At 37.6% G+C, this 72,089-nt stretch overlaps 2 long non-coding RNA genes and 1 pseudogene across 2 annotated transcripts; 2 read left to right on the top strand and 1 right to left on the bottom strand.

The window, feature by feature from the left end:
- Positions 1-7,562: 7,562 nt before the first annotated feature.
- LOC149183169 (PR5-like receptor kinase) lies at positions 7,563-19,273 on the bottom strand (annotated as a pseudogene).
- A 2,313-nt stretch (positions 19,274-21,586) lies between these two features.
- On the top strand, positions 21,587-22,290 carry LOC149183170 (uncharacterized). Its single transcript, XR_016257170.1, has 3 exons — positions 21,587-21,659; positions 21,781-21,841; positions 21,939-22,290. It is a non-coding gene; the product is annotated as an uncharacterized LOC149183170 (long non-coding RNA).
- A 6,601-nt stretch (positions 22,291-28,891) lies between these two features.
- LOC149183171 (uncharacterized) lies at positions 28,892-29,270 on the top strand. Its single transcript, XR_016257670.1, has 3 exons — positions 28,892-28,963; positions 29,085-29,145; positions 29,243-29,270. It is a non-coding gene; the product is annotated as an uncharacterized LOC149183171 (long non-coding RNA).
- Positions 29,271-72,089: the final 42,819 nt, after the last annotated feature.

The following is a 72,089-nucleotide window of genomic DNA, read 5'->3' on the forward strand; positions in this document are numbered from 1 at the left end:
TTATTTGTTTAAATAGTGTACATAAATGTGTATATTCATCAAATATTACGTGTTATTTGTAATATTAAGAATTTATGATAGCCTAATAAAAATCTAGGTAACAAAATATGATTTGAAACTTTTTATCTCATTAATTTGTTTGGTTGGCTTAAATAATGTATATTATTAAAAATATTTTCAATGATTAAATATAAAGCATTGTTAAAATAAGCTAATTACTCCTGTATGAGGCGTTGGCTAAACTTAGAGAGTCAGTTAACTAAGTGTTGAGGGTTGAGTGTTTGAGTGTTGAGTCAAGTGGAGTAAGACTTGTGGTTGCACGTCAAGATATTTTAGACAAAGCTAGTTGGAAAAGGTTAAATACCCTTCACCGGGTTCATTGTAAGCATAATTTTTTGTGTGATCAAAAGAAGAGTTGCAACTGGTGTGATTTTTGTGTGACTTATTTGTTTTGTCTTCTTTGTCTCACCTACAAATTGGTATCAGAACAAGGTTAAACCAAAACTTTCAAACAGATTGAATACCAGAGAAGTGCAGCCATAGTCCGCAAAGAAAATTAATTGTTTTTTTATTAAAGTTTTCAAAAAGTTTTTTTTTAATATATAAAATAAAAATTTAGGGTTTTATTGATTTTTTTCTTAAAAAGAGTTTTATAAAGCTTACAAAAAGAGAAATTTAGGAGTTTTTTTGAAGAGAAATTTTTTGAGAAATGTGGCTTTCTCAAATTTCCAACCCCAGTTCCCACTGTTTACACGAAAGGATTATGATGTATAGGCCATTAACATGGCAACCACGTTGTATGCACATGATGTTTGGGATTATGTCCAACTTGGGTTTTCAGAACCTAAGGATGAAGCTGCAGAATGAGCTCTCAATAATGCAAAGAGGGAACAATGGAAGAAAGATAAGAAAAGGACTGCACAAGTGTTGCAGCTTATCCAACAAGGAGTGGACCTAGTAGTATTCCAAAAGGTTATAATCAATTCTTCAGCAAAGGAAGCATGGGATACTTTTGCGACAAACTATAAAGGTATGGCCAAAGCCAATATTGTTAAGTTGCAGAATACTAGGAGAGATTTTGAAAGTCTGCAGATAAAGGAGATAGAGGACATCGATTCTTTCATGAATCGGGTCATAACTATCGTAAATCAGTTAAATATTTATGATGAAGAAATTAAAGGTCAAACAATGGTTGAAAAGGTCCTTAGATCTTTGTCTACCAAATTTGATGTTGTGGTAGTAGCCATAGAAGAAGCCAAGAATTTGGCATCATTAACAGTAATGAGTTGATGGGATCACTTCTATCGCATGAGACAAAAATAGACAGAAATAAGGATTCCACTTGAGAGACCACTTTCAAAAGTCAAGTTTCTATTTCAAGAGACAGAAGTCGAGGCAGAAGTAGATTGAGAGACATAGGACGAAGTGGAAGATATGGTGGTCAGAGAGATGGCCAAGAAGAGCATGAACATGAAAGTGGAAGCAACTACAAAAGCTTCACTAATAATCAAAAAATTGAAAAATCGAAGGTGGGATGTTATTATTGCAATAAATTTGGTTATTATGCTCGTGATTGCAGGAAGAAGATAGTTGATCAAGGGAACCAGAGAGCTAATGTCACTATAGTGAGTATTAACTCCATATTCCTAGCTTTCCATACCATGCGTGAACCTTCTGATAGTGTGTGTCTATTAGAAAGTCGTTGCAGTAACCACATGACAGGCAACAAGAATTTGGTTGTAAATTTCAATCAATCTGTGGAAACAAAGGTAAAGTTGGGGACTGACAAGACTGTGGATATAGATGGAAAAGGAGTGGTCAACATTCTGACTAATTAAGGGGAGCCGAAGACAATCTTAGAGGTATATTATGTTCCTAGTCTCAAACATAATTTGATAAGTGTTTGTTAATTAACATATAAAGGATACAAAGTCATCTTTCAAGGTCAAGAATGTGTTATATATGACAAGCCCCCAAGCAAGCAGCTAACAGCAAAGGTGTAGATGACGAGGAACATACTCTTTCCTCTAATTAAGAATTACAGTGGTCAGGTGAGTTCTTTTATAGTTGCATGTTTTGATGATTATTGGTTATGGCACTTTCAATTTGAAAACTTTCACTTTTCTGGTTTAAGTTTTTTGCAACAGAAATAGATGGTCAAAGGATTACCTCCCATCAATGAACCTGCTAGTACTTGTGAGTGTTGCATCTTGGGAAAGCAAGACCGTGAACATTTTCCAAAGGGAGTTGCATACAGAGAAAAACAACCTCTTGAGCTAGTGCATATAGACTTATGTGGACCTTTGAGGACATAGTCAATTGGTGGATGTTGTTACTTCCTTACTTTCACTAATGATTATAGTAGAAAGATTTGGGTTTACTTCTTGAAGCAGAAGTCTGAAACTTTTGTAAAGTTCAAGCAATTCAAAGCCTTAGAAGAAAACCAAAGTGATCGACAGATCAAGGTATTGAGGTCAGATTGTGGTGGAGAATATGATTCAAGGGCATTCCATGATTACTGCAAACAACATGGAATCAGAACACAATTTATAACTAGGTACACACTGCAGCAGAATGGTGTAGCAGAGAGAAAGAACAGGACAATTATGAACATGGTAAGAAGCATGTTGAAAGGCATAAACTTGTCTAATGAGTATAGGGCACAAGCAGTTGCATGTGCCATTTTTGTGATCAACAAATCTCCTACAAAGAGTGCGATGAACAGAGTACTAAAACAAGCATGGTTAGGGATATCTTGAAGTGTATCTCATCTCAAATTATTTGGATGTGTAGCTTATGCACATGTGCCTAAAGAGTGAAGAGGCAAATTGGATGATAAAAGTGAAAAATGCATACTTACTGGTTATAGTGAGCAATCAAAAGCTTACAAATTGTATAACCTTATCACAAAGAAGACCATAATTAGCAGAGATGTTGTGATCAAAGAAAAAGAGTCATGGAATCGAACTGTAGATAAAACAGTTGATGCACAAGTGTCATTGATGGAAGAAGATGATGTAGCAGAAAAGGAGCAACAAGACTCACAGGTGAAGACACCAAACAGAGACACACCAACAAGGACTCCAAGATTTTCATAGCAACATGGACCTTCAAGAAAATCAACAGATCAAGATTCTCCCAGCAATCAATCAGGTGATGAATCAAGCAATGGTAAGAGAAAGATGAGAACCATGAAAGATATTTATGATGATTTGGATGTTAGTTGAAATTTTGCATTGTTGTCATTCCAACCTTCTATGTTTGAAGAAGCAATCAGAGATGAAAATTGGGTGCAAGTCATGGATGAAGAAATTGAAACTATTGAAAAGAATGATACATGGGATTTGATTGATTTACCAAATGACAAAAATCTCATTGGTGCAAAGTGGGTGTACAAGACAAAATTGAATGAGAAATGTGAAATTGATAGATTTAAAGCTAGACTTGTAGCAAAAGGATTCTCACAACAACAGGGAATAGACTTTTGCTTAATGTTTGCTCCGGTAGCCAGATTGGATACTGTAAAAGCGGTTCTAACCACAGTAGCTTAGAACAAATGGAAAGTATATCACATGGATGTGAAATCCTTTTTCTTGAATAGAATTCTAGAAGAAGAAATTTATGTGCAGCTTCCTCGAGCGTATGAAGTTGAAGGTAACGAAGAGAAGTTTACAGGTTGAAGAAAGCGCTCTATGGACTAAAGCAATCGCCTAGATCTTGGTATAGAAAAATCAACAGCTACATGATTAAGAATGGATTTTGCAGAAGTAACATTGAACCTACCTTGTACACAAAGGTAAATGAGCATGGACAGATTTTGATTGTTTGCTTATATGTTGATGACATGAATTTTACAGGTGATTTTGAGTTAAATGAATTTAAAGCAGCCATGATGAAAGAATTTGAGATGACAGATCTTGGTCTCATGAAATATTTTATTGGCATAGAAGTTGAGCAATCTAAAAAATGATTTTTTATTTGTCAAAATAAATATGCCAAAGATTTGTTGAAAAGATTCATGATGGGAAATTGCAAACATGTCCCTACACGACTTGCAACAGGTACAAAGTTAAGCATGGATGATGAAGGATCAGATGTCAATCCAACTTTATTAAAAATATTGATTGGCAGCCTCATGTATCTCAAAGCTACAAGACCAGATATCATGTAAGCAGTGAGTTTGATTTCCATATTTATGGAGACTCCAAAAGACACACATTGGAGTGCAGGAAAAAGAATTCTAAGATACATAGCAGGAACTAGAGATTGTAGCATAATGTATGTAAACACATAAAAAAAAAGGATTTGATTGGATACACAGATAGTGATTTTGCTGGTAGTTTGAATGATAGGAAGAGCACTTCTAGTTATGTGTTCCATTTTGGTTCAGGTGTGATTTCATGGGCATATAAGAAGCAACCCATTGTGACAATTTTGTCAGCATAAGCAGAATATGTAGCAGCAGCATGTCAAACAGTGTTGTTAAGAAGAGTATTTGATAGATTCAAGCAGAAACAACAAGGATCAACAACAATATTTGTGACAACACCTCAGTGATTGCACTATCCAAGAATAGTGTGTTTCATCAAAAGAGCAAGCATATTGATACTAGATATCACTTTATCAAAGAACTTGTGAGCAATGGAAAAGTTCACTTGAAGCTTTGTAAATTTAGTGATCAATTGGCTGATATATTTACTAAGTCATTAGCAAAAGATGTGTTTGAGTTTCATAGAAGAAACTTGGATGTTGTAAGCCTAACTGAAACATAAACCGGGAAACATGTTTGAGTTGTCATGAGTCATGTTTTAGTTTAGCGGTCGTAATTAAGGGGGAGTGTTAAAATAAGCTAATTACTCTTGAATGAGGAGTTGGCTAAACTTAGAGAGTCAGTTAACTCACTGTTGAGGGTTGAGTGTTTGAGTATTGAATCAAGTCGAGTTAAGTGATAGACGACTTTTAGTGTGTGGTTGCATGTCAAGATATTTATGGTAAGTCGCTAGTTGGAAAAGGTTAAATACCCTTCAGCTGGATCATTGTAAGAATCATGTTTTGTGTGATCAATAAAAGAACTGTAGCTCATGTGATTTTTGTTTGTTTTTTCTTCTCTATCTCACTTACAAACATTCATAATTTTACATTTTTATTAAAAATAAAAATATTGAAATTTATTATAAAAAAACAAGCCTATAAACATAAATATGTAAAATTACATTGAGATTCAGGCTTTCGTGCCAACTTTTTTATTAACTGTAATAACATATCATTATGAATTCAAGCTTTCGTGCCCATTTTGTTATTCACTGTAATCACACATTCCTTGCAACTACCTGTAACCATGTGCATACTGGCTTTCTTTCTTCCAATTCCATCCTTTCTAAGATTCTGTTTTCTCTGTGGGAAGTTAGCACCTGCATTTGCTGTCAGCTATTTCGGGATGAGGTAGATAGAGCTAATTGTTAAGTTGACGTAATCTATTAGTAGATGTGGCCATGAGTTTTAAAGTTTATGGAACTGGTTGTAGCCTTGCCAGATGTATTTTAACCCTTTTTTATTTTTAAGTGTTGGATATTATGATATCCAGAGTAAAGAGAGTTCATATTTTATTGAAAGGACCAGGTCTTTTCGCTTTACTCTTGCTATTCTTCAGAGGGTGGTCACATTGACCTACGACGTGGGCAGAAGCTGAGGATGGACCTTTCCCACCAGCAATACCAAGCCCTACAGCGACTTGGTCAACATCACTACCTTCAAACTCTGTGATAAGCTCCATAAGCCTTGACCTTTTGCTTTCAAACTCGGTGATAAGCTCCATAAGCCTTGAACCTTTCCTTTTCTGTGTTACAGAAGGGTTTTAACTTTTAGCTGGAGTTTCTTCCTTTGCTTTTTCATAACCTGATATGGACCCTTTACCAAAACATGAAACCCCTGGCATATGGAGACATTTTTATGATTATTATCCATAGTTACCAAGTTCGAATTCGAATTCGATTCGATACGAAAAAAATTCGACTCTCTAAAATTCAATACGGAAAAAATTCGCCAATATACATCTTACACTATTCGCCAATATACATCTTACACCATTATTAATAACATTTTTTCTTAAATTTTGAATAATCTAAATTAACAATTTAATTATATTATAGAAGTTGCAAATAAAATTAGACATTGAAATTAGTAGAAACAATTATTCTTCAATGGAAGTGAATGAGATATGGAAATTAGTAGAAACAACTCCTCTTCAATGGAAGTGAATAAGATACAATGGGGAGAACAAACTCTTTAACATTAAAAAAAAGAACCCTTAAAATTGTAAGTTGGTCAATCAAAAGATAGTAACTAATGTTGTAGTTTTTAATGATAAATATTTAGGCAATTTCTTAATTACTAAAGTAAAATATAAATAAAAAATCATCAAATTAGAATTCTTGTTTTTTTCGTAATTGTTCAAATAGAAATGAATGAGATACTGGAATTAGTAGAAACAATTCCTCTTGGTCAATCAAAAGATAATAACTAATGTTGTAGTTTTTAATGATCAATATTTAGACAATTTTCTAATGACTAACTGAATAAAATATAGATAAAAAATCATTAAATTAGAACTATCAAGAATCATCAAATTAGAAATATTTTGCTATTTTCCTAATTGTACCAAAAGATAGTAACTAATGCTTTAATTTTTAATGACGAATATTTAGACAATTTCCTAATTACTAACTGAATAAAATATAGATAAAAAATCATTAAATTAGAATTATCAAGAATCATCAAATTAGAACTATCTTGCTGTTTTCCTAATTGTTTAAAAGATTTAGAAACCATATTATATTTTCTTTACAAATTTCTTAAAAGAAAAAAACTAAATTACAACCAATTTTATTATGAATAAATAATTCCAATTACATTACTCACTCATCAAAGAATTATAAGAAAGAGATTAAAATTAAAAAAAAAGAGAAAAAATATTTTATTGTGAAAATAAGAAATAAAAATAAAAAACAAAAAATTATTTTATTGTGAAAATAAAAATTTAATATAAAAACTATTTATTTAATTTTTATACATACTTTTAGAGAACTTTATTATTTTTAATATAAAAATTAAGCAAACATTAAACAAACAATGTAAAAATTAAAAACAATGTAAAAATTAATAACAAGTCAAATTTACTAACGCATCAAAATAACTTTGATATAAATAGAACTCTGAATTTTTTAATCATTAATCACAAGAGTATTGCAGAACAAACCGGGAAAATTAAGTTTTTAACGGCTCAATAGTTTTAAACATCTATATAAACGGAGAATTACGTTCAACCGTTCAATATCTACAACTGCATGACGAAACTAAGGCACAGAGAATGGGAAATGGAGTACGAACTACATCTTAAAAACACAAATCAAAGAAAATTTTAAAAATAAATTTCGAACACTGATGCGTCCAAACCGAATTTCAGCGTATTAAAGGCCGAATCCGACCGAATTGCCGAATTTTCCAACTCTTCAGCCCGATTCAGCGGAATATGGTAACTATATTATTATGGATTGTGATGGAATACAGTGTTCAAATTCACTACAAATATGCACAACATTTATGCAGTGAGCAAGGCGGATTAAGACAAGTGTGTGACGACTAGCTCCCCGGAAAAATATGAGATAGGTTCAGCCAAGAAAATGAAAGACGAGTTCGGCCATGTAATTAACATATCGCTATCAAGCCAAAAACAAATAACATACTTTTTGAAGAAAGAAAATAAATATCCAGAGATATGGGTCGTTCTTGAATCATCACGAGGAACACGATAGAAGAATTTGGATCATTTGAAGATTTCAAGCCAAGCAAGCTTAACAAAAGATGTTCTTGATTTAATTATTGAACTGAAGTTATCTTCATTAGACTGACCCATTCGAGAAGAAGCTGACGAGGGGCGAGCAGTCTTGCATCCACACACTTTCTCCCACTCACGATCTCAAGAACCACGATCCCATAACTATAAATGTCAGCTTTTTCCGTTAATTGCCCATGAACCACATATTCAGGTGTAGTGTAGCCTCTGCATTAAGCCAAATTCATTAAAGCCACGAATTAATATCTGGATTCGACAGTTACAAAGATTTACAAAGATTTGTTGAAAACAACTAATAAATGAATTGCTGAACTTACATTGTTCCTCCAACTCTGGTAGAAACATGTGTTTGGCTTTCTGGGAAAAATCTAGCGAATCCAAAATATGCAATTTTGGGATGAAAGCTGTCATCCAGAAGTATATTTGGACATTTGATGTCTCTGTGTATAATGCGAAAGTTGGATTCCCGGTGCAGGTATGCAAGGCCTCGTGCTGTGCCCACTATAATGTTTAAACGGTTTTCCCAGCACAAAGGATTTCTTATCTTTCCTGCGGACCTCCAACAATAGTATTCTAAAGCTTCAGTACAAGTTACATCATTTTTGAAAACAACATGAATTTTCAAAATGGTGGCATTAATAAGAACAACGTACCGAACAAGTGTTTGTCAAGACTAGTATTTGACATAAATTCGTAAACCAACAAGCGTTTGTGCCCTCGCCTGCAACAGTCGAGTAAACAAACAAGATTATAATGACGGACGCTGCTAATGAGCTTCACTTCGGTTAGAAATTCTTCATCAGCTTGAGTAGTGTGCTTTCCATTAAGTTTCTTAACAGTTACATCCCTCCCATCTGGAAGCCTTCCCTGCGGAACATCAAAATTACCTGCACACTGCAAAGGTACCACATAATTGAACAAAAACATCAAGACAACGAATATTATTATACCTTATAAACTTCTCTGAATCCTCCTTTGCCAAGCATGTTATTCCGATCAAAGTTTCCAGTAGCATCTCTGAGAATCTTGTAATCAAAATATACTTCCCCGAAATTTCCTCTTGCATCTATATTCTTATCTGGGGAGAGAGCATCACAATGACAATTTTCTTCATAATGATTTAATCCGACAAAGTTACAAATAAATAAATAAAATAAAATATATAACGCAACTCAGCATGGAAATGATACTTCAATAATTTTATTATTACTTGTTCTAACATAGGTTTTCCACTCTCTAACACATTCACCGAACGCACACACAGCATGACAAATATAGCAACGCTTCCCAACAATATACCTATTTTCTTCGATGTCTTTTTACCGGTCGTGTGTGTCGAATTGCCCGGTAACGGTGTCAAATTCGTCGATCTGGGCGACATTGTGGGGGACCCATACTGTCACGCCCCTACACCTGCTGTAGTCTTCCAACCGCTTATAGCGAGGTGCGGCACCACCGAACACTTTCTTTTCACCAATACTAATGTTCATGGACTACACCTAATTCACTTTTCCTTACTTAGTTTGTGTTTCGCAACCAAGCAATATTATGTTTAACCTTTATACTAATGAACACCCATACTCATTCATTATCATCAGCAATTATAAAAGAGAAAAACAATTGCATAGTATAAAGGGAGGGGTAATTCCCTGAACAATGAGTCTGCCCAACAATATATATTAATTAGTCTTTCTTCGATAATACAAGCTTCACAAGTATTCTTGGCAAAATCTAAGTCTATACTTAGCCAATTTTACAATGGAGGCAAACAGCCTTTTACAACCTTTGTGCACACCTTGCACGGTGGGCGGGCGCTCACCCGAGCCACCAAGACACCCTCTCCAAGTCTAGGCACAAACGACACCTTCGCACGATCACTCGGGCACGCCTTGCCCAACAAATTCACCCTTCACCAAGTGCGTTTTACACAAGTGCGATTTACCAAGGAGAGCACATGAGCTATGCGCTTGCCTCTCCTCAAAACTGCACACCAAACACTACTTAACCTTGAGCGAAGATCGAACAAGTGATGTCAAATGATTGATGGTTTGAATGCTCCAAATGCTACACATATATACGCATGGTTGAGTGTGGGTGGGTTGCCCAGCCGACCGCCGACACTTGACATACACACCCTTGAACGCTTGTGTTAAGTCGGCCTCGCTCTTCGTCGTTGGTCGGCCAAACTCCATCGCAAAGTGCCCCACCGTGGGTATAAACCAACGCCCAAAACTTGTCATTCACCACTATTGTCGCAAGTGTTCGTCACATAACCGTTGCATAACCGAGTCGCATGTCGTACAGGCCAGCTTGTCCGCGCCCGCACCCTGCCAGTGTGCAGCCTAACTCGCACACCCGCCCGCGCCTTCGCCCGCGTGCTCATCCATCATGCGACCCGACTCGCTCGCACGCCTGCCATCTCGCCCGCGCGCTCGTGCCCATGCCCGGTCCGCCCGGCGCCTAACCGAGTCACTAACCAAGGACCTTACATCCTCCTCCACCTGAAATCGTTGTTGTCCTCGACAACATAACATCCTAGTAACCATCCACCAAGATCATCAATATCCATGATGTCAACTCCTCCATATACGACAAACATCCCTGCAACATATGTAGAACTCCATCTCCATCGTGTCTCACCTTAGTGACCAACTGCCACCAAGCTCTCCATACCAAGGTATACACCCCATCAGTATGTCATTCATCAGAGATCATCTCAATCCATGATCATCGACCCCTTTGTCACAATCTCCACTGCAACATCCTATGTCGACCTCATCATGTGTCATCCCTCCATGTAGTCTCTCATCAGATGCTCCACCATGCCAACACATTTGTATCATGTGTCACCATGTCGACCCAACAGCAACATCTCTCTGTACATTGGTACCCCTCATGACTCGAACTAGTCGGGTGATCAGTCCAACCATATGCCCAAATCACAAGAATGCACATCCTTATGCCACCACAAGTCTTTCCCTGACTTCTGCTACATCTTGGACTCATCAAGAATCTGTCCAATTCCCATGCTCAGGTCCATGGAAACTCCATCCCATCTGCAACATGTCCAAGCCATGGCCTTGTTGCACAAGAGTGTACAACCTCTCCACTAGCTCATACATCTCCATGTCATAACAGCATCTGCACAACATCCTTTGCTTCGGCACTCCCCATAGAATGTCCATGAATGACACCTCTACACATGCCCCTGCATAATGTCCCTGCATAACTGTCATGCTCCATGTCTCCAACCTGATGTCCATGACTCTAGTTGTCCATGATGTCCAACTCATGTAGACTCCATCCCAACCTCTGGCCATCTGCATCCAAGTCCGCAATCTGTCATAAAGAAGCCTCCCCCAAGGCCCCTTGTAAAGTTGGTGTGGTTCCTCCCTACCAAGACCTCCACACCAACCCATCTCCAAGGTTGTTTATAGAGAAAGGAGGGGCAGGAAGTTTCCTCCCTGACTCTCATCCACCCATGTATCAAATTGATGTTGTGTCCTCAAGTATCTGTGCACAGCCTCAATCTCTTCACATGTACATCCAAGCTCTCCTAGCTTGTCCTTTGTCAACTGAAAGTCATATATGCCCATAGCATACCTGCAAAAGTCCACTATCCCAGCAGGATCTCTACCTCCATAATCCTCATCAACCACTGCCTCTGAAGTAGTACTCAGACTCCCTTCATTTGCAACTCCATTGTGAAGATCATTAGTAGAAGATGCTCCCATCAAGTGTCTCCATGTTCGTGAGGTTGTCTTCTCACTTTCTTCATCCTTCTTCCTAGCTCTTGCAACGAAGTCAATCAACTTCCTTTCCTTCGTTGTTTGAGTCACACTCCCAAGTCCTCTTTGCTCCACATCCTCATGCTTCACATTTGGATCTTTGGGATACAAAACCATAGAAGTCATCCTTGGCCTATACCCCAAGCAACTTCTTCTATTCATCGGTACCATCATGGTTCTCCCTTCAGCTGTGATCAAGAGAATGTCCCGGTCCACCATTGGTATGGCTTGTGCAAGCTCCATAAAGTCCAGCCCCAACACCATAGAATGATCATCCATGTCCACAACCCTCAAGTCCAACTTTCCAAACCACGATCCTACTTTCACCTGAGTGTCCTTCAACACACCATCAACAGCTCTTATGGTAGAGTTGACTGCTTTGAAAGCACTCCATTCCCTCTCCATCTTTGCTTTCTTCCCAAAAGACTTTGCTACGTTTCTGCTTAAGAAGCTATGAGTAGCCCCTGTATCCACCAAAGCTGCAAATATCTTGCCCTTCACGGTCACCTGCACAAAAATTAACTTCAAGGAATCACCTCCCTCTGTTGGCTTCGTCTTACGCCTTAAATCAACAACCTTCTTCAAGAATTCGGCCTCAGAAGTGTCAATTGGCTCATGCTCCATCTTGACTTTCCTCCTAAGGTACTTCACCTCCTTGCTTGGCTCTTCTAAGCAGCTCGATCCTGGTTTAGCTTGACTTCCTTCAAGCTTGTCCTCCATCGCATTCTGCTCAAGTGCACCAACCAAGTGTCCACTGACCAAGTTCATAGAACTAAACTTCCGAATGTCCTCTGGATTATCTCAGTAGTGAGTTCCCAACCTGTCAATGTAGTCGAGCTCTTCCTGCTCAATCACAACAACCTTCTTACCAAGAAGCTTCTTCTTTATTTCTTCCTCAACTTGCTTGATTTCAGCTTCCACCCTGACACTTTCCTTCCTCAACCAAGCTCTTTCATCAAAGAGCTCTTGAAGACCAAGACCACTCTGTTGGATCTCCTCATCAAGTTCCTTGAGTTCAACATCTGTCGTACTTTCGCATTGGCTCTTGAGTTCTTCAAGTTCTCTTCTTAGTTCCAAACAGCTCTCCCGAATCTTCATGTTCTCAGCCTTCATCGAAACCCAGTCAGAACTCCACCAACTCACCTGTTCCAACACTTTGTACCGGAAGGCTTCAACTGCATTATGACTAGACTCACCTATCGTAGGTTCATCCACCATCTCTGCCTTTTCAGCCATCTCCATGTTCACCAAGTCCCTGCAATCATGAACCAGCTCTTGTTCCACTTGTATGTGAAACAGCTTCCTTCACCTGCAAGTACCTGTCATGAGAAACCCTGCTCAATCACCAACTATCAAGCTTCTTCAACCCTGAATCAGCTTCAATGTCTGCACTTCGTCACGAGCAACCTTGCTCTGATACCAACTGTCACGCCCCTACACCTGCGGTAGTCTTCCAACCGCTTATAGCGAGGTGCGGCACCACCAAACACTTTCTTTTCACCAATACTAATGTTCATGGACTACGCCTAATTCACTTTTCCTTACTTAGTTTGTGTTTTGCAACCAAGCAATATTATGTTTAACCTTTATACTAATGAACACCCATACTCATTCATTATCACCAGCAATTATAAAAGAGAACAACAATTGCACAGTATAAAGGGAGGGGCAACTCCTTGAACAATGAGTCTGCCCAACAATATATGTTAATCAGTCTTTCTTCAATAATACAAGCTTCACAAGTATTCTTGGCAAAATCCAAGTCTATACTTAGCCAATTTTACAATGGACGCAAACAGCCTTTTACAACCTTTGTGCACACCTTGCACGGTGGGCGGGCACTCTCCCGAGCCACCAAGACACCCTCACCAAGTCTAGGCACAAACGACACCTCTGCACGATCACCCGGGCATGCCTTGCCCAACGACTTCACCCTTCACCAAGTGCGTTTTACACAAGTGCGATTTACCAAGGAGAGCGCATGAGCTATGTGCTTGCCTCTCCTCAAAACTGCGCACCAAACACTACTTAACCTTGAGCGAAGATTGAACAAGTGATGTTGAATGATTGATGGTTTGAAAGCTCCAAACGCTACACATATATACGCATGGTTGAGTGTGGGTGGGTTGCCCAGCTGACCGCCCCACACTTGCCATACACACCCCTTGAACGCTTATGTTAAGTCGGCCTCGCTCTCCATCATAGGTCGGCCAAACTCCATCGCAAAGCGCCCCACCGTGGGTATAAACCAATGCCCAACACTTGTCGTTCACCATTGTTGTCGCAAGTGTTCATCGCATAATCGGGTCGCACGTCGTGCAGGCCAGCTCGTCCGCGCCCGCGCCCTGCCAGCGTGCAGCCTAACTTGCGCACCCGCCCACGCCTTCGCCCGCGCGCTCGCCTGTCGTGCGGCCCGACTCGCCCGCGCACCCGCCCGTGCATGCCAACTCGCCCACGTCTCCGCCATCTCGCCCGCGCACCCGTGCCCATGCCCGGTCCGCCCGGCGCCCAACCGAGTCACTAACCAAGGACCTTACACATACGGTGTCACTGTCATATTGGGACTCACCACTGTAATATTCTGTCCTGTAATTAGAACGAAAATATGAATTAACAAAACAGACATTTTATATCATGATCAAACAGTTAATACATGCACAAAATGCTCTGAAGTTTGGTGATCGGTAACAACAAATAATAAAACAACCCCACCTCAAGACCTCGACAGTTACGCAGGGGAATACAATTTTGTAATATATCCCGCTTTCTTTGAGTTACTGTTACAATTAATATCATCTGAATCGCTGTCATTTGTAAAGAAACGGTATTGAGAAGAAAACTACGCACCCAGACCCTGAACATAAAAGCTTGAAATCTCATAGGGGAGGACAATTGTTCATAAGTATCCAAACACCAATAGATTGGTGACAGTATGCTTTCACTTTTCTCGTGGCTCACCGCTTCTCTTAAGCATTTTGAGCGCTAGGGGGCTGTGAAAAGGGCTGTTCAACTCACTGCTTTTCTGAAGCATTTAGAGCGTTAGAGTGCTGTCTAAAGCGAAAAGCGCCGTTCCAGCGAGAATTAAACAGTATGACGGGAATTTCAAGGTAAAAATGTTAAAATAGAATATGCACTAACAAAGAGAATTTACCAACAAAATGAATTAATTAACGAAATAAATTTAAGGAGAATAATTTAAGATGATAATGTCTATAGGATAAATAGAATTTAAGATGACAATGTGAATACACAGAATTTAAGATGATAATGTGATTTCAAGGTAAAATGTTTTGGAAGTTAATTTTTTTATGGGAATTTAATGAGTAATTACTTTGCATATTTAGACTTTTACTTTTCCTGTATATGTAGATGATAACCCAAAAAAAAATCAAACACATTTTCCTTTAAATTTTATAGTGGTAGATTTATTAAAATTATGCACAAGGATTACTCAATTCCAAATTTAATTTCAACTCAAATTAAAAATACAATTAAAAAATAGCTTTTCTTAAATAACAATTATTTTATTATTTTAATTAAAAAGCTATTTACATTTCAAAAATTTCTTAATAAATTTTATTTTTAATTTATATTTTATATTTTTTTAATTTTTAGTTTTAAATTATTTTTAAAAAATAAAAAATTAGAATAAATATTTTTAATAAATAAAAATTTAATATTTTTAAATTTAAAATTATGTACACTAAATAAAATATAACTCTCTGTTTTTTTTAAATTAAAAATAATTTATCTAACATATATTTTATATTAAAAAAAAACAATCTAACCACAAATATTTTACACACTCTTGAAACAGTGTGCCAACACCACCTATGCCTCAAATACATGCCATAAATAACATTGCTCTTGCAATGAATAACACAATTAAAACTATGCTGAAGTAAAATTTTACCCTGAATTCAATTGGAATTAACACTAAGTCAGAAATAACTTTTATTTAATAATGTTACTTAATAGTGTTACTCATCTTATGAACCCTTTCTTTTGACCTATATTATGGTAGCTATTTCCATGAGATTTTTATTTGTTTCGCTTCATAAAAAAATTAGTTTTTTTTTTTAATCAATTAATTGAATATAGATAAGATCAGCCCCAATTTATTCTCACATGTAACTCTTATTTTTAATTTATTTTCATAAAGATTCAAATTAATAATTCGGTGTGTACTAAAGTTCACATAAACTAATTTATTTACACTTTCTAAATTACATCTAAATTACATTGGACAGTTTCTACACAATCCCATCAGGTCTCCAGGTTGCAGGCCGTGTCTGCAGGGCTTTTGACAGTTTCTAACACGATCCCATCAGGTCTCCAGGTTGCAGGTTGTGCCTGCAGGGCTATTCATCTGCTGTTGAGGGTTTTAACAATGTAATCGAAAAATGGGGTTTGAATAGTGTACCCACATACATATACTTGACAAAGTGTCTTTTAAGTCTGGTGTAAATATATAATGACGATATTTCACTGATCATATTTGACAAACATTTTGCCCGTAAAATTTCAGCACTGAACGGATAAAAGCTTCTATATCAGGACAAATCCAATCTGTCATTAAACCTGTAGATCCAAAAGATTATGTTTGAAAGCCCAATGGCTTAATCTCGGAGGTTTCGATGTTGGTGGCAGTCACAGAAAAATACTGATGATTTGTCAAAATATGTTTGGATTCAGGCAAACAAAGAACCCTTGAACCTCCCATGTCTCAAACCCTACCCAAGGCGATGAGAGAGGAATCCACCATTTCTTTTCAGGAAAGAAGAAATTGACCATTCAGAAGGTCAGAATTTTATCCAAGGTGAAATGAAATGAAAGATTCTGCTACTTCTCTCTCTTTGCATAATTCTTTAGAGCCGTGAGCTTGAAAACTGTCCCTTTTTTGCCCTAACTTCTTGAGAACCGCCGAGGAAGTAATTGACATTAGTTATTTATACAAAATGTAGCCAAATTTTATTAAATGTCATCCAGCAACAATGTGACCATTTCTTCCAAAAGGCGAGCGATAAGCACTTATCCCTTTTCTTTACATCATTTGGTATAGGCCCAGGCTCTGAAAAGGTAAAGGATAAGCGCATATCCCTGGCCATTACATCATTTTGGACGGATAAGTAACAGTTATAAATATCAGTATGCGTTATATTTACCTTCTATTTTTAACGGGTGTTATTAACGAGGCCACAATTTTGTCCTTCAGCAGATTTTTTTTTTGGTTTTTATTACAAAATCTAATTATAAAAATATTTAAGTAATTTTTAATCATAAAAATATTTAAATAATTTTTTAATGATGGAAATTGATAGCATCATCAAAAATTTTAGATAAAAGTATCCAAAATTTTAAAATTTGATAGTCATAACCCAAATTTCCTAATATTTTTACCATAAAAAAAATCACTATTTTTGAGACAAAATTGTAACCGGATTATTATTTTATAGTGTTTGTCCAAAACATCAAGATGAATCAAATAGTTGTCTGGTCAATCGGCCAGTTTCCGTAGAGCCAAGGAGAAATTGACCGTCCCCAAATTAGTCAGAGTTTGATAAGATTTAGGTGCGTCCTTCCCTTTGCAGAACCGTCTGGAACCGTCAGCTTCAAAGCTCCCCGTTTTCTGTCTGGCTTCTTTAAGACGGCTAAAGGAGGTTTAGCTTCCCGTTTTCTGTCTGGCTTTTTTAAGACGGCTAAAGCAGGCTTTTCTACGTTCTAACTCGAAGGGTTTATCGTGAGCAACTCAAGTGTTTTGGCTATTAATATAAAATCAGTATTTTTGGCATGGATTTTTGTAAATCTAAGTTATAGTTATCAAATTTCTAAATTTTGGGTGTTCTAGAGGTTTTTGATGCAGCTGAATTTATTTTCATCATAAAAACATGATTCAAACAATGTTGATGCAAGATTTTTTGAATTTTTTCCCAGATTCCAGCCACTTTTAGCAGTCCAGACAATTTCTCTACCTCTGTAAACACTTAGTACAGCTTTCTTCAATAAAACAAATTAAATTGCATCTGTGAATAATATAAAAACTATCTCACCGGGCCACTTAAATTAAGATTAAAATTTCATTTTATTATTAATTTAACAACTAAATTTTAATTAGCTTTCCATTACCCTAAAAAATCAATTTAACTTAAACCCTTTGGCAGAGGTTTTCGAAAAGGCAACAAGGTAAGGGATAAAACTTCTCATCCCTTGCCTTTACCTCATTGGACAAGGGATAGGCACAGGTTTTGAAAAGGTAGGGGTGCGGTTAATATCGTTTGGCAAGAACTTATCTGCGGTTTTTACATCAATTGAAAAAGGATAAGTATCATTACAGATCAATTTGCAATACATTAATTTTCTCCCAGTTTAATTACAGTGTAAACACGCTGAAAATGTGTATGTTTTGAAAATACCAGACCTCCGATTACTCTGATTTGCTGAATAAGCAGACTAAATAGTAAATGAAGCGGATGAATAATAGAGTGTTTATTGTACACAGAAATGCAAACCGTAGGAGGTCCAAACAAAAAAAAATAAACATTAGGCGCACGAGTTTAGCCAAACAGTGCACAATATGTTGAGGAGGTTGAAAATTCACTCTCTATGTTTCTCAAGTGGTCACACGGTGGAATATAGAACTGACCTTGCAGGGAGGTGGCATTGCCGCCGCAGAAAACGACTTTATAGTCGGTGCTTCCTGGGCAAGTGAAGGTGCTGGTGGCTTCGTCCTTTGTATAGCTGTAGGCCTGGGGCATTGGCCCTTGAAAACCATCGAATAATTAGTCGGACCGCAATTGTTCAAATATTGCCCCGTACAGCAATATTGTTATGTATTAAAACGATTGCAGGCGGTATCGCATCCGCCGGAAACCCTCAATTCAGCGGGGCAGATGACACTTATATTGCTGCTGCAGGCGATTGCGTGGCACGAAGAGTTGGAGGGAATGATCGACACTGGCAGGTTGAATCCATCCACCAGAGAGATGTCATAGAAGTCGAGGTTGTTGATTTGATTGAGAGAGTACTCGACGATCGTCGCAGGGGGTTTCCGGAGCCTTGACAGTTTAGTAGACCGCCACAGTCCCCAGTATTGCAGCTGCCACGGCCGTTGCCGTTGAAGGAACACCCCGTGCGCCCCCAAAACCTACCCACTGTTGTTCCATTGGCGACTTGAACCCTCCACGACTGCCCGCTGTCCAGCCGTTTAGCACCGCCTGATAAACCCGCTGCCCAAACCGTGAATCGGCAGTTGTTCTGGATCTCGAAGATCGCACCTCCTGCCCCTGCAAAGATTAAAAAAAAATGCAGTTATAAAACGTAACCCTTGGAAGAAAAACACAACAAAAACCAGAAAACTGTAGTAGTACCCTGTAAAACGCAGATGAATAATGCTGACATGAACACGAGCGGAACTCCCTGTGTTCTGGCCATGGCTGTGGTTCGAACTTTCAGCAGCAAAAGCCAAAGTATGAGGGTGTCCATAAAGTGTCCTCGGCAAGAAGCTGAACTCCCTGTGTTCTGGCCATGGCTGTGATTCGAACTTTCAGCAGCAAAAGCCAATGTATGAGGGCGTCCATATAATGTGTCCGCAGCAACAAGCAATAGCCTACAAGGCTCGTGACGATTCACGCGTGTACCGACCGGTCGCTTCTGCCGGCCATTAACCATTTCACTTTCATTTGGAGATACCCAGATTTTTAAATAATACGACTGGAGGAAATTAATCTAAGCTATGTGTAAAGCCCCACCGAGCTGATTTTTGTGACGGATTTCTTTTGGGATTTGGTTAATTATCTTCTATGCACAAATATCATGTTCGTACTACGATTTTTAAATTTTTATTTCATACATTTTAACAATTATATATTTGAATTAATTAAAATTATAATATTTTTATTTAGAATGTGTAAACTACCCAAATTACATAATCATATTAATATATGATTGCAAAAAAATATATATATATATTATAATATTAATAACAATAATTATATTAATATATATGTATAGTTGTAAATTGAGTCTAAGCAGAATCTAATATATTAAATATTTGAAGTGAGGCAACAGTCAATTATATCGGATTCAATTTCCGTATATTATAATTTGATTATATTTATTTATAATTAATAAAGGTTCGTTAATGTTTTTTTTGTCAACTAATACTTTCTGATTAAAAAATAATATTTAATAATATTTTATATAATTATATTAATTAATATTAAAATGAGATTAATTATTAATATAATTATATAAATTAAATAATTATTAAATATTGATACACAATTTTTATAATAGTAATTCAAAACCTATGGTATTCAATAGAAAGTTTTAACCAGACGTGAAAAAATCACACAAGACAAAACAGATGAGTCACTCAACCTATACATTGCAATTTTTGCATTACGGGGTAATTAATAGGAGAGGAAAATGCTTTCCAAGTATTTTAATCGTTTCCATGCAAATGGAAAAATGAGGATACTCTGACTTATTGAACCTTGTAAATCTGAATCTATATCAAATGCAATCATCACCCATATCTCACCGGCCTGTCATGCCCCCAATTCTTTTTTCCTTAAATTGGCTGGGTGCGGCACCGCCTAAGTTAATAACTTGATCCGTCGTTAATTAACTTTACGAACTATGCCTTAAAAATTCATAATAAACATGAATTCATATTATTAATGTGCGGAAACCATCAACAATATAAAGATAATAATACAACTCGTCAATAATATAAAAGAATAATCTTTTATTATATAATGAGAATTTACATGATCGGGAGCCGCGCTCTACCGGCGTTAATAATAAGTGGGCGCCCGCCCGTGCAAGAACGCACGGCGGTCTGCCTTAACTGTACACCAAATACAAAGATTACATATACAAGTTCTGGCGTTGGGCGAGCGGGCGCACCCGTGCACGACCCGTACCCAAACCGGAGTATATCGTGTGGGTGGGCGCCCGTGCGCACCACCTAACCTTCCACCGTTCACACAACCTTCGCCCGACTCGGCGGGCGCATCTCCCTTGTGCGACCTGCGGTAGAACTCGCCCTCGCTCCTTGTGCGTACACAAGTCTTGTGCGAAGGAACTTGCGATGAGTTCGTTGTTGAAATGACCATGCGCTCACCTCATTTATACGCACATAAGGTTGTCGCCTTAACATCTGGCCGACCTCCAAACACACAACGCTTCGCCCACCTAGCGCTCCTCCTCACCGTCGGCTTGCCCGATACGTGGGTGCACTCTTGGTCGGCTTGAACGCTGTCCATTCACCATATATAAACGTGAACATTCCTCCATACCCGCGTGCACATGTGATGCTTGGACGGCTCGCACTTTTACTTAGTCGATTTTTCACGATGGAGGGAGCACGCGCCCGTGCCCAAGAACGTAGGGCGTTACATTCTCCCCCACTGGAAATCGTTGTCGTCCTCGACAACATACTATCTGTCACGATCTTCCGTATTTAAATGCATAAATAAAAAAAAAAATTAACAGGAGGGTCCATCTTTCAACCCCTTTAAATCTATTTACATTTACTAGCACATATTTGTGCTCACACCGGTCCGCATGTTAATAAACTTATATAAATGTAAACCCCTTAATAAATCTCAGGCTTGTAACATGGGCTCCGTTTCTTAACGTTTGAACCAACACTTAATGCAAATGGTATATACGTTGGCATATTCGGTTGTCATTTACACGGTGTGCCAGGTGGTGCGTGAGTAGTAACCCAACTCACCCTCTACCGTGGCCAGATGGCACCAGTTCACGTGAAGGCAAGTGATCAGTGGATAGTTGACCCACACTGGGTTCCGCGCCAAGACCTCCCACTCAATTCAACGATGGTGATCCATCCTCTTCATCGAACGGTTCCGGTTGATCTAGGGTTTGACACACAATACTTAATCACCGGGTTCCTCGGACAGAGTCCATTTGCTACACCCCGCGGCAGCCGAGCTCCTATACTTCTCCCTCAGACTCTCTGCAACTACTCCGGTGTCTATGATACTCCTCAGGTAAGAATGGCCGGAAGTAATTACACGTTCTCAATACAGTCAATTTAATTACAGCTTTCCTTATTATTTGTAACCCTCAAATTAACTGTGGCTGCATAAACGTCTTGAGGGTTATGTATAGGTCCTTTGTAGCTTCTCCTACCGTGTGCAGAAGGGTTCGGGCTCCTTAACGAAATCTACAGGTATGGTCGAATAACCTTTTCCCCAGTTTAATGGTTATGATTTACTGTGGGAACGACTTCGAGCTGAAGCAGGGTTATGGTTTGTTACCTGTTTCAGGTTCGATGATTTGTCTCATACCCTGACTACGCCTATACGGCCAGTCTCCTCGAGCCGGTCTGTCTTGCGGCCTTTAGGGTTTAATAGGCTTTCATGCCATTTACTGTGTTTATTCATTTGTTTTGGGGCTTGGCCCTCAGGTGTTAAGATGTCACCGGATGTATATTTGAAAAGCTCTCAGAGTTTTACCGAGTCTATGAAGGTCTATATATATTGTTTTCATAATGCTGGGATTTACCACCGATCTCTAAGCCGGACTTCTCTCGGCCATGAACATGTTTTGCTGTTTTCTATTAATGATCATTTGTTTTCGCTTCTCAGCTTATACCATATTTCCGAATGGTCATTTTGATATTACTAGTCAGTTCATGTGGAAACTTATATACTGGGTTTTTCTTCTGTATGTTCATTTACCGTCTATGCCACAGATTCGTGACCCTTAAGGTTTACTTCAGTGTGTATTAATACAGCATGTTTCTTGGGGTTTCCACATGTATTCAGTTCATTCTGCACGGTTTCCATTTATATATGTATACAGTTCCTTTAATGCGTTACTGAGGTAGTCCTGCGCTCAGGTGTTGAGCGCAGCGTCTACCTCCTCCGCGACAGTCATTATAATGACCCTGAATGTCAGTTTACTATTTGTTAAATTTATAGATCATAAATCTGATATCATTAGCTTAACTGGTAACAATGCATGCGTTTGTCTGGTTCTGCTATGTTTACTTGTTAACAGGTCCGTCACATGGATTTGTAACCCTACCCGGGTCTGTTAATATGAGTAACCTATGGTAACCCTCATTAGGGTCTGCCCAAGCAATTTCGACATACATGCTGTACATTGCTAATGCTATTCCGTTTTCATGTTGACATATCACTATGCTGTATTATTTCCGTGCAAGTTACTGTATTATATAACCTGGTTTCCTACCAGGCATATCTAGACCTTTCCTAGGTTTTATTTGTTTTATGTTCTCTAGTTTACCTCACGGTTATTGATACAGTCACATACCTCTGCCACAGCTCTAAGAACTAACTCTGTTCTGAGCGTATTATACTGACTATGCAACCATAGGCTATTGATGCAGTATCTGTAGGTGACCATTGTCTTATATTAACATATATAACATTTCAAGAACTGCATGCATTAATCAGATTGACATACTACAGTAACTAATGACAGTAAGATAAGTTCCGTGACCGGTCTGTCCTCCTCTGTACCTGTTCTTTAATTGCTAGCTAGTTCAGAGAATGCGTACCTGGTTATTCCGTTATCGATGTCCTTACTTGCAGAAGTCACCTGCAATAGTTTTTCTCTTATCCTCCCAACCTTGAGATCCACTTCACACTGGATTCTCCCCCCGAGCAGTCTTGCAGGCCTACAGCCCTCAACAAGACACATGCACTCCTGTGCTGGGTTATCTGGTCTCTACCAGACTTAACCTCTTTCTCAGGTTATCTGGTCTCTACCAGACTTAACCTCTTTCTCAGTTTATCTGGTCTCTACCAGACTTAACCTCTTTCTCTGTCTGCTCTCTCCTGGAATTCTTCTCTCTGCCTCTTCCCCCCTGTTAGGGTGCTTGCTGATCCATTTAACCAATGCCAAGAATTAGTTGTAACTGATATGTAATTTAAAAATTACTTTTACGCAGGTTTGATTAACTGATTGGTAATTTAAAATTACCTTACGTGGGGTTAATCATAATAGGTATATCACATACTCCCCCCTTAACAGGAACACCGTCCTCGGTGTTCATCTTTCGTTGGAACTTGATATTTTACTCGTGGTATTACCATCTAATCCACACAAAATGTGATCCTTTCTCTTTGAAATCAAAGATTTCATTCCAAGAAAAGACGACAAATAAAATAGTAATGATATAGTCTTAAGAAATATCATTAGTTATAAGCATCAATAGTCATAATCATTCGTAACTGCAAAAATATGCAACTTCTAATCGCCACCACCTGGCCCTTATTCATTCATAATAAACGATTCTCTGTGTCAACTTACCATAACTTACCATCTTATGCTTGAAAATCATGAATACTTTCATGTAAGCCTGTTAATAGAGGTTGGACAATTCTTCAACCTTCCTTGATAAGTAGTTCCTGCAATATATGACTAACAAATTCAACCACATTAGTCACTATATTTTGAGTCAAATGAGACACTTTTGACTAGCAATCAATTGTGCAATGTTAGATGCTTTCTAAATCACAGTACTTTTACAAGTACTTAAAGAGCACTAACACTAATCATCAAATGATAAATCACTGCTCACGTGCACACTAAACGAATTCTTACTAAAGACATTCGTAAAATACTTCGAGAAGTACCAAAAGAGCACCTAGCCCTCTAATAATCAAAACAGTCAATCACTGTATTAAGCAAGAATTGTCTTAGCTCCCACTAAGATGTTCACAACATTAATAACACAATAAAGGAAATAAGATTCCATTTATTCTTTATTGAGCACTAAGCTCATTTCTTGTTAAATGTGCATAACATATTTTACACAACTATATGTAAAATTCATTTTTAACATGACATATAGCTGATTAGTTAATTCCTTTAGCCATGAGACCACAATGGACTAAAGAATTCCCAATCCATGGAAACTGGTTCTCACAACCAAATAGAGTCCTTTTCACATCCAGACAGTGTCTTTGATAAAGACCTTACCAGGTCTAACATAGAATCCCACTGGCCAACCAGCTCAAGAATTCTAAGGAGAGGAGATCTGGGCAGACAAGTACCATCAACCCTTCCGGGCAGGTAGCTGCCATCAACCCAACTCCGGGCAGACAAGTACCATCAACCCCTCCGGGCAGGTAATTGCCAAAACCCAAGCACTTGCAGGTCCTACTCGACCGCAATTACACTGGTCTCGCCAGTAAACGTAGGTCCTACTTGACCGCAATCACACTGGTCTCGCCAGTAAACGCTATCTGATCCTAACCAGACGTAGCGTACACAGGAAATTCTTTCCTCTTATGCCATCTGATCCCAACCAGACATAGCATGAATATTTCTCTTTTAATACTCTTCCTCAAAGTAATTTACATAATGAACCATATGAACATTATCATTAGCACAACAAACATGCATGTATACCATGCATTTACACTTAACCCCAACATGGGTCCACAACATCAAGATTGATGGGAAACATATCCATCATACACGTTGTATGCATGCAAATTTTCCAAATAACATAATTCATGCATATCATATAACATCATTCTTTCTCATCTATAATTGCATTTCACATTGCAGCAATTTACGTGATGAGTTTTCTTGTTGCCATTAAGCTACCACTACTTAATCCCATCAGCAACGTTAGTTATAAATATGCATCAGTTAACACGTATTCCATTTCCAAGAATGTTCATGCATACAATATTGTCATGTATAAAAGCATATGCAAATACTCATTAATGTATAAATGTCAACAACAGTTGAGTTAATAATCTAAACATTTCCAATTTTGCCATAGTCTGTTGTCCCAATTCAAATCATCATTAATGGAGTATTATCTCATGTTTACTATGCTAACTTTGGTCATGCATTGTTAGTGTAATTAAACATAATTTCTCTAACATACGAGAACATAACTCTCATGTCACGATGACTAATCTTTGTACATACCATTGCTTATCATATAAGCCCTTCTTTAATGTATGCAACACTTGCTCCCTTCACTAGAAGACCACCATCATTTCATACGACAAATCACATACCTCTTTCTTAAGGAAGTCATTTTAATCCTCATTTCTCTATCTTTCGATGTGAGGATTTCTCAAGATTCCCTTTCAAGAAATTATTAAAGATGTCTATCTTTCGGCATAAAAACCAAGATACAAAAACAAGGTTTACTTATCCTTTATGCATCAAATCAAGCAATCAACACAGCTCTTCCAACAAGACAATCTCTCCAAGAGAGTATTATTTTCAAGGAAGCTAACAGACCACTTCCTCTAAGTACACACAGACTCATAATTCCAAAGTCAAAATAGCTACCAATATGCAACATGTGTTCTCCTAACACAATTATTTTACTTTAATGTACATAGTTCCTTTCACGAAACAATTAAGACTTTTTGGTTCTTGTATGAACACTATTCTAATGTGTTCTTAAAGGACAGAACCTTTATTTCCATTTTCAAGAACTCTCTTAAAATCCTTTATCTTCATACATGAAGTATGCATACTCTTAGGATGAGACTATATTTATGTATATAGGTAATATACTCTTTCCTCAAGAAGTTAGGGATAAATATCTATGTGCCTAGAAGCACATCCTTAGTTATCTTTTATCATGCATGTAATGCATAATCATTTCACTAGAACTTAGAGACTAACTAGAATCATAATGCAATTAGCATATCTATATATATATATATATATATATATATATATATATATATATATATATATATATATATATATATATATATATATATTTTCCAAGAAGCTTTTATCAAATAAAGATACATATTTTAATTCAAGAAAACTTGACCACCTTCCATGCTATGTCCTCGGGACATTTATATGCCTCATCCTCTTCTCTCAAGAAGATACTTTGGCTATATTTAGCAAGGATTTTATTCCAAGAAAACAACGAGAGACAAACATTTCTCTCACAAGACTCACATGTAGTCCGACTAGGAGGAACTACCAATTCTTTTTACTAAGAAGCATATAAAATAACCAATTCTTTTACTGCAAGTATTATCATAAGAAAACATATAAACAGTCAATCTTTAACTGCATGCCTTATCCCATTTTCTTTACCAAGAAAATCTATAAAAGAACCATTCTTTTATTGCATGCATTCAAATACTTTCTCTACTAAGAAATCATATAAGACATTCATATGTGTTCTTCAAGAAAGTGGACAAGACACTTATCTTATCCCTGGATCAACATGCATAACTAACAAGTTAAACCACCCTTACCGAAAGCAATGGCTCTACTTTATGCGATTAGAAGCATAATCTCCTAAGTGTCACACACGCACCAGAGTTACCACTTGATGCTAGACGCAACAACTATCATAACAGTACTATGTGTCTATTTCAGAACAATGACTTCTAGGAAGCATTACGAAAATCATTAACATCAATACACTATAGTTATCATTTTCCAACTCCTTAAGCATGGTCAAGGGAATACTCTCATGCACATCAAGCACTATCTAGTCATTTCCAGACTTAGAGTTTTCTGCAAGATTCTGATACCCAAGCTTGCTCTATCTGGTCATCACCAGGCTTAGCGATTTCTTTTCCCATCTCCGTCTGTCCCTACAGCACGGTCTTCTTCCTTCTCCTTGCTTCCTTTTCCTTTCGAAGCATCTATGGTTGGGGAAGGTAATTAGAGTTTACTGACAACTGTATTAACACAGGTAGTTTATTTATGAATAATTATCACATGTAATTATACCATGAATGGGTCCTAGAAATGTTACCCACTGAACATGCCTCTACCCTTAACTTCACACTGGAATGCAGAAATCCATCATTCCCATAGTGGAGATAAATTCAACCATCATTTAATCGAGACTCCAATGGTTTTTTTTTTTCTCCCAACAAGTAATGATTAACATCAGCACATACCATGCTAATGGATTTCAGTCAATTAGAGGGTAATCATCATGAAAACTATTAGGACATAAGCATATACTATTCATCATGCATTCTCATGGTGAATAAAATTAAGAACTCTTCTCGTGCACAACTGGACTATAGCACCGAGAGAGTAACAAAAATAAAATCTTCATACGAACATTTCATGCATGCGACATCAATCAACCTTCACTTCGTTACGATCTGTAACGATCTTAGTTCAATTGAATTAATGCATATAAGTTCTATGGGTTAGTCATACAACACTAACCAATCTCAACCACCAATCGTCTTCATGCATCCATGACAAGACTGATTCAAAAGTTAGGTATGACAATTAAGTCTCGCTGCTTGACTCATTGCATGTTTTCAATATCTAAAGGGGTTCTTCTAATGTCCTTTTTAACAATTTTTCATCCTATTCAAGGATGTTCCCCTGAGTTTTGCTCATTGTAACTTCAATTTGTTCATTAAATACATCATTGTTATTGCCATATTTGCAAATCAAACTTGGTAGTTGATTGTCACTTTCGTCAATGAGTGTTCAATATCGTTCTTAAGTGCGACAAAAGTTTCATTGTCTTTTATCCTCATCAGGAATCCAACGTTATGAACGTAGTTATGCAACAACTTATCACCTACTTCTCAAAGAAGTTATAACATGAATCACATCTGTCATGCCAATAGTAGTGTACGACATAAATGAATATGCGAATGATTTAACTCATACCTGAGTTAATGCCCACTGATGGCGTACTCCAATATCCTTTCCACTTACCAATTCCCAAAGGCGCCAGTATTGCAACCTTTAGCTCTGATACCACATTGTCACGATCTTCCGTATTTAAATGCATAAATAAAAAAAAAAATTAACAGGAGGGTCCATCTTTCAACCCCTTTAAATCTATTTACATTTACTAGCACATATTTGTGCTCACACCGGTCCGCATGTTAATAAACTTATATAAATGTAAACCCCTTAATAAATCTCAGGCTTGTAACATGGGCTCCGTTTCTTAACGTTTGAACCAACACTTAATGCAAATGGTATATACGTTGGCATATTCGGTTGTCATTTACACGGTGTGCCAGGTGGTGCGTGAGTAGTAACCCAACTCACCCTCTACCGTGGCCAGATGGCACCAGTTCACGTGAAGGCAGGTGATCAGTGGATAGTTGACCCACACTGGGTTCCGCGCCAAGACCTCCCACTCAATTCAACGATGGTGATCCATCCTCTTCATCGAACGGTTCCGGTTGATCTAGGGTTTGACACACAATACTTAATCACTGGGTTCCTCGGACAGAGTCCATTTGCTACACCCCGCGACAGCCGAGCTCCTATACTTCTCCCTCAGACTCTCTGCAACTACTCCGGTGTCTATGATACTCCTCAGGTAAGAATGGTCGGAAGTAATTACACGTTCTCAATACAGTCAATTTAATTACAGCTTTCCTTATTATTTGTAACCCTCAAATTAACTGTGGCTGCATAAACGTCTTGAGGGTTATGTACAGGTCCTTTGTAGCTTCTCCTACCGTGTGCAGAAGGGTTCGGGCTCCTTAACGAAATCTACAGGTATGGTCGAATAACCTTTTCCCCAGTTTAATGGTTATGATTTACTGTGCGAACGACTTCGAGCTGAAGCAGGGTTATGGTTTGTTACCTGTTTCAGGTTCGATGATTTGTCTCATACCCTGACTATGCCTATACGGCCAGTCTCCTCGAGCCGGTCTGTCTTGCGGCCTTTAGGGTTTAATAGGCTTTCATGCCATTTACTGTGTTTATTCATTTGTTTTGGGGCTTGGCCCTCAGGTGTTAAGATGTCACCGGATGTATATTTGAAAAGCTCTCAGAGTTTTACCGAGTCTATGAAGGTCTATATATATTGTTTTCATAATGCTGGGATTTACCACCGATCTCTAAGCCGGACTTCTCTCGGCCATGAACATGTTTTGCTGTTTTCTATTAATGATCATTTGTTTTCGCTTCTCAGCTTATACCATATTTCCGAATGGTCATTTTGATATTACTAGTCAGTTCATGTGGAAACTTATATACTGGGTTTTTCTTCTGTATGTTCATTTACCGTCTATGCCACAGATTCGTGACCCTTAAGGTTTACTTCAGTGTGTATTAATATAGCATGTTTCTTGGGGTTTCCATATGTATTCAGTTCATTCTGCACGGTTTCCATTTATATATGTATACAGTTCCTTTAATGCGTTACTGAGATAGCACTGCTTTCAGGTGTTGAGCGCAGCGTCTACCTCCTCCGCGACAGTCATTATAATGACCCTGAATGTCAGTTTACTATTTGTTAAATTTATAGATCATAAATCTGATATCATTAGCTTAACTGGTAACAATGCATGCGTTTGTCTGGTTCTGCTATGTTTACTTGTTAACAGGTCCGTCACATGGATTTGTAACCCTACCCGGGTCTGTTAATATGAGTAACCTATGGTAACCCTCATTAGGGTCTGCCCAAGCAATTTCGACATACATGTTGTACATTGCTAATGCTATTCCGTTTTCATGTTGACATATCACTATGCTGTATTATTTCCGTGCAAGTTACTGTATTATATAACCTGGTTTCCTACCAGGCATATCTAGACCTTCCCTAGGTTTTATTTGTTTTCTGTTCTCTATTTTACCTCACGGTTATTGATACAGTCACATACCTCTGCCACAGCTCTAAGAACTAACTCTGTTCTGAGCGTATTATACTGACTATGCAACCGTAGGCTATTGATGCAGTATCTGTAGGTGACCATTGTCTTATATTAACATATATAACATTTCAAGAACTGCATGCATTAATCAGATTGACATACTACAGTAACTAATGACAGTAAGATAAGTTCCGTGACCGGTCTGTCCTCCTCTGTACCTGTTCTTTAATTGCTAGCTAGTTCAGAGAATGCGTACCTGGTTATTCCGTTATCGATGTCCTTACTTGCAGAAGTCACCTGCAATAGTTTTGCTCTTATCCTCCCAACCTTGAGATCCACTTCACACTGGATTCTCCCCCCGAGCAGTCTTGCAGGCCTACAGCCCTCAACAAGACACATGCACTCCTGTGCTGGGTTATCTGGTCTCTACCAGACTTAACCTCTTTCTCAGGTTATCTGGTCTCTACCAGACTTAACCTCTTTCTCAGTTTATCTGGTCTCTACCAGACTTAACCTCTTTCTCTGTCTGCTCTCTCCTGGAATTCTTCTCTCTGCCTCTTCCCCCCTGTTAGGGTGCTTGCTGATCCATTTAACCAATGCCAAGAATTAGTTGTAACTGATATGTAATTTAAAAATTACTTTTACGCAGGTTTGATTAACTGATTGGTAATTTAAAATTACCTTACATGGGGTTAATCATAATAGGTATATCACACCATCTCGGTAGCCATCCACCAAGATCATCACCATCCATGATGTTGACTTCTCCACACACTGCAATCCTCATCGCAACATATGTGGAACCACCCTCTCCACCATGTCTCGCCTTGGCAACCATCTGTCACCAAGATATCCCATACCAATGTATGTCATATATCAGATGTCCATGATCATCGACCACCCTGTCACAATCTCCCCATGCTGCTCTCCACCATGGAAGGTTGATCCCTCCAATTCAAGCTACATGTCCACTGCAACAATGTGTCAAACTCCATCATGTCATCACCACCATGTGCAAAACTGCCCATGATATGTCAACAAGTGCTAACACACCTCAAACATGTGCCAACATCTCATCTCAGATCTGCATTTTCTTAAAAACCGTCGGGACAATCATTAGTATTTATTCTTTCTAAAATGCTCTTCTTTTATCATCATTCTTTAATCCTGATGATGGATCCCATTTGGGATTTGAAACGTTGGTATAAAAATGTTCATACTGTGGATTCTCCGGTCACTGATTCAAAAGATACAAACCACAGATCTCTTAAATCCAAAATCTTGTCCCTGTACGGAGGGGATACCTGGAGTGAAATCCTTTTACTCGAAAGATTTAGAGTGAGGATAACAAGAAGAGCTGCAGATTCTAAAATGCTCTTCTTTTATCATCATTCTTTAATCCTGATGATGGATCCCATTTGGGATTTGAAACGTTGGTATAAAAATGTTCATACTGTGGATTCTCCGGTCACTGATTCAAAAAAAAATATGTCATATATCGGAAGTCATCTCAATCCATGATCACCATCCACCATGTCACAATCTCCACATGCTGCTCCATTGTGGAAGGCTGGTCCCTCCATCTCAGCTACATTCCCACTGCAACATCTCATGTCGACCTCATCATGTGTCATCATGTGAACTGCTGCCATTATACTCCAACATAATGCTAACACATCTCTGTACACTACATGTCCCCATGTCTGAACTAGTTGGGTAGCTAATCCAACCGTCACGCCCAAACCATGAGAATGCACATCCTCATGCCACCATCAATCGTTTCTCAAAACATCCTGCCACATCCTCAACTCGATCAAGAATCCATCTCCATATAAGTGTAAGCCATGCTCAGGTGCATGAAGTAGCCTTCATCTCATCTGCAACATGTTGTCCATGATGTTTGGTGTCAATGTGCTACACGAAGTTAGCCACATCTACCCCAACATCATCCATATGTGTGCCTCCCCCCATATGAAGATACCATCTCACCAAACCGACTCTCGATGTGCCACATCTAGGTCCATGAAGCAACCCTCCATCATATCTATAATGTGCCACCCCTCAAGTCATCCATAGAAACAAGTATCTACTCGTCTCACCTATCCATGTGCTGCCCATGATCATAGATCAATCAGCTCTCATGTAAAAAGGTAGTTGAGTCTCGGCTCAACTCATGCCCAAGTGTTGCCACCAAGGCATCATCATCATCGTAACTCCATCACCCCAAAGTGTCTCATGTCGATCCTCCATCCAAGTCCATGGTCTTGTTGCACAAGAGTGTACAACCTCTCCATAGGCTCATAAGTAATAAGTCTCTATGTCACATTAGCAAATCCATCTGCACAACATCCTTGCCTTGGCACTCCTCATTGGATGTCCATGACACCTCTACAAGTGCTACACATAATGTCCCTGCATAAGACTGCCATGCTCCATGCCTCCAAGCTGATGTCCATGTAGTCCAACCAAGTAGACCCATCACAACAATCGGTCATCCTCATCCAAGTCTTCAGTCTTCGATTTAGTGAACTCGGTCACCCAACCATATCATCATCATCATGAGTCCCTTCCATCATAGCTCCTTCACCTGAGGTACCACCAAGACTATCTCTTGGTCTCGGCTATGAGAAGTCTACCCAAGCATCATCAAATGTGTGCCCTCCTCAACCTGTCCATGAGTCATGCCGGGCACTTAGCCAAAGTGGCTAAAGCATGACCTATTCATCCGCAATGATCATCATGTTCCTCCCTTGTCACGGGCCTTTGTACCTTCTACCATAAGGTCACAAACAACCCCAACAAGTCCTGCAACAATCAACAATCCTTGCTTCTCCATACAAGGTCTCATCATAGACATCCATGGTAAGATGCTCCCTAGCATCGACAAACTAGCTTTGCCCTTCCCTGCATACGGTCCATCCACCAAATGCCCAAATGAAACACAAGTATCACCAGTACTTACATCATTATCATCATGAGGCTCCTCCATATGAGTATCCTCATCCATCCATGTTGACAAACTGCACGATCCTGGTCCAACTTGATCAATCTCAAGTTCATCCTCCATCATGGACATGTCTGCAACATCTTCAATCATCATCACTTCCTCTTCCTTGATAGCACAATCCGCAACTTCACCTTGCTCCATTGTCCAACCAAGTTGAAGAAGCTCATCTTCAACATTCTTTTCCAAGACTTCAAGTTTATCTCGGATCCGGGGATTCTCTTCTTTCAAACTCTTCAACCTGTATAAGGTAAGCAAGAGCTTCCCTTCACCTTCTCCCAAACTTGCCATGCCTTGTACTTCGTCTTCCCCGGTTCGTACTTCGTTTGGTCCACAGACGCCCAAACCGTGTATACCTGCCCACACGCAGTCCCACTTGTCCACCTGACAAGTGCCCAAATCGTATGACCAGCACGTAGTATCGTCTGCCCAACTCTACGACACCCGGTTCTAACCTTTACCAGCTTCACCAAGTTCCCTGCAACCATGAACCGCCTTTGCTCCACTTGTACGTGAAACTAGCTTCCTTCACCTGCAAGTACCTGCTTCCACTGTCACGAGCAACCTTGCTCAAATATCCACTGTCAAGTGTATGTACACCTGCTTCACCCAGCTTCCTACAAGACTCCTCCAAGTCTTCAGACTAGCTTTGATACCAACTTCACTTTGGTGAAGTTGTGTAGCAGCTTCAATACTCGGATCAGCTGCTCTGATACCAACTGTCACGATAGTGCAGTGGGATCAGCACTTCATCATCAACCCAAACACGAGCAAACCTTGCTCTGATACCAACTGTCACGCCCCCAATTCTTTTTTCCTTAAATTGGCCGGGTGCGGCACCGCCTAAGTTAATAACTTGATTCGTCGTTAATTAACTTTACGAACTACGCCTTAACAATTCATAATAAACATGAATTCATATTATTAATGTGCGGAAACCATCAACAATATAAATATAATAATACAACTCGTCAATAATATAAAATAATAATCTTTTATTATATAATGAGAATTTACATGACCAGGAGTCGCACTCTACTGACGTTAATAATAAGTGGGCGCCCGCCCGTGCAAGAACGCACGGCGGTCTGCCTTAACTGTACACCAAATACAAAGATTACATATACAAGTTCTGGCGTTGGGCGGGCGGGCGCACCCGTGCACGACCCGTACCCAAACCTCAACCCAAACCGGAGTATATCGTGTGGGTGGGCGCCCGTGCGCACCACCTAACCTTCCACCGTTCACACAACCTTCGCCCGACTCGGCGGGCGCATCTCCCTTGTGCGACCTGTGGTAGAACTCGCCCTCGCTCCTTGTGCGTACACAAGTCTTGTGCGAAGGAACTTGCGATGAGATTGTTGTTGAAATGACCGTGCGCTCACCTCATTTATACGCACATAAGGTTGTCGCCTTAACATCTAGCCGACCTCCAAACACACAACGCTTCGCCCACCTAGCGCTCCTCCTCACCGTCGGCTTGCCCGATACGTGGGCGCACTCTTGGTCGGCTTGAACGCTGTCCATTCACCATATATAAACGCGAACATTCCTCCATACCCGCGCGCACATGTGATGCTTGGATGGCTCACACTTTTACTTAGTCGATTTTTCACGATGGAGGGAGCGCGCGCCTGTGCCCAAGAACGCAGGGCGTTACAGGCCCTATCCAGTGATGGAATTTGACTTATGGGGTGATTTGCTTTTCATCTACCTTTCAAAAATTTACAAAATTATGAAGATTTTTTAAATTTATAGGGTGATTTGCTTTTCAGCTACCTTTTAAAAATTTAAAAATTATGAAGATTTTTAAAAATTTATAAAATTATCAATATCTTTTCATGACAGTGGGGAAGTTTAAAAACCGTGAAATTTGATGGTTGGGTTTGTTTTGAAACTTTAATTTTGTTATTATAATTTTATTTTGTCTGTTTTGAAATGGTAATTATTTTTTTTCAAAAAATTTGATTATAAAATTGTTTGAAACAAAAAATTCTTAAAAATAAAAATTTATTTAGCAACCAAAATCTTAAAACTTAAGAGCTATAACTTTTATTCCTAAAAATTTCTACTGTATTTTTGCCAAAATTACTTTAAAATTTCCACTATTTTCCACACAAAATTATAAGCTCATTAAAATACTCTTTTTAAATTTCTAACCGCTCCACACCAGATTTTACTGCTTCAGTTTTGGCTCGTTTCCCATCATATCCCACCGCATTCGTGGCGGAATCTTGAAATCCAATCTTTTGATTGCTAGTGGACGCAGAAATTGACGTCGGCCCTTCCGTTATCCCTGGATAAGCGCAGAGCGGACATTAATGAAAAGCCTAAAAACTAGATGAAGGAACATGCCAAAATTATTGAAGTCAAGAAATCCAAAGGAGAAGCCCTCCAAAACAAAACTATAGGCTAAGAGAGAGAAATAAATAAAAAAGGCACAGACAAAGGAACCAGAACAACGCAACAAACAGCTGGACCTCTTTGATATCCGTCAGCGCTGGCACTCCCTTAATATCGCCATCCCGTTCACGGACCAAGCTCATACTACCACAGATAATGTTCTTCTTCACGCCATTAGTTCAATCAAATTATTCACAGCGCCCTCCTGCAAATATTCTAACTCATTTCTAACCCTCAACCGATTTTTTTTTTCGAAGAGGAAAAACACACTAGAATTTTATTAAGAGCAACATCAGTGCATTATCCACCATGGTTTCTGTATAAAATTGATAGATCCGTGCAATAAAAAAGTCTAACCTGCATTATCCAGCCACGTCCTGACAAAAACATTATCCATTATCCATTTTTGTCTATCTATCTTTAAAAAATGGAAAATCACAAAATATAGATAAAAATCTAAAATCACAAAATATAGATAAAAATTTATATTTAATTTATAAAAATTTTGACATTATTTTTATAAATATATTCAAACTTCTTATTCAAATTTCTTATGATTTTATATAATCTCAATAAAATTTTGATAATTTAAAAATAAATAAATTATACTATAAAATTTGAGTGATTATTTTTAGATTCTATAAAAAGCGAAAACAATTAAACCTCACACTTTATTATCTTTTGTCAACTTTTTCTTTCCATACATAGCAATCCACCTTGATGAAAAAAAAAGTAATAACTGTAACTTCTCCAAAACTATAGCAAGAAACTTTTAGGGGTTCGTAGTCACAAGTAGGTTAATTTTATGTGTCTTTTTCCCAAAAATGATTGACTAATTTCCATTTTTTAAAGAGTATTCACAAAACTGTTATAGCATAGAACTTTTTTACCTTATAAATAGTCGAAATTTTGTATAAAAACTATATAAAATTATTAAAAATTTGTTTAATTTTTCAAAAATATCATTTATACTATATTTTAAACTATTCAAAATTTCTAAAATTTAATATAAATTTCCATATTTAAAATTTTCATAAAATTCTCTTAAAACTTAACTGCTAAATATACCTAATAAAACCTTGTAAGACACACAAGAAAACAGATAAGAGCTTCCGCCATCCCTCTGCGGTGTCAGATAAGGAGCATATGCTTACAAAGGAGAATAGTCCTGTTCTCACAGCCGGCGCACACCGTCTGTGAAGCAGAAGTGACATTTTCTCCCCTGAAATTTCTTCATTAATTCTTAACTTTATTTCGTGTACTTTTGAAATGAGCAAATTATAATTTTAAATTATTCTTTTAAATTAAGAAAATTGTAATATTAAATTATTGATTTGAAATTGTAAAAATTATATTTTAAATTATTTTAGAAAATTATATAAAAATTAAGAAATTTATTTATTTAAAAATTAAAATTTATTGAATATTTATGTTATTAATTAATAAGCTTATTAAAAAAGTAAGTTTATTTTACAATTCAATATGGTGTGTAATTTTTTCCATTTTTTATTAAAATTGAAATTTTACTCATGTAAATCAAAATAAAAATTTTAAAATTCTTAAAAAAAAAATAACTGTATAAAATATTTAAATAATATAAATTTATAAAAAAATATTACAAATAAAAAAATTAAATCTCTATATACTCATATTAAATCTATATTTAAATAAACCTATACTAATTTTAAATAAAATATAAAAATCATAAAACTTCTTAACAAAAAAATCACCCAGTGGAATAGGGCCATGAAAATCAGATCCTGCAACTGCCCGCCTTAGTCATCCAACTACCACACACCCGGGCAATCAGGGATTTTTTATTTCATTATTAATTCCAAATTCGTACAGATACATCCTTATCTATTTTATTATTGACTTCAAGATTGTACACAGATTTTAACAGTTCAGATCCGCGACTTCTAACATGGACAACGCAGCAGCATGGCAGGCTTTACCCATTTTTATTTTTATTTTTTATATATATTTTATTAGTTTAAAGGACTAAGGGTCCCAGAAGAAATTATTTTATGTGATTTTTTTCAAAAATTTATGTGATTTTTTTCAAAAAATTTATTCTAAACATTATAGATAACAGAAATCTAAATTAAAAAATTTATAAATAATTTTTTATTTTTATTTTAAATAAAATATTAATAATGAAGATTTTCCACTACCAATTCTCCCTTAATGATGAAGTAAAGTGATTTTTTTCTTCATGGGATTAAGTTTGATTTAATGTGGTATTAAAATACAAGGCGATAATCAACAAGTTCGCATAGTTAGTGTTTTCTGCCATTTAGTTTAATAAAATATTTTAATGTCATGAAATAATATGTACTCCAAAGAACAATAAAATTGTAAAATGAGTTATATGAATATTTATTTAATTTTTTTTTATTAATTTTTTAAAAATAAGTAAACATTTTTTTAGTAGATAAATGTTATATATATATATAATTGACATTGAAGAGAATGATAACAAGTTAATAATTATTTATTTAATATTAAATGATGACAATTTTTTTTATATAATGCTCATATTATAGTACACATGTCATGTCATTAGAGTATAGATTGTTATAATAAGAGTTGTATAAATTGTACACATGTTATTTTTTGATATTTTTCCAAATTTATATTTTTTTAAATTATTTTTTGTAAATTGAAAAATGAAACCTATAAAATTGGTCTATTCAATTACACCAACGAAAAAATGGAATTTTTGAATTTAATTACAAACCATTTGTGTTTATGGTACATAGTAATTAATATATAATGTTATTTTTCAAATTATTTATATTTATTATACATAGTAATTAATAATAGAGTACACAAAAGTCAATCATTGTTATCACAATAGAGACATTTCAACCAATCATATTTGAGATAAATAGAATTAAATTTAATTTCATAATTTTTTAGTCAAAAAAAACTGATAACAAGTTAATGAAACACTGAATACTTTATATTCTACTAAAGACAGTTATAATAGTGAAAAAAATAATAATAATAATTTACTAATGAAGTTTTATTGTTATCTTTAGCTCAGCAACTTCCTTTCCATTTTTAGATTGAACAATAGCATCACCAGTTTTGTATTTTTGAATATAAAAATTCAGTATTGTATTTTTGAATATAAAAATTCAGTATTGTATTTTTTAATATAAAAATTGATTCAACTAGAAATAAAATTTTTAAATTTATCCATTTTTTTTGTTTTATTTTTAATCTGATTATTAATTTTTTTTAAATTAAAAAAATATATATAATTTTAAATATAAAATAAATTTATTACTTTAAAATTTTAAAATTTAAAATACTTAACGATTTAAAATTAAAATTTGATATTTGTTAATTGAATTTCAAATAAAACTAAGAAAAATAACTTTTACGGGATTAGACTACATGACTCGTAAGAACTAAATCTGCTGACCTAGACCACAATCTCAAAACTATGAAAAATCGTGTCTTTAAACTACTACTATACGATTGATTGGAGAATGCATTGTGTAATAAATATACGAATATGAATAACATAGTTTAAATATATTTTTTTAACTTTTCTCAATTATTTTGCAATTAGGAGTTTTCACCATTACATACGAAAATAAATAACCTCGTGTAAATATTCAAAATTTGTTTTTTTCCAAATTATATTTTCAATTACTTTTACTTAAGTAAAAATTCTATAATTTATATAGATCAATGATTTTTCATTTTAAATATTATATTTTTTTATCAATTCAAAAACTATTTTCATCCATGAAGAAATTGACAACTTTGAATGTTAATTCAAATATGAAACAATTTAATATATTTAAAAATAAATTTTGAATAATGATATTTTCACACATAATTATTTTGAGAGATTCTAAAATAATGGGAAAAGAAAACAAAAAAAATAAATGTTTAGAATATTCAGAGATCATTATGTTGTGGAACCACTATTATTCATAGATTATAGATCTAAGGTTGATTTGATTGAAAATTTATGATTTATTAAGTTGGATTAGAATTAGAAATAGTCACAATGTTTACATAAATTAACATTATAACATATTTTCCATATTGAGCTAAGAGAGTCTTTATTCAATTAAACAAATAAGAGTTAAATTTTAAAAAATATGTAACAAGGTTCTTCATCAAGGATATTTAATCTCATTTTACCATGGCCAATAGACCAATACCATGGGTTACTAATACCACATGCCAAAAATCCATCAATCTCATGTTCATATGCCATTATTTTTAATTAATCAATTTAATTAAAGAGGAAGAAACAACATAACTACTATTGAGATAAATCTCAACATTTAATCTATGACTATTATGCAACCTCTTTTTGAGTGTAAAAGAGTTTTGAATCATATTAACTTTGGATCTATCAAGTACCAAGAGAGATCAAATTTCTCAAAGTGCAACCTCTTTTTTAGTGTAAAAGAGATTTGATACATCTTAACTTTGGATCTATCAAGTACCTAAAGAGATCAAATTTCCCAAGGTGCAACCTCTTTTTGAGTATAAAAGAGATTTGATACATCTTAACTTTGGATCTATCAAGTACCAAGAGAGATCAAATTTCTCAAGGTGCAACCTCTTTTTGAGTATAAAAGAGATTTGATCCCTATAGGAGCTTGATAGATTTAGAGTTAAGATGGGTTTGTTAGAAAAATAAAAGAGAGCTAAGAGAGATTATATACACAACAAATCACCCACATTCTTTTGTTGATCACATAAAGCAATTACATATATAAGAATTAGATCACCGACTTCTAGATGATAAGATCCAAAGAAGGTAGATCTATGACTCATAGACAACTCACACACATAGGGAAATAACAACTTCTAGATTGAATCCTTGGATTCACAATTACAACTCTTACAACTCATAAACATGGGAAACAACCACATCTAAAATAACACCTCGGAATACTCATTGACAACTTGTAATACACATGGAACACATGACATGGAAGCATTACTCCCAACACCCTCCCTTAATGCTTACATGGAATGCACATTACACCAACAATGTGATATATGTCTGACTAGTCTTCATCAACACTCACATCCACTCTGGAATCTCGCAAACACTGCTCTTTCAGCACCACATCTTCGAGTTGTCATTTGACCTACATTTAAAGCGTAATCACCTTTGACCATCATTGATGAACACTGCAAAATCAACAATATTGACGCCTACAATCGTCAAGGCTTCCGCGATAAGAGTCGTCGAGTAATGAACCATCTTATGGACCAACCACCATATGTCAGATATTCACTTTTAGATATCCACCAGTTGTTAGGATGGAGATCTGGATACTGAATGCATTCATAAGTTGATCAAACAACTTGACCTTACAGAAGAATTGATGTTTCGAACACCGAGGCTTATAATTTAAGAACCACCAACCCTTTTTTATAACCAGAATTGAAAACATTTCACAACTACAAACTCAATAATCATCAAATTATCATCTTTCATTTAGGCATAGACAAGTCACCACATCCCTCTTTAGGATAGGTAAAAATTTGTTCATCTGATTCAAAATTTTTCTTGGAGCTTTCTCATCTTCACAAAGCAGCATTTGTTAGAGTGGTCAATTCCAACAAACTTACACTCACATATTGAGATGACTAGACTGAATATGTTTAAAAAAGCAAACTCCAAAATTTGAGATCAAAACAATATTGCAACATAAACATCTGACACAGAGATCTCTTCCCCACATAAGTGAAAAATTGAGATTTGCCTCCAATTTTAACACTTTTGACATATATCATTGGCCACTTGAAACTCCTCTTCCCAAAATATTAGATCCAGATATTAAATCCAGATCCGTGTAGCAACATGGACAGTTCGTGGGGATTATTTTGCATATTTATAATACGATAATACACACAACTTTGACAAAACATCGAGGCATGAAATTAAATCCTTTGCAGGTTCCAAGCAGATAAACACAAACAAAACTTTATAGATAGAAAGATAATGGAAGGATCTGATGATGCTTGAAGAAGCTGCAAACAAACAAATAGATCTACACACACATGATCACAAAAAAACTTCACACGCTAAAAATAAACTCTAACACGTCTATACTAATATTTATAGAAATAATAACATTATGAATCCCTCACATATTCCTAGCCCTCCCTTGAGGGAGCCAAGCTAGTACCAACTCGGATACCATGTTAGAAAAATCAAACAAAGCTAAGAGATATTATATACACAACAAATCACCCACACTCTTTTATTGATCACATAAAGCAATTACATATATGGGAATTAGATCATCGACTTCTAGATGATAAGATCTAAAGAAAGTAGATCTATGACTCGTAGACAACTCACACACATAGGGAAATAACAACTTCTATATTGACTCCTTGGGATTCAAATTTATAACTCATACACATGGGAAATAACCACATCTATAATAACACCTCGGAATACTCATTGACAACATGTAATACACATGGAATACATGACATGTAAGCATTACTTCCAATAGGATCTATGTTGGTTTAATTTACCCAATCAAATTTCTCAAGGTGCAAAACTCTTTTTCGAGGGAAAAAGAGGTTTTATCTTCGTCAAAGGTTGATACATTAAGATACATCTAGGCTACTTCAATTCCCCCTTTTAAATAGCCTAATTCCACAGAAATACCCTAATAACCTAATTTTTATTATCTTAGTTTGAATTTATTTTTATTTTAACCTAGGATTATTTTTATCTTTATTATTTTATTATTTTCATTTAACAAGAGAGTACATTACAATATCTCTTCCATACTAAGCTAAATTGTAACAACCCTGGTGAAAATTCCATGTAATAAAAGTTAAAAAAATGGCCATGGATGAATGGGACACTTATTCCATGTTGAATGTTGGGCAAGACATCCTAGGGGGTGTTCATTTGGGTGTTTATGGGTAAGGAAATTGGAAAAGGAAATGGCTAAGTCTTTGGAAAGGCAAAATAACATTTTTGGCACAATTATTTATGAAAATAATGGAAATTAGGAGAAAAGGAGGCGAAAGGTCACAGGTTGCATGTCAGGAGGAAAATGAAGTAAAATAATGGAAAATGAATAAAATAGAGGCCTCGTTCATAAAAAGGCTTCTGAGGATTAGTTGGCGACCTTTTATCAGATTGACCTTTTCTGAGTTCAGTGTTGGAGCACTCTCATTATTCTCTCTCTCTCTCTCTCTCATACTCTTGGACACTAAGTTTTCTTGGAGCACTTTGGAATTGGAGCAAGAAATCCAAATAAGGAAATAAGAAGAAAAGATCAAGTAAGGAAAGGCAGGATCAAGTAGCTACAATAGGCTTCATTGCAGGTATCGACTTGCATGTATATTTTCCTTGCTAGATTTTCCATGCATGGGATTGCATGCGTTTCTTTTCTACCATGGCATGGGTTTTTCTAGGTGTGACAATATTTTCATCCTCGCCTTGCCATTTCCTGATAGCTTTGATGAGATGGAATATCTCATTCAGTTTATGTGGGATGGCTAGATTGGATTCGAAGCTGAGTGGGGTGGATCTCGCAATTGACAAACACATGGTGCAGTGTTCACTAAACCAGATTGAAGATGCACGAGGCCACTGGCCTAGAAACCCCTAAACTGAACTGTGGGTTGCGATAAAGCCAGATTGTCTACCTAAGAATCCTTGCCAGTGAATGGCGGGATATATGGTAAAGTTAAGAGGTGGATTTTCTCTTCGTTGGGCCTAGTGATTCCTAGATGGGATGCATGGTAAATCCTGGAGAGTATGTCTCGATGTAAGTCCTAGTGATCCCTGGATCATACTACAGATGCATGGTAAAGGCGGAGAGCTTCGTTGGCATCCACATTGGTTGGTGTTTTTGATGTGTTCTATGAGTCCCACATTCATGCTTAGAATATTGCACAGGGGTGATTGGTTAAAGAGAGACTTGGCTCAATCAATCTGTGTTCAGGTGGAGCGTGGTAGTCCCATCACCAGTTGGTTCATTGCATTGATTAATGAGAAGTTCATTCCATTAATTTTCATGTGTAAATTTACTGGTGTATATGTGGATTTTGATACCTGATATGTTTATTGTATTTATGTTCCTATTATGTTGGTTATATGTGCATTTCATGACAACAACTATGTGTGGCTCTTAGCATGTTTTTTATTGTATATGAATGGATAATGTGTCTATGACCTAATAGATGAATATGTAGAAAATGGCATGAAGGAACAATGGTTCATAGTGATTTGCAGATAAGTATGAGATCCCTACACTTAGTTTTGTTTTTACATATATAGATTACATGTTGAAAATATGTTTGATGAATTGTTTGTCATGGTTAGTGAGGGTGTCGATAAGGTCTTGTTGAAATTATTTATTTTGCTTCATTGTTTCCCTATACTTTATCTGATTCTGAGCTATCATTCCATTCTGGGCAGTGGCCTGGGCTCTGGGCCTGAAAAAGTGGCTTAATTCTCGGGCTTGCTGGAACATAACTAGCAATTTTGGTCCACATTCGCTGGCAGGCAAGCATATGAGAGCGAATTTAGGTCCCAGGTCGCACTCTTTCCCATATCTTGCGACTATGGCCTAAGAGGTCCAGAATAGTAGTGGGATCCACGGATTGGCTATTTGAGTGGCTGACTTGTCCCCTGAGGGTTTTTTTGATGATGTTGGATGACTGTGTCTGACGCTCATCGATTCCACTTCCTTAAGGTCACATAAGAGGTCGAATGTGATCATAGTAGCCTGTCGTCTCATGTTTACCCTAATTGTCATGGTTACATGGGTGGATGTGGGAGGAGGTTGTTACAAAGTTATATCAGAGCATGGTTCAACTCTTGGACTGAATGGGTTGAGTGTGTGTTGGTCATGCATTCATGTCAATTGCATGTGTGTCTCTTACACTTACATACTTGTTGCATTTGCTTGGTGATGGATTAGGGTTGTAATATGGTTGTCATGGAGAATTTGATGTTGATTTCATGAAGAGTATTTGACATGAGTATGTGACTGATTGTATATGGTTATTTTTTTTATGAAACGAGCCCACAAAAAGATAGAAAAGATAGATCAACGACTTAAAAATCAGCCTCTTCAAGGGGGAAACCTCCTTTACATTACACAAATGAACAATTCTTGGATGATACAAATGACAAGACCTCCTTTCTATATATAGGAGTCTAAGGGGTCATAATATAATCAGAGTTGACATAACAATAATAATGTAAGGGCACAACAATAACAATAGTGGGCTTCTGTGGGGCACAATAAAAAAAATATGGGGGCTACATGGGCACAACAATATAATAAGGGGGTTGTACTAATAACAATAATGTGTTACACTAATAACAAGAACGGGTTACACTAGTAGTATAGGGACCTAACATGCCCCTCTCATTAAAAAAGTGTTGTCCTCAACGCTTGAGTAGTTCTAGATGCTTCTGTATAAAATTCTCGTCCTCCCATGTGGAATCTTCAACTGGTAAGTTCTTCCACTTGATGACATACTCTGAAATTTATCGATTTCGTAGCTGTTAGGTTCTTGTTTCCATGACTGCTTTAGGTTCCAATATGATTTTTCCTTCCTCGTCAAGTTCTGACAATATTGTTTGAACTAGGAGCTTGTCACCTATAACCTTCTATAAGCATCAAACATGGAAAACTGGGGGCACTTAGGAAGATGCAAGAACCTCCAATTTGTATGCCATAGTACTAATATTTTGTAGCACCTTGTAAGGACTATAATAATTTGGTGATAATTTATTATCCTTCTTAGCTTGCTTGAGGGACATTTGTTTTTATGGTCGTATTCGTAAAAATACCCAGTCGCCTATATCAAAACTTCTTTCGGTGTGATGTTGATCTGCCTATTGTTTCATTTGATTCTGCGTGAAAGTGAGGTTATCTTTTTTCTTCTTGATATGTCCTTCTATCTTGAGAGTTTGAAAAATGGTAGTAAATGCCAATGCATTACAAGATATTATCGGATTCATTTCTTCTTTCTCTAGGGTTGGTTCCTAGTGTATATCCTCTTCTTTTGATGTTTCTTGATCCTTTTCTTCCTCCTCTTCACAATCAATGTAAAACAATTTATTCTCAGCACACTAATGACCTTTAGTGTATTTTCTATCACAACTGTAACAAAGTCCTTTTTCTCCTTTTTCTTCCAATTGTTGTGGTGTCAACCTTGTAGGTTGTGGAAGGTTAGGAGCAACAACACTTCCATATTTATAATTGTGAGTGGTAGGATTTCTTGTTGCCATAATTTTTCTTTCAACTTTTCTTTCTAGCCTAAATGCCTACTCCAATGAATCAAGTTACCAAAGATGAATCTCGTATTGAATGTTATCCTTTTCCTATGAAGACATCAATCCTCTGCTTATCTAGAATATCATTTAACCTTATATTCAATTTTTGGAAGTCCTCAATGTGCTCTGCCATTGAACCCTTTTATTTGAGATTTATCAATTCACTAAAGAATGTGTTTCTCTTTGTATCCTCATAATGTGCTATAATTTCCTCCATGAAAATTGACCAAGTGACAAGTGGTTTACAAGAAAAAATCCCTTTATACCATAAAAAATGATTTGGTTCTAAATATAAAGATGCAATTCGTAGATTTTGTAACAGTTGCCATGTAGATCAAAATATTTCTCCATCTGTAGTATCCATGTTATGGGATCCTTGCCATCAAACTTCTTCATATCGATCTTTGGAATATGGTGGGTCTTCAATCCAATGTTAGATTCTATGAAATCATGATTAACATTTATTTTTTTCTCATCATGAGTTTCCTCTACTACCTTTTCGTCATTAGGAGGCATTTCTTGTAGCAGCTTTGTCCCACCTTCTTTCAAACCTTCCATGTCTTTATTTAAATCTTCCATGCCTTTCTTCCAATATGCTTCCATACCATTGATATCAACTTCCATGGCATAGATAAAACTATTTATCTTAGCTTTGATCACATTCTTCAAATCATCCATCCAATTTTAATTACTAGGTGTCTCTATTTTATTGATTTGAGTCATTCTTTTTCTTTCTTTTAGGATCTCGATGTTGAATTTGTTGTAGCCCTCCGTGTCCTCCTTCTAATGCCACAAGTCTGATCGAAATTTGATTCTCCAATAAAGAGTTATGCCCAATCTCTTAATATGACCTGATTATATACTTTTTCAGTACATCGAACTTGTACGAGGTTCCACGTGTCACTTTTTCGACCTTTGGACCTAAAAACAATACACGGAGAAGTACAGTCCGTCCTATTTCTGTAACTTCTTACGAAATTTCAATCTAATTCTAAGAGAGAAATTTATGACGATTTTCCCAAGGTCAGTTGTTTGGGATGTAATTCGGAAGCCTGCAAAAACCATAAATGTCTTGGACAATATCTCCGAAAATATAGCGAAACAAGATCTGAAATTCAGGCCCAAGCTTCAACAAGCTTTCAAATCAAATGGGTTTTAATTTCAGAGTCTGAAACTTCACAGAAATAAAATTATAGTGAAAATTACACAATTCCCTGTTTGATATGGAATTCCAGAGTTTGCAAAAACCCTAACTTCCTCAAATCATATCTCCAAAAATGTAGTGAGACAAGATCTTAAATTCATACCTGAGGTTTAGAACGATTTCGACTCAAATGGGTTTCTTTTAGCTTATGAAACTTCGTAGCGAAAACATTATAGTGAAAATTCCATGATGGCCTATTTGGAGCAGCGAAACCCTAGAATCCAAAGATCTGATGCCAAATGTTATGAAACCAGCTCACAAAAAGATAGAAAAGATAGATCAAAAACTTAAAAATTGGCCTCTTCGAGGGGTAAACCTCCTTTATATTACACAAAATGAACAATTCTTGGATGATACAAATGACAAGACCTCCTTTCTAAATATAGGAGTCTAAGGGGTCATAATATAATCAGAGCCGACATAACAATAATCATGTAAGGGCACAACAATAACAATAGTGGGCTTCTACGGGGCACAATAATAAAAATATGGGGACTACATGGGCACAACAATATAATAAGTGGGTTGCACTAATAACAATAAGGGGTTACACTTGTTGTATAGGGACCTAACAATTTGTCGCTTACATGTTGAATTTTTGTTGGCTACTTACATCTTTGTATGTTAGGTTACATTTTGAATATTTTGATTAAATGTATCAGTCTTGTAGGTTGATCACAATATCTGATCGATTATGTTCGAATACATGCATATATGTGTACGTGTGGTTGATTTGGCATTGCTTATGCATATTGTTGGTTGCATGTGGCAATTTGTACAATGGAGTAATGGTTGTCATCATGAATGAGGTCATAGCATGCATTGTTGATATGTCCTTGCATTGATGATTGGACCTTAAGTAGAGTGATTCTTATGTGTTGATACAATTACTTGTGAATGTCTATACTTTGTTATGATTATGTTATACATGTATCATGTTGATTTTGTGATCTTGCAGACAAGGTATTCTCCCCGAGCTATACTAAGGTACGTTGGTTTATTGTGATTTGGTTTATCTGACATATTATGCATTGCAGGAAGAAAGATCAAATGGCTAGCAAGGTGGTAGACTACATAGAATCTCCCTATGCATCAGATGAGCAATGTGGTATGGGGCATGCTTCTGATTTGGCCGATACATTGAGGATCTTGAAGGAAGAGATAAGGCATTGTAACGCAGATAATGATTGAATCATACAAGTACAAGAGAAGTAGGCAGAGGTTAATTTTATACTTCTTCAAAGTTTGTCAGAATTGCAGCGAAAAGGGTTGCTTCAGATCATCCATGCACATGAGGATGGGTCTAATGGAACATATGGTAGTATATCATCTGGTAAACACAAGTCAGATAGATATGACACAATGTGAGATGGCAGGTTGTTGGAAACTCCGGAAAGGAGGGGCCATGAGTACATGTATTATTATAGTTTTGGTTTTGATAGAAATCATGGTCATCATCGCTATCATCCTTATAGGAGGATTGATAGGGGATACTTGCCAAATGAATTCGACAAAGAAAAACTACTTACGTTTGATGGAGATGTGAAGAAGCTGAAAGATGCAGAAGCTTGGATACTTGGTATGAACAAATTCTTTGAGTTGCATGAGTACACAGATAACATGAAGGCTAGAAGAGTTATCTTCAGCTTGAAAGGCAAAGCAGACATCTAGCGGGAAGATGTTAAGCGAATCAGAGATATCAGGAGAGATGACTTGAGTTGGCGGGAATTAAAGAGGATTTTTAGGAAGAAGTATTTTCTAGAAATGTACTATGACAGTAAGGCAAAACAATTTTATGATCTAAATGGATCAACGAAAGACGAAGAGTACACAACTAAGTTTTTGGAGCTATTGAGGTATGTACTGTATCTTGCTGATGAGAAGGCTAAAGTTCAAAGATTTGTCAGTGGATTTCCATTATCATATAGAGATCGGATTGAGTATGATGAGCCTCGATTGCTTGAGGAAGTTATTGGGAAACTAAATCATTTCTATGAACAATCAAAGCATAAGAATGAATCTCAGCATGGATGGAAGGGAAAGGATAAAGGTAGAGGTAAATGGCAGCCTAAGAGGACAAGACCTTAGCATGCAGATGGGAAATAAAATGTGGCACCACAAAAGAGATTTAATGCAGCTAGATAGGGACATGTGCCACAACAACAACATAGAGGTTTGGGCACTGGTCGGTTGGAGTGTTGGACATGTGGAGAAGAACACCTGAGGAGAGTTTTTCCACAACATTAGGGTGGAAGGCCTAAGATATATAATGCACAATAGGCACAGACTATTGGGGATGTTGGTCAGAGTATTCCACATATCTATGCAGCAGTGGACAACATGCATGAAGAACATCAAGCATCTATAATTGAGATGGACGGTAAGATTTATGATCAAATTATTTCTATTTTGATTGACCTTGGATCCAATTATAGCTATGTTAGTCCTAGATTAGTGGATAAGCATGGTTTGAATAAGGAATTGCATGCAGAGTCTTGGTTAGTGCAGTTGGTTACATGTACTAAGAAGCGAGTTCATCATTGGGTAAGAGCTTGCGCATTTGATTTGAATGGTATGCCTACAACAACACATTTGAATGTTTTACCTTTGGGTTCATACAGTGTGTTATTGGACATGGATTGGTTGTATTTACATAGAACCAAGGTTGACTGCTATGACAAAGCTATTGAGTGTGTTGATGACAATGGAGAACCAATAGTCTTGCAAGGTAAGAAGAAAGCTACATCAGTTAGGATGGTAATAGCTATGCAAGAAAAGAGTAGCCAAAGGAAAGGGTACAAGCTATTTGTAGTGAACATTTCTAGTGATAAGGGTAAGGAGGTTGAGGATGCAGATGTGTTGAACACGTACCCAGTGTTGCAGCAGTTTCAGGATGTATTTCTTGAGGACATTACAGAGTTTCCACCTCATAGGGAGGTATAATTTTCTATTTAATTAGTGTCAGTGGCAACTCCAGCATCGAAAGAAGCTTATAGGATGAGCACACCTGAGTTGGTTGAGTTAAAGTTGCAGTTGAAGGAAATGTTGGACAAGGGATACATTAGGCCAAGTGTATCACCTTGGGGTGCATCAGTATTGTTTTTAAGGAAGAAGGATGGCGTTCTCAGATTATGCATTGATTACAAGGAGTTGAACAAAGTGATTATCAAGAACAGGTACCCTTTGCTGAGGATTGATGACCTTTTCGATCAGATGAAGGGAGCAGTAGTGTTCTCGAAGATTGACTTGAGATCTGGATACCATCAAGTACGCATCAAAGAGGAGGACATTTACAAGACTGCATTCAGGACTAGGTATGAGCACTAAGAGTGTGTTGTTGTTTAATTTGGCTTAACTAATCCTCCAAATACATTCATGTGTTTGATGAATAGTGTGTTGCATCCATATTTGGATAATTTTTTTATTTTGTTCATTGATGATATGCTGGTATATTCTAAAAATGAGGAAGATCATGCTGAACATTTAGCAGTAGTGTTGAGTTTGTTTAGAGAGCATCCGTTATATGCTAAGCTCATCAAGTGTAGTTTCTTTCAGATAGAGGTACACTACTTGAGACATGTTATCTCCAAGGAACGCATTATAGTAGATCCAAAGAAGATAAGGGCCATCTTGGAGTGGGTAGCTCCTAAGAATGTGGATGAGGTAAGATCTTTCATGGGTTTGGCATGCTATGATAGGAGGTTCATCAGGAAATTCTCGCAGATTGAATTACATCATTGCAAAGAAAAGGTAAGAAGTTCAAATGGACAGAGGAATGTTAAGCTAGCTTTGAGCAGCTCAAGCAGTTGTTGACACATGCACCAATGTTACAGATTGTTGATTCGGACAAAGAGTTTGTGGTATGTACAAATGCTTACAAGATAGGGCTTGGTGGAGTCCTTATGTAGGATGGAAAGGTGGTATGCTATGAGTCACAGAAACTAAACGAGCATGAGAAGAACTACCTGACACATGATCATGAGTTAGCAACGATTATACATGCATTGAAGATGTGGAGGAACTATCTTCTTGGAAACAGGTTTTTGCTGAGGAGTGATCACATTGGGTTGAGATATTTGATGGACTAGACGAGTGTGAATTCCAGGTAGGCTAGATGGTTGGCCATGATCAATGAGTTTGATTTTGAGATCAAGTACATCAAAGTTAAAGATAACAGGGTAATCTATGCTCTCAGTAGATGGGTATAGATACATCACTTGGAGGCTATGAGCTCCTATGGGACAAACTTATAGGATAGGATCTTGCAAGAAAGACAATGGGATGTTAGGTATATGGAGATTAAGCGCAGGTTGCAACAGGATGTTGGCACAGGTATAAGTGATATTATAGGTATAGGTACATGTGATATTACAGGTATAGGTACAGGTGATAGTACAGGTGTTGGTACAGGTACATGTAGTGGTACATGTATAGGTGATATTAGAGGTACATGTACAAGTGCTGGTATAGGGCACTTTGGTATAGGGAAGACTATGGCTAGCTTGCAGAGGTATGTGCATTGGCCTAAGATGCAAGAGCAAGTAGCTAGATTCATAAGAGGATGAATTCTTTGTTGTACCATCAAGCCTAGAAACGGGAAGCAAGGTACGTATCATCCCTTACCTGTACCTACTCGTCCTTGGGAAATCATTTCCATGGCCTTTGTGGGAGGTTTACCAACAACCAAGAAGGGACATGACTACCTATTCGTGGTAGTGGACAGGTTCAACAAGATGTGTGTTTTAATGCCTTGTAAAAAGACCATCAGTGGACAAGAAACAACAAACTTGTTCTTTGGACAGGTATGGGTACACTTTGGGATACCAAGGAGCATCACTTCAGACAGGGATACAAGATTTCTCAGTGCATTCTAGAATACATTGTGGGAGAAGATGGTAACAAAGTTGAAGAGATCTACAACATTCCTTCTACAAACAGATGGGCAAGCACAAGCAGTCGATAGGAATTTGGTGCAGCTTTTGAGGGGTTACAACTAGAAGCATCTGAAGACCTAGAATGAAAATCTAGCATATATACAACATCCTTATAATAGAGCGGTCCATACTTCTATAGGAAAATCCCCATTTGAAACTTGTTTTGGATATTTGCCACCTTCACCTTTGGATATTACATATGGGCAGCAAGGAGGAGCAAAGGAAGACCTTACAGGAGATGCTTTGAGGGATGAAAAAATTATAGAGAAGATCAGGCAGATCCATATACAGGTATAAGAAACACTACGGAAGTCGTGGGAGAAGTATAAGGCCAGACATGATCAACACATAATAGAGAAATCATTCAAGGTGGGAGATAGAGTATGGCTACAGTTGAATAAGGAGAGGCTACAGGGGCTTGGTAAGAAAATCAAGGCTCTAAGATATGGTCCCTTTGAGATACTAGAAAAGGTGGGTGATAACACCTATTGACTCAGTTTACCACCATATATGCACATTCACTCAGTTGTAAATGTAGAGAATTTGAAACTCTAGGATCCTTCCATGTTAGATCAGGAAGAAGAATAGGTCCTACCTTCTTTGGAGGATTTGGCACCAGATGCTCAGGCAGAGTTGACATAAGATATAGTTTTGCAGAAGAGGTCTAGAACTACAAGACAAGGGCAATAAGGCCTTTGGTAGATTGGGTTGAAGGGACAACTTCCAGGCAAAGCTAAATGGTACACTAAAGAGAAGGTGGAGGAAAAAATTCCTCACCTCATTCAGTAAAAGCTTTTTGGAACCAAAATCCTCCCAAAATGGGGAGGTGTGATACAAATTGGATCATTATATTGTTTTTCATCCATCCCAATGCATTTGGAGTGGAAAAAGTGGAGGAATCGGCTCACCAGACCGTTTTTACGGTGGGACCCAGTTTGGTGAAACATGGTTTGAAACCTTATGGGAGCATTTTGAATCATCAAACGGCGTTTTTGGGGTAAAATTTTGTCGCTTAAGTGCCACACCTTTTCATGTTGTTTTACACACAACAATCTTTCCAACAGTGCAATAATTGCGTCAATCGGAGTTCGTATGCAAAAGTTATGCCACTCAGAAGTTGACCTTCTTGTTTTCACACCTATAGTTTTAGAGGATGGCACGTCAGCCCCCATTATTCATGGAAAAAGGGCTAGACATGTGTTTTTGATGTAGAAGGCTCTTGAATAGTCTATTTTTTAACTCTAGTGAAGAGTTGAGGTAATCAAACTTAAACACTAGTAGGCTATCGAGCTATGTTATAACGGACCACTAAGAGGAAGAGGCATTCCATTCTTTTGAGAGAATTTTGTTCCATAGATGAGAAAAGATAGGTGGGAGAGATAGGAGGTAGAGCACGAAGAGAGGATTTGTGCACTATAGCAGCCCACAGACCATAGTCATTACTTATTTGTATCTGCAACCATATTTCCAGACAGAGAAAGAGAGCGAAGTGGCCTCACCTTCCAGCTGGGTTTTCTCCCGAAATGGCTTCCCAGAGAGAATAGATTGTGTCTTATGTGTGTCTGAGCTTGTTTGATTCATTCTCTACTTTTCTGCATAATTTATATTCGCATGCATGCACTAATTACATTAAAATCTACAAATCTAGAAATTAAATAAAACTGTAATAGTGTAGAATCTCAATTTTTTAATATAATATTATCAGATCTGTTGTGACGAACTGTCCAGTGGAATATCCATGACAATTTACAGATCACTCTTCCAGGCAAGAGACATTGTGGACTTTTACAATCAAATGGATTTTATCCAGACATATCCTCGCATGTTCGATGAGGATGTCAGGATTATTGGAGGCCCCATCACTTTGGAGGAAATTATTCGGGCCCTAAAATCCTCTACATAGGATAAGTGTCCACAACCCAATGACTAGATAGTTGAGTTATTTTCCCACTTCCTGGATATTATGGGGCAAGATTTGTTGATGATGGTGGAAGAGGCCAGATTGAATCATCGGATTTTGAGCTCCTTAAATACGACTTTGATCAATCTAATACCAAAATATTCAAAGGCCTCCTTATTTTTGGAATTCTAGCCAATATCCATATGCAATATTTTATATAAGTTGATCTCCAACATCATTGCTTCACGACTCAAAGAAAAATTATCTTTATATATTTTCCCTCAACATTTTAGGTTTCTTAAGAACTGTCAAATTCATTGTGGCCATTTCCTAGGAGTGTATTCACTCAATTAAGGCATGGAAACAAGAGGCAATGATCTTGAAGTTAGATTTATTCAAGGTTATAATCGTGTGGATTGGTCCTTCCTACGTTTAATCCTCCATAAAATCAGACTCTCACTAGAAGTGGTGGAATGGATCATGGCATGTGTGTCTTTCATAAATTATGTTGTGTTGATTAATGGTATTCCATCCTCTATTTTCAAGGTGCTCACGACTTATAACAGGGATTTTATCTCTCCCCTTTACTCTTCCTTCTGGTCATCTATGGTTTGAGTAGGAGGATAACTATGGCTAATCAATGTGCCTTGTTTCAAGGTGTTAAGGTTTCTAGTAGCACTATTGTGACCCATCTTATCTTCATTGATGATGTACTAGTATTTAGTTGCATATCCTCACCACAATGGAAACATATATATTCGATTATCAGTAAATTTGGGGACCCTTTAGGTTTATATATGAACAAAAGGAAATCTCTTCTTATTTATGCTACAAAAGATTGTGGGTAGACCGAGGAAATTCCAAACTTCCTATCTGTCAATAGATATGTGTTAGAGCATGGTTTTAAATACCTTGTTTTACTCTCAAGACAACTAGATATAAATTAATAGACTATCAGTGCCTTTTACAAAAAGTTGAGTTTAGACTCCCAATGTGGGGTTAAAGATGGCTGTCATTGGGTCGGTGATTAACCTTTCCACAACCAGTCTTGAAAGGAATAGTTGTATTGGATGCACCTCTTCATACTTCCCAAGAAGGTGATTAATTTCATAAATTAAATAATTGATCACTTCTTATGGTTAGGTGCCCATGACCTAGACCGTTTTCACCTGCTTCGTTTGGAGTCTCTTACCAAGCGAAAGCCTGAAGGTGGTTTGGGTATAAATAATTTGGAGAGATTCAGAAGGGCGTTGATAACAAAAAGCTTGTGGAGAGTTATGGTTGGTACTAGACGATGGCATAAGATCCTCTTAGAGAAATATTTAAAAAACCAATCTTTGTAGGGATGGATTTCGAGTGGGGCTCCCCGAATACAAATTGGATCATATATTTGGAGGGGCTTCATGAAAACAAAACAATGGCTCATGAGAAACTTATGTTGGGATGTTGGTAGAGGCTTTGAGGTGGAAATGGATTTAGATCCCATCCCTAGATTGGTTGAAAACCATGTCCTCCCTAGGGAGATCATTCTTCATATACATAAGCTAGGCATATATACACTTCAACGACTACATGAACGGGACAACATTATGGTCCTACATCCAATATGGTATAGCAGCAAGAATGGGTTTAGTTGGGAAGTGGACATTAATTTGGGAATATTATATCCAAAATATATATGAAGTTGGAGTTACATTAACCGACACGAATGACGCCCTCATTTGGAATGGTAGATCATCCCAACAAATATTGGTTGAGGAAAGATATTCATACATCACCCCTCCAAATTTCCTTCTAATCGGGATGGAATGGACTTAGAAGATTTGGACATGGAATATGACATTAAAATTGAAATGTTTTGGTTGCCTCATTGATACAATAAAATCTACACATAGGTGAATTTGAAAAAATGAGGATTTGATGGCCCTATTAGATGTTGCATTTGTCAACAAGGTAGTGAAGACCAATTGCATTTGTTTTCAAATTGCATGGGTGTTATTGTTGTATGGTCAAATTTACTATACTGCTTAAATAGTTATGATTTCAAGATATACTCCTCTATCGATGAATGTTTAATAGACTAGAGTTAGAAACATAGCCCCCTTAAAGCCATTTATTTATATGCTAGGGGATTTGATGTGGAAGGAATAAATCCTTTTTGATGACATTCCTTTCTCTATTCATAGGAACAACAATAAATCAATTGTGTTTTTCTTGGAATTCTTATCCTTGTGATTGAAAAGGGTATGAATCCATCCTTTATTAGCTATATGGACAATATCCTTGTTGGATTCGTCGATGGGGATGCACTAAAATTGTTATGTGGTTTCATAGCTATTTTAATCATGGAACCTAGCTCAAATTATGCTTACAATTGGTTTGGAGGTCGGGAGACTAACTCTAAAGCTGAAGTGATGGCTTTATGGGGTCTCTTGGATTGTGCTCTTAGGTTATCCCTCAAATCACTTTCAATATTTGGTGACTCCAAGATCACAATTGATTGGGAAAATCATATATTTGGTTTCAAAACTCCAACTCTCACAAACTGATTAAGGTTCACTAGGGACACGTCTTCTCAGTTTAATAACCTCACTTTTTCACACATTCAATGCCATCAAAATCAATTGGATGACACAATGTCAAAGGAAGGTTTGAGAATAACTAGGGGCAGAATAAACTTTCAAATATTGAGATATGGTCATTCTATTGGCAAGGGATTCATCCCCATATTTTGATGATTGTTAATAGGAATCATTATATGTTTCATTTCTCTAAAGAAAAGGGATACTCCATTTGAGTTTGGTTTGGCTTGGACTTCCTCCAGACATTGTCATTTATATTTTTAGTCAGTTACAGTCTCATTGGATTTGGATTGGCTTAATTTTCTTCATATGTCAATATGAAATGTTTTTTAAAATTGCTTTACGGTCTAATTTTACGGAGTTTCTTTTTCCCCGCTTCATCAAAGCTCTATAGGATATGTTATGACAATCACTTGCTTATGTAAACATTATGGAATATGCTAGGGCGTTGTGTGATGTGTCATCTCATAAGCTTGTTTAATTGGTTTTCTCTTTTCATGTTCCTTATGTGTGGGTATCATGTTTCCATCCATTGTATATATATTTATGTTGGATCATATAAAATAGTTTTATTTTAAGATAAACAAGTTTGTTTTTTTCTTTTGAAAAAAAAGGGCATGTCTATATTTTTTTTTCCCGTAGAAAAAGTCGTAATTTATATTCATGTTGAAATAAATTACATTTTGTAGATGCTTGGAGCATATGCAGTTTGCTGTCCATGAGTAGGACAAGTACACTAGTAAAAAAATAAAAAATAAAGAAGTTAACAATTACTTGCAGAGCCTATACTTTTCGGCCTTTCTTCTTCTCCACCCTACGCCAACCCTGTGAGTCGGAAGGGGGGACAATAATGGCCTGTGAGTATTCTTGCGTGTTCCCTGGAGGTTCTTTGTCGGATTCTGATCCTTCTGATCCATGGGTTCTTTTGTTGCCACTAACTTCCGGCTGTGACATTTCCGGCTGCCGAACATGGTCCTTCATTTGTGGGTCTGGTGCTTTTCCTTCATGTGTGCCATTCTGTTCCATATTTGTATGTGGTTCCTCTTGATTCACTTGATGTTCTGGCTGAATGTCATCTTCTTTCAGCGGTTCTGTATTCTGCCACCCATTTGGCTTTTTTGGTTGTTTCTTGTTTCCTTTTGTATTCTTTTTGGCCAGTGGGCAAGAATTTTGTAGGTGTCCTGTTTGTCGGCAGCTGCGGCATCTGAATGCTGTGTTTTCATAGTCTAGGGGCTGTATCCACTCAGTGTTATTAAAGTTTAATGATATTTTATCAGGCAGCCCCTGACTCAAGTCCACTTCAACACAAATTCTGGCAAATGTATAAATCCCTCTGCTATATCTGTCTTCATCAACTTTTAGGAATTTCCCCAAGGAATTCCCAATGGCATATATTACTATGGGGTGCCAGAGATGTAGTGGGAGGTTGTGAAGCCTCACCCAAACAGGCGTTGTTGAGATTTTCATAGTGTTTGGATCGAATTCGGCGAACCAAGGGGTAACAAAAAGACCTGCACTACCCCAAAACCAAGGCCCCTCATTGATGATGCTGTCCCTTTCTTCCTCTGTGTGGAAGTTTACAATGAAAAAACCTTTTGAACATAGGTATATATTACATTCTAGTGTCCAGTGGGAATTTATCCATTGTTGTAAAGCATCAGATTTTGGCCAGAAACCATTGAATCTACATATTACAGCATGTTTTGTGAAGTCAGAGTGTAGTGCAGTTACCTCTGGTATAGTAACTTGGAGCATTTTATGTTCCAGTTGTTGTTCTACTATATGTGGCCCAGGTTGCTCTGGTGGTACCATCGGTTTGTCCTGCATTTTTCCTTTCCCCTTTACTGCATCACGAAAGGAGCCTGTAGTCTTTGAGCCAGATCCGTTGCTGCCTCCACGCAGTCTAAGGTTAAGGTATATGGTTGTATCCTGACAGATCCCATATTCCTGTAGAGTAAGATGGTCCTGTAAGCTACGACCTGCACAAATCAGGTTCTGGTGTCTTGTGGATATTCCAGATTGGTTTTGAATTCTGTTTTTTAACTCTTGTATGGTTAAATTCTTGCTAAGTCGCATGCAACAGTGGCTGCCCCCTGTTTGTTTGATGAAGATCTGGATCCAATCTTTACCCTGGCAGAAATTTTCAGCCTCTTTGTGGCTGAGCTTCGGTAGTTTGAGTGTTTTCTGGTAAGAAGAATCTGTTCCCCTGTTTTTTTCCCTTTGTGCATTCCATGGGGTTTCCAGATCTGGCTTATACAAGTCTCTTGGCAATGGTTCCCAGACAGAGCCCCATGGTCTGTAGGTAATCAGATCTGCAACATATATAATCAGAACAAAACTCTGATATTTTATCAAATGGGTTTTTCCTTCATACCTTATATACCATCTGCTTTTTTCCCTCCTGAGGGCTCCATTTTTACAGAAGATCGCTCCCTCGCCAGATTTGTTCTCGATGTCAACAATGTCGTGGTGGCGGCCTGACGCACAGTCACACAACACGCTTGTGCCGATTCTGGGGTTATCGACAGTCATCGTCTTCTGGGTGTAACCCCCAACAGGGGGATCGATCAGATCTGGGCTGTTTTGTGCAGGTGGTTGCAGAGTCGGGAGATCGGCGTGAAAAAAAGCCCCAACGTGCGTTATCATACCTTGCTGTTTTCCGTTAAAGGCAGCCACGAAAACGCACCTCCCATCCCTCTGTGCGTCGGCTGCCCTGACAGCACCCCCGCTGGAAGCTCCATCCACAACGGAAATCACGCTCTCCAGAGCTCCAGTCTTGGTGATTGGGCGTTTCTTGGTGGGATGGTTCCAGAAACCTGGCCTGAGACGCACCTCTCTAGCTTCAGGCTGGCTGACCAGAGGCCTGACGGCGGCCAAGGCCGAGGCAGCGTTGACGGGAGAGCTAGGGTTCATGTTCAAAACCGACTCCGATTTCTCCGGTCCTCTTTTCTTTCCCTCAAAAGTCTTTTTTCGCAGGTATCTTGATTTGTAAGGGCATGTCTATATTATAATAGGGTTCCTAGATTTATATCTAATTATTAATAATTATTGGGTGGATGGTAGAGAATGCATTTCCATAGAATGCTTTATAATATTTTAGACTATTCTTAATAGTATACACAAATTAAAGACTTGAGATTTGTTTCCAAAGTAGTTGTCTTTTTTAATTTTAATTAAAATCCATTAATTAAAAAATATCATATTAAAGGGATAGTCAATTATAATCGTGAATAGGAGTTTTGGAGTTTTATTTCTTTGAATTGCAAAAAGTGGAAACAAAATAATGATTATGGAGATTTGGAGTAGACTTTTTGTTAATTGTGGTTATTGTAATTCCTATTAATATTAATGTTTGGTAGGTAAATGTTTTTATGTTTATTATGGTTCGATGCTTATGAATATTTACCAACTATAGTTATTATAATATTAAATATAATCAAAATGGATTGTAATGTATCAATTGATATTAAAAACAAACTATGTTACAATGTCGAGAGAAGTGGTGGTGTCTAAAGACACAATTGTTTGAATCTTAATGGCCACCCGAAAAAATTAACATGAGTTTGTTTGGACTTAAAATATGTTACATGGGAGATTAATTTTATCTACAAAACCATGGGTTCCCACAAAAGTGGAGCCCAAAAACCGCTGGTAACTTAACTAGGTCAAGCTTTCCTGAACCACCCTAACAAACCCCTCCTTAAATTTGACTCAGGGAGATTAACTGGTCCTATTAATTTATTAACCATCTCACTTGAGATCTCACATGACACCCTCAATGTAGGATACCAATACAATTTCCACCCTGGTACCTATCCAAGTGGTCCATTCCACAATTTGATGACTCAATGTGCCACTACACTACATATATCTTTGATAAGAGTCTTAAGGCCTTACAATATTCTTGATCAACATGTAATACAACTTCTTGGGAAAATACACATGCCTTGGACAAAAACTCTTTAGGAGGTTCATTCATCACATGCCCAATCTTCCATTAAACTTCAGTGCGTCCATCTTCATTATTTTTCTTTTGATATATCTTTCCCAACCCATACCTTGACTTGACTTTTCAACAATATTTTCACTCATAAAATCCGCACTATGAATCAACCACCATACAACTCGACCTATTTCTATTTCTCATTTGCAATGACACTTTAATTTGCAACCTCGTCGAATAGGTTATTAAATATAGCTAATTACTCCCGCACGGAGAGTTATATAAAATTAGAGAGTCGGTTAACTGAGTCAAGTTTAGTCAAGTCGAGTTAAGCCTTATTCTAGGTAAAGTCGAATTTAGTGTGTGGTTGCATGCCAAGTTATTTTAATTGATTCACTAGTAAAAAAAGGTTTAAATACCCCTCACTGGGTTCATTGTTATCATCAAGATTTGTTCATTCAATTGAAAATCTGACACTCATGTTATTGTGTGTGTGAATTTTGTGTTATTTTGTGCCTTTCCTCCTCTTCCTTTTCAACAAATTGGTATTAAAGCAGACGAAGGAATACATATCCGTGGAGCGACCAAAGCCAGTGAGAAGAGGGCCAAGTGAAGAAGGTCGGCAATGTTTCTTTAAAATTGCGTTGTAAAATTGTTGCACTGTTAAGGAGTTAAGTATGCGCAAGTCAGGTGCACAATTCCCACTTTGTTGGTGTAAAAACTGTGACAATTTGGTCACAAACTTTCGGTTTGAAAGAATTGAGTTCAATTTGTTCAGGTTAATTGAATCGGGGGTGCGTAAACACTGTGAGGCATTAAAACGTCAAAATTGTTCATATCAAATCATATAAAGGAGTCACGTGGGGCCTGTTAGCTCTAATACATATCTTTGATTTCTAAAGGTCGGAAGTGAGCTTGGTCCTTGGTCATGCTCAAAAGAGAATCACAACGATCATTTTCTCCTTCCCTTGCACCGCTCATTCTCCCTTCATCAATCCTAAAAACGATTAATTCCTTTATCGGGTCTGGGTTTAATCGCTATCGCAAGTCGCATCCATGTGTGTATAAAGGTTGCGCCCCTCGACTTCCGCCAATGCGATATTGTGATGCGATCTGATCGCAATCGCACATTGCCATACGTAAAGGCCCAAAACTACCAAAAAAAGGCCAATTCAATGACTCCCGTCGTGCCCGATAAAGTGACTCACCCAATCACTCCTCTGCCGTCCGATCAGTTCCGTCAAGACCGAATGGCCTTCGCACACTTCGCGCCCATAAAGTGATGGCACGTTAGCGCGCGATGGAGAGCGGTTTTTCTCTCTCCTCCATTGCTACGTGTCATGCGCTAAATGGAATCGCACGCCCTCACCCTTTTACTGCCTAATGCCCAAAGGCAGTGCGATTGAGACCACTTACCGCTTAATCTCTATCCTCACCCGATAACCGTCGTGCACCTTCGTCACCCGACCACCGCTGGATCAGTTCCGCCAATATCCATCAGCCCACGCTCATTCCACTGCCGTTTCTTCCAATATCCCCTACCAAGCCATCTCCACCGTCTATCCTCCTCATCCAACGACTCACCCTTCTCCCTCATCCAGCTCATCCATCCGCCATGCAGTCCACGTCCCTTGACTGTTCCGTGTACTTGAAGGACGAAAGTGATTGGCTCACCAGTACCAGTTGCAATTGCTCCTCAACAACCGCATTCAACAAGAAGTATGGCCGAGAAGGAGAAGGACAGAGCTCGAGCAGCTACCTGCATTTAATAGTTATGGAATTTCATCTTATATGACACTCCAGCCACCTGAGAGGACAGAAAAGCACCCGAGGAGATCAAATTCATCCACTAAAGCAAGAAAACTCACCCAGAGACTCCATCAAGCAGTTAAATGTGGTTGGTGGTCAATTATGACCCATCCATACCTAGAAAGGCCAAGTGCCTTTGTAATGAAACTACATATATACCCAGAAACAAGATGTAATTAGGGTGGATGGTTGATGTTCTGATGTAAGGTTCAACTTCTAGAGACTGTAACTATTTTGATACCTACAGCATCTCATCTTCATTTTCAGCTAATACAAGCTTCTTTTGTTGTTAATTGCTCACTTTTCATGTATCTTATTTTCCAAGCTATGCCTGATATGCTGTATTTCTGAGCTCTTGATGTTTAGCATTAGAGAAGTTGTCATCCTATCTCTATGTTAAAGTCTTGTATGTATCAGTGAATGAGTTATTCAAGTTTCTTCTCACCTAATGCCAGAGAGTTGTCATCCTGTCTGTGTATTAGGGAATTAGATTTGCAGATTTCTTTATTGGCTGCAGTTGGCCATCACATGGCCTTGTGCCTCTGCTGGTGTGGTCAGTATTCTCCATATTCACCCAATCCTTAAACTGTGAGTAATTGGTGGTCTAAAGCCTTGTAGTCTGGGGATGTTCACGCATGTCTAGGGTTAAGCAAGGTAGAAGTGGTTATCTGGCTTGAACAAGCATCATTCCTTCCATTCTTCAATTTGCAACAATAAGTTGAATTTATATGTTCCCGAGCATGTCCAAGCTACAACCTAGGAGAGTTTCTTGGGGTGATAACATTAATTGGCACTGTTGCCGGGGAGAGGAGATTGAAGCTCAACTTCCCCGGGAGAACAACAGAGATCCAGCTTTGATGATAGAGAAAGTCTGGACACATTTTTGGTTGTAATCATCTATCTGGCGACTCTACTGGAGGACCAACCTTTGGCGACTCCACATCATAGTTTTGGCTCAGTTTGTGAGGCATACTCGGAGAAATCCTCAGAAATCACCAGCTAATCTAGTGCCTGACCCTGAAAAGATTGTCAAACAAAGAAAAACATCACAGAAAGGAGCATCAGGATCAGCTAAGCCTAAACAGTCTTATGTATTTCTGCAAGAGAGGCTCGTAACTGAGCATGTACATGTTTAAAATATAGAGCCTAGCACTATTAGTGAAGAAATATTTCCAGAGATTCATAAAGCTCCTTGTTCAATAAGTTCCCCTTTGGATCTCAGTCCAAAGAAAACCTCCCCTATAGTCCATCAGTTTCCTTTTGCCTTGTCATTCATTTCTCAGCCTTCTGTCATCCAAACGACGAGTACTCTTCCACCTACCCCAGTCATGGCAGGCCCACAAGCACCCACAAAGATGGAGAGAATCATAGCTGCTAGGTATGGACCCTTGGTTCTACCTATTCCTTTGAATTCCATGCCTGCGAGGCACTATTAGAAATACATGCCTAAGTTCACTGGTACAGAGGGAGTAACAACTGAAGAACACCTTAAGTCTTTTTATAGCTATGCTGATAACCTAGATATCAGTGAAGATGATCTGTGGATGAGGGTTTTTGTCCAAAGCCTAAATAGAGAGGCTAGAAAATGGTTCATAGAATTAACCCCTAGGTCCATAACAGACATTGAGGGCTTAGATGATGTGTTCCTAAAGCATTGGGGGGATAAGAAATATATTCTCTACTATCATACTGAGTTTGGGAACTTACAGGGGGAAAATGGTGAGCCGCTGTCTGATTTCAAGAAGAGATTTAACTGTATGTACAGCAGGATGCCAGCTGAAGTGAAACCCACCCCTACCTCTGCTAAGCTCACCTATGTCTATGCCTTCGAGTCTCATTTCTGTTTACTACTGAGGGAGAGAAGATGTGCTTCTTTGGCTGATATGCAAGATGCAGCCCTGGAAGTAGAATCAAACATCATGGCTGCAGAAAGGCTCAAAGGTAATGCTGATAGAAGAAGACAAGGGGGTGAGCCCTCATCATCCTCAGATCCTAAGATTGATAAAATGGCCAGGATGATAGAGTCATTAGCCTATGAAGTTTCCAAATTAAGGGTTAAGCAACATTCAGGGAAAGGACAAGCTCCTAATACCTTTTCTCTTTCAAATCCAAATCCATATAAAGGAGCAGTTGCAGATTTTGCAAAGAAACAAAGAAGCAAACAAAGACCAAAGGGTGAAGACCCTTTTCCAGAATATAGTCATGGAAGAAGAGCAGTTTGAAGAAGAATATGAGGTCCATGGTACGGAAGACAAGGGAAGTGCCCCTTTTTTAACCAAAGCTGCCTATGAGAAGTCATTATTCGAAGGCCCTGCTCATAATTTTGTTGTCCCTGCAGAACAACAAGCTTATAAGCAGAAGAAACCAACAGCAGATCCCATCATCTTCAAAGTTCCAGCCATAGAGGTAAGAGGCCTTGAATTTTCCCCTTCTTCTTTAAGTTTTCAATCAGAAATTCAAAAGCCAAGAATACCCATGCCTCTGATTGAACCAGTGAAGAAAGAGTCCTTCAAGAAATCTATCCTTGAAGATCCTGAGCCTAAAGCCAGCCAAGCTTCCAATGACTATGCAAATCTGCAAATTGACCAACCTGCTGTTATCCTCAGCCCAGTGGTAAAAATTTGTGAAGTCAGCTCCCCATCATCTTATGTTTCTCTGTCTATTCAAGAGACAATCCCTCATAATTGCCCCCTAGGCACTGGAGCCAGCCATAATTCAATGCCCAAGGCTGACATGGATAATCTTAGTCTTGATATTACGAAGTCTACTGAGTTGGCCTCCCGACAGCCTGAAAAAGTAGCTTGCCAGATCAAAGAGGAAGAAGGTGCAAAGATTTGGGACACCTCCTTGGATGGGGCTTGTTCTAAGAAAACAACAGGAGCAGGTGAAGTCTTTGTGTCCCACACACAAGAATACATTGATTCACCATTTATATTAATTGTTTAGGCCACAAATGACACAGCCACCCTTGTTATTCAGCAGGTGTACAAAAGATTCCATGAAAAACATCCAAGGATGAGAGCATACAGAGAAGGGGTGAAATATAAACCATCTTTACCTGATAAGGTCAAATACCCTAAACTTTTTGAGGCAGGTGATCAAATCAACCCACTTTTGCAAGTCTTTGATGAATTGGTTGACATGTACATTGACCAAGAGAAGGAAACCTTTCATAGAAAGGCTAAAAGGATCACTGATTTAGCAGAAGTACACTAAATCAGAGAACAACTAGTTGAGAACTCCACAGCACATCAGAGAAGAATCAAGGAAGCCTTCGACAGGAAGGAAAAGACAGACAATTTTCAGGTTGGAGACTTGGTTCTTAAGTGGGATGCACTGAAAGAGAAGAAAGGAAACCATGGGAAGTTTGATGCTTTGTGGATTGGAATTTTTGTCATCACTCAGATCCAGGGGAACAATACTTTCATGCTACAAAGTATGGAAGGCGTGACAGTTTTTGACGGCCCAGTTAATGGGCGATTTTTGAAAAAATATGTTGTTTAAAGGCTTTAGGCCTTAAAGTTGTAAATGTGTTGTTTTATCAGTTTTAATGTAAGCTTAATTAGACTCCATGCCAAATGGAACACTAGGAAATTTTGCTTATCTGGTTTGACACGAAAGGCATTGGTCTACAGTTCTTGAGACCTCACAGGGAGGATCTCATCCCCAGAAGGAGCCAGTGGTAGCTCTGGTACATATCTTTGATTTCTAAAGGTTGGAAGTGAGCTTGGTCCTTGGTCATGCTCAAAAGAGACTCACAACGGTCATTTTCTCCTTCCCTTGCACCGCTCATTCTCCCTTCATCAGTCCTAAAAATGATTAATTCCTTTATCGGGTCAGGGTTTAATTGCTATCGCAAGTCGCATCCATGTGTGTATAAAGGTTACGCCCCTCGGCTTCCGCCGATGCGATATTGTGATGCGATCTGATCGCAATCACACATCGCCATATGTAAAGGCCCAAAACTACCAAAAAAGGTCGATCCAATGACTCCCGTCACGCCCGATAAAGCAACTTGCCCGATCACTCCTCCGCCGCCCGATCAGTTATGTCAAGATTGAATGGTCTTCGCACACTTCGCACCCACAAAGCGATGGCATGCTAGCGCACGATGGAGAGCGGTTTTTATCTCTCCTCCATCGCTACGTGTCACGCACTGAATGGAATTGCACGCCCTCACCCTTTTACCGCCTAATGCCCAAAGCCAGTGCGATCACAACTGCTTACCGCTTAATCCTCTGTCCCCGCCCGATAACCCTCGCGCACCTTCGTCGCCTGAGCACCGTTGGAACAGTTCTGCCAAGATCCAACGGCCCACACTCTATCCGCTCCCACTTCTTCTGATATCCCCCTCCAAGCCATCTCCACCGTCTATCCTCCCGATCAGACGGTCAACCCTTCTCCCTCATCTAGCTCATCCATCTACTACGTAGTCCACGTCCCTTGACCGTTCCGTGCACTTGAAGGATGAAAGTGATCGGCTCACCAGTACCATTTGCAATTTCTCCTCAACAACCACATTCAACAAGCAATATGGCCGAGAAGGAGAAGGATAGAGCTCGAGCAGCTACCTGCATTTAACAGTTATGGAATTTCATCTTATACGACACTCCAGCCACCTGAGAGGACAACAGAGCAGTCGAGGAGATCAAATTCATCCACTAAAGCAAGAAAACTCACCCAGAGACTCCATCAAGCAGTTAAATGTTGTTGGTGGTCAATTATGACCCATCCATACCTAGAATGGTCGAGTGCCTTTGTAATGAAACTCCATATATACCGAGAAACAAGATGTAATCAGGGTGGATGGTTGATGTTCTGATGTAAGGTTCAACTTCTGGAGACTGTAACTATTTTGATACCTGCAACGTCTTGTCTTCATTTTCAGCTAATACAAGATTCTTTTGTTGTTAATTTCTCACTTTTCATGTATCTCCTTTTCCAAGTTGTGCCTGATATGCTGTATTTCTGAGCTCTTGATGTTTAGCATTAGAGAAGCTGTCATTCTATCTCTGTGTTAAAGTCTTGTATGTATCAGTGAATGAATTATTCGGGTTTCTTCTCACCCAATGCCAGAGAGCTATCATCCTATCTTTGTATTAGGGAATTAGATTTGCAGACTTCTTTACTGGTTGCAGCCAACCCTCACATGGTCTTGTGCATCTGCTGGTGTGGTTAGTATTCTCCATATTCACCAAATCCTTAAACTATGAGTAATTGGTGGTCTAAAGCCTTGTAGTCTGGGGAAGTTCATGCATGTCTGGGGTTAAGAAAGGTAGAAGTGGTTATCTGGCTTGAACAAGCATCATTCCTTCCATTCATCCATTTGCAACAATAAGTTCAATTTATATGTTCCCGAGCATCTCCGAGCTACAACCTAGGAGAGTTTCTTGGGGTGATAACAGGGCCATTTTTGAAAGTCCAAGTTTTAAAGCTTTAAGGTCACCTGGGTTGTTATGACTTACATTAAAGTGTGATACATTTTTTTTTAATGGATTTTTGGAAGGTTTCTCAATTCAAGGAGATTTATAAAGTTTCTCATATAGTTTTGTGAGTGCTTTATAAAATATACAAAGGTTTTTTTTTTTAAAGTTGTTTAAAAAAAAAGAGAAGTTTAAAGTTTTGTTATTTAAAGAGGTTTTTATTAGTTTTTGAAGATGGCTTCATCTAGTTTCCAGTTGCAATTTCTTCCGTTTATAGGGAAGGATTATGATGAGTGGGCCATTAATATGGAGACCACGTTGAAGAAGCATGATGTTTGGGAATATGTCACAGATGGATTTCCAGAACCTAAAGATGAAGCAACTAAACGAGCCCTCAGTAATGTAGAGAGGGAACAATGGAAGAAAGACAAAAAGAAGAATGCACAAGTGTTGCAGCTTATCTAGCAAGGAGTGGACCGAGCAGTGTTCCAGAAAATTATGATCACATCTTCAGCTAAGACAACACGGGAGAATTTGGCCACAATCTATAAAGGTATGACCAAATTCAATATTGTTAAGTTGCAGAATACTAGGGGATATTATGGAAGTCTGTAGATGAAGGAGACAGAGGACATCGATTCATTCATGAATCAGGTCATGGCTATCATAAGTCAATTAAAAATTTGCTGTGATGATATTAAAGATCAAACAATAGTTGAGCAGGTCCTTATATCTTTTTCTACCAAATTTGACATTGTGGTATCAACCATAGAAGAAGCTAAGGATTTGGAAATATTGATAATTAATGAGTTGATGGGATAATTTCTATCCCATGAGGAAAGGATCGATAGAAATAAATATTCCACTTTAGAAACTGCTTTCAAAATCCATGTCTCTATTTCAAGAGGTAAAGGTCGAGAAAGAGGTAGATCGAGAGGCAGAAGATGAGGTGGAATATCAGGTGCTCAAAGAGATGGCAGAGAAGAGCGAGAACATGAAAGTGGAAGCAACAACAGAAGCTTCCACAACAATAAAAGAGTTGATAAATCGAAGGTGAGGTGTTATCATTGCAATAAATTTGGACACTATGCCCATGATTGCAGGAAGAAGATAGTTGATCAAGGAAAGCAGAGAGATAATGTCACTATAGAGAATATTGACTCTATGTTCATATATTTCTATATCATGCATGAACCTTCTAATAATGTGTGGCTATTATACATTGGTTGCAGTGACCACATGATAGGAAACAATAATTTGGTTGCAAATTTGGACCAATCTGTGAAGACAGAGGTAAATTTGGGCACTGAAAAGACTATGGATGTAGATGGACAAGGAGTGGTCAACATTCTAACCAAGTAGGGGGAGCTAAAGATAATCTCAGAGGCATATTATGTCCCTAGTCTCAAACATAATTTGATATGTGTTGGTCAATTGAGTGTGTTATATATGACAAGCCCCCAAGCAAGCAACTGATAACAAGGGTGCAGATGATGAGGAGCAAACTCCTTCGTCTAGTAGTGAATTACAGTGATTAGGTTAGTTCGTTTACAGTTGCATGTTCTAATTATTCTTGGTTATGGCATTTTTGGTTTGGACACTTGCACTTCTCTGGTTTAAGATTGTTGCAGTGGAAACAAATGGTTAGAGGATTACCTCCCATCAAAACACCTACTAGTACTTGTGAGTGTTTCATCTTGGGAAAGCAACATCATGAGAGTTTTCTGAAAGGAGTTGCATACAGAGAAAAGCCACTAGAGTTGGTTCATACATAGTTGTGTGGAATTATGAGGATACATCCAATTGGTGGAAGATGTTACTTCCTCACTTTCATTGATGACTATAACAGAAAGACTTGAGTTTACTTCTTGAAGCAGAAGTCTCAAACTTTTGCAAAGTTCAAAGAATTCAAAGCCTTAGCAGAGAACCAATGTGATTGTAAGATCAACATATTGAGGTCAAATCATGGTGGAGAATATGATTCGAAGGCATTCCATGATTACTGCAAACAAAATGGAATCATAAGACAGTTACAACCAAGTATAAACCGCAATAGAATGGTGTAGCAGAGAGAAAGAACATAACCATTATGAATATGGCAAAGAGCATGTTCAAAGGAAGAAACTTGTCTAATGAGTATTGGGCAGAAGGAGTTGCATGTGTTGTTTATGTGATAAACATATCCCCTACAAAGAGTGTGATGAATATAGTACTAGAAGAAGCATGGTCGAGTATGTCTTGCAATGTATCTCATCTCAGAGTGTTTGGATGTGTAGCCTATGCACATGTGCCTAAAGAGATAAAAGTCAAGTTGGATAATAAAACTGAAAAATGCATATTTACTGCTTATAGTGAGTAGTCAAAAGCTTACAAAGTGTATAACCATGTCACCAAGAAGACTATGGTCAACAGAGATGTTTTGTTCAAAGAACAAGAGCCATGAAATGGAAATATAGGCAAGACTATTGATGCAAGAGTGCCACTAATGGAAGAAGAGGATGTAGCAAAATAGGAGTAGCAAGGATCACAAGAGAAGACATCTAACAAAGTCACCCTAGCAAGGACTCCAAGATATTATGAACAACATGGATCTTCAAGCAGATCAACAGATCAAATTTCTCCTAGCAGTCAATCAAGTGATGGATCAAGCAATGGCAAGAAAAAGATCAAAAGTTTGAAATAAATTTATGATGATTTGGATGTCAGTTCAAACTTTTCATTTTTGTCATTCCAACCTTATTCGTTTGAAGAAGAAATCAGAGATGAAAATTGGGTGCAAGCCATGGATGAAGAAATGAAAGTTATTGAAAAGAATGAATCATGGGATTTGGTTGATTTTCCAAAGGGGTGTACAAGACAAAGTTAAAGGAGAAAGGAGAAACTGAAAGATTTAAAGCAATACTTTTAGAAAAAGGATTATCACAGCGACTCGGAATAGATTTTAGAGAAACGTTTCCTTGAGTAGCTAGATTGGATACAGTAAGAGTAGTTCTAGCAACAAGAAGTTAGAACAAGTGAAAAGTATACCAGATGGATGTGAAATCAACCTTCTTGAATGGAATTCTAGAAGATGAAATCTATGTGCAATAGCCTTCGAGTAATGAAGTTGAAGGTAAAGATGATAAAGTTTACAAGTTGAATAAAGTGCTCTATGGGCTAAAGCAATCACTTAGAGCTTGGTATAGCAGAATTGATAGCTACATGATCAAGAATGGATTTTGCAGAAAAAGCATTGAGCCTACCTTGTACACAAAGGTAAATGGGCATGGACAGATTTTGATTGTTTGTTTATATGTGGATACATGATTTACACTAGTGATCTTAAGTTAGATGAATTTAAAGCAGACATGAAGAAATAATTTGAGATGACAGATCTTGGTGTCATTAAATATTTTCTTGGCATAGAAGTTGAGCAATTTGAAAAATGAATTTTTATTTGCCAAAATAAATATGCTAGAGATTTTCTGAAACGATTTAGGATGGAAAGTAAATAAGCCCCTACACCAGTTGCAATAGGCACCAGGTTAAGTAAGGATGATAAAGGATCAGATGTCAATCCAACTCTATTCAAAAGATTGATTAGCAACCTCATGTATCTCACAGTTATAAGACCAGATATTATGCAAGGATTCAATTTGATCTCTAGATTTATGGAGAATCCAAAAGACAAATTGGAGAGTAGGAAAAATAATTTTGAGATACATAACATGAACTAGAGATTGTGGCATAACATATACAAGCACAGGGAAGAAGGATTTGATTGGGTACATAGATAGTGATTTTTCACGAATTTTGGATGATAGGAAGAGAACTTATGGTTATGTGTTTCATCTTGGTTCAAGTGTGATAGCATGGACATCTAAGAAGCAACCTATTGTGACATTTTCGTCAACAAAAGCAGAATATGTAGCAACAACATCAACAACATGTTAAGCAGTGTGGTTAAGAAGAGTAATGGATAGACTCAAGCAGAAACAACAAGGATGTGACAACACCTCAACGATTGCACTATCCAAGGATAGTGTGTTTCATCAAAAGAGAAAGCATATTGATATTAGATATCACTTTATTAGAGAACTTGTCAGCAATGGACAAGTTCACTTGAAGTCTTGTAAATCGAGTGATCAATTGGCTAATATATTTACTAAGCCATTAGCAAAAAGATGTGTTTGAATTTCATAAAAGAATTTTGGGTGTTGTAACCCTAGCTGAGACATAGACCAATAGACATGTTTAAGTTGTCATCAGTCATCTCTTAGTTTAGCGGTCATAATCAAGGGGGGTGTTAAAGATAGCTAATTACTCCCGGATGGGGAGTTATCTAAAA

Source organism: Pinus tabuliformis, chromosome 3_2 (genome assembly GCF_031772625.1).
Source record: "Pinus tabuliformis cultivar Carrire ecotype Pingquan chromosome 3_2, CPIR1, whole genome shotgun sequence".
In the NCBI taxonomy this organism is placed as follows: Eukaryota; Viridiplantae; Streptophyta; class Pinopsida; order Pinales; family Pinaceae; genus Pinus; species Pinus tabuliformis.